The sequence below is a fragment of the Amblyraja radiata genome, chromosome 3 (genome assembly GCF_010909765.2).
Source record: "Amblyraja radiata isolate CabotCenter1 chromosome 3, sAmbRad1.1.pri, whole genome shotgun sequence".
Classification (NCBI taxonomy): Eukaryota; Metazoa; Chordata; class Chondrichthyes; order Rajiformes; family Rajidae; genus Amblyraja; species Amblyraja radiata.
Genome location: NC_045958.1, coordinates 30,428,384 through 30,500,472, shown reverse-complemented (window position 1 = coordinate 30,500,472; position 72,089 = coordinate 30,428,384).

The following is a 72,089-nucleotide window of genomic DNA, read 5'->3' as shown; positions in this document are numbered from 1 at the left end:
AAGGCCCCAAGACTGATATGTTTGTACGTGCGTTTGTACATTTGTATGTTTGTACCTGTAGCTGCATTCATTTCCAACAGTCTCTGTGATTCCCTCCCACATGCCAAAGATATGCTGGTTAGAACATTAATCGGTTACTGTACGTTGACCCTTGTGTGCCAGGAGAATCATGGGGGCAGGGGTGCAATTCATGGGTTGCAAAAGGGAACATGAATTTAGTGTAGAAGGATCTTGATTGTTGCTGTGGTCACTGTGGGCCGAATGGCTATTTTCATGCTTAATGACTCTAATGACCAGAACCAGGGGCCACAGTTTAAGAATAAGGAGTAAGACATTTAGAACGGAGATGAGGAAACACTTTATCTCACAGAGAGTTGTGAGTCTGTGAAATTCTCTGCCTCAGAGAGCGGTGGAGGCAGGTTCTCTGGATGCTTTCAAGAGAGAGCTAGATAAGGCTCTTAAAAATAGCGGAGTCAGGGGATATGGGGAGAAGGCAGGAACGGAGTACTGATTGGGGATGATCAGCCATGATCACATTGAATGGTGGAGCAGACTCGAAGGGCCGAATGGCCTACTCCTGCACCTATTGTCTATTGGCTCTATTTTTAGAAACCATGACATGCTGATAGGTGACAAAAACTTATTGTTATTGAGGGTCATGTCACATGGGTACACATGGGTGCATGAAAATAACCACATCACAATTATTTAACACATGGAATGGATTGACATGCTTAATGAGATGGCTCATATATTGTCTGGACATCAGTTTCAGTTGAAGAGACCATTGAACCATTGAACCATGAAAGATGAATATAAATGTTATTTCTTTTTGGGGGGGAATTTGGCTATGGAAGCAATTGATCTCCTTATTCCTCTGTCTGTCACACTATTTCTTTATTCCCCTTTCTCTCCCCCTCTCACTCTCTCTCTCTCTTGCTTACTGGATGGATTTATTGGATGTAGCAAAGAAACACTGTCTGATTGGGACTATAAATTGGCATGGAAATGAAGGTTGACTAACTAATAAAATAGAGACGGGATAAATGGGTGATTTTTGGATTAGCAATCAGGAAATAGTCAGTTCCCAGGTCGATCAATGCTGGGACTTCAACTATTTACACTTTGTTAATAATTTGGATAAAGGTGTACTGTGGCAGAAGTTACTGATGCTATATGGGTAGGTGGGTCAGTGAAATTTTCAGTGAGATATAAATAGGCTGCAAGTGGATATGGACAGGGTAAGTGTATGAATAAGTCAGTGCCTGAAATACCTGTATAATATGAGAGTCTGATACTATCCACTTGGAAGGAAAAATGAAAAAGCAAATGATATTTAAATGTAGTGAGATTACAAAAGGGCAATGGGGTTCTGGGGTTGTTGGTGCATTAAATACCACATGTATAACAAGTAACTGAGAAAGGCAGTTACTTTTTGGCATTTATTGGTGAGGGTGGGGGTGGGAGGTGGGGGGTGTGGGGGGGGGGGGGGGGGGGGGGGGGGGGAGAGTACGGAGAATAAGAATGTGGAAGCATTGATGCCAGTTTATTGTATGCTGGTGAGGTCACACCTGCAGTATTGTACATGCAACATGGTCTCCATGTTTAGGGAAGGATATAGTTGCATTGGAGACAGTATGGATTAGATTACAAGGGTAAAGAGGTAGCGGTATGAAGAAAGGTTGATGTGGTTGGGGTCATTTGCAGTTAGAAGACTGTGAGCAATTTTATTTAAATATACTCAAAATACTTGAGGATAGATGCTGAAAAGATGCAACTTCCACTGGGGTTACTCTTTAATTGCATAGGTGTTATAGTCCTTCAGTAAAATAAGTAATTAATTGTTAATTTTGGTGAATTGCAAATCAGTGCGACATTTCAACTGTTCTCATTCTGCCCAGCATATAGAAACATAGAAACGTAGAAAATAGGTGCAGGAGTAGGCCATTCGGCCCTTCGAGCCTGCACCGCCATTTAATATGATCATGGCTGATCATCCAACTCAGTATCCTGTACCTGCCTTCTCTCCATACCCACTGATCCCTTTAGCCACAAGGGCCACATCTAACTCCCTCTTAAATATAGCCAATGAACTGGCCTCAACTACCTTCTGTGGCAGAGAATTCCAGAGATTCACTTATCCAGAGATAAACTTAATATCATCACCCTTACACCAATGGCAATTGACAGATGGGAGATAGAGAGCTATCTGCAGAATGCCTTGGCCTCACCCTTTCTCTCTTCAGTCCTTGCTCTGAGGATTGCCTCACTACAAAGACATATATAAATGTAATTGACATTTTCATAATTCAAATAATATCCAAAGGGAGGCGAGTACTCATAACCTTTTGACAAACCAACATTGAAAATTCTACCTTCCGTCTCTACGTAATAAACATCACTTCAATCCAAAAAACAGAGCTACGATAAAATCCATACAAATAATCCCATTATACCTTCCCTAGGCCAATCCCTCCTTTCTCTCTATCATCTTGACAATATAGAACTGATGGAGGCAAAGTGAAGGTTAATGTAAAATAATTTTAATTCTTTCTTGTCAAATTGGGTGATTACATCTGAAATATAGCAGAGCTCAAACTAGCCAACATTGTCACTCATGGCTTGATTCAATAGTCCTGCTTAAAATTATCATTGTTTTCTAAACCAACAAGGTAGGGTAAGGCAAGGGTAACTCAGCATCTGACATTGATTTTTATTCTATCGTCTGCGGATCTGCTTTTCAGTTGCAAATTTACTAATATTTCTACATCTTGGATAACCATGGCAACAAACCTCTCCTTTAGCATTTTACAATAATGAATAGGTTATTATTGTAATCCGCTGAATCCTGGGTATTTTAATCCTGCGACTAGAATATTATATTAGCAATCTGCTTGAATTTCAAAAAGGTGGTGTGCATATTATTTTCTTGCTTTAATATCATATTTTATTCACTGACTACTGGTTTGAACATATTTTTTTATTTCACTGATCTGTAAGAGTTAAGAGATTCTAAAGCTTAATAGATTTTGTTCAAGGATCAAAAATCCAATGAAAGAGATAAATGTTTGCTAATGCAAAAGACATTGTAGATTAATGGGAGGAAAGCAGAAAGACTGAGTCAACATTAGGAAATGAAAGACACAGAAAACAAATTTAATCACTACTGGGGCATTAAAGTGAGATTGCATAGGTTGCATTGAATGGGAGATTAATACATATCATATTAATAAGAAAGTGTTTCAATAACAAGGAATGGTCTTTCATGAAATGTGTTATTAATCTTATTATCCTTAAAATTGGGATACATAAAGCTATTGATAAAACATTATTGTCGAAAAAGAATGTTACAAATATATTAAAATGCACATTAGGGAAAATCTTTGTGTGGCTCTGTTGGCTCCTTAGTGTCAAACACAAAGTGATGGAGTGACTCAGTGGGTCGGGCAGCATCTGGGGAGGGAATGCATAGGTGATGTTGCAGGTCAGGGCCCTTCTCTCCCAACCTAAAACATTGCCTATCCATCCCCTCCACAGATGCAGCCTGACTTGTTAAGTTACTCCATCACTTTCAGTTCATAAATTATAGTAGTCGAATTAGGCTATTCGGCCCATTGAGTCTACTCTGCCATTCAATCACAGCTGATCAATCTTTCCCTCTCAACCCCATTTCCCTGCCTCCACATAACCCCTGACACCCATACTAACCAAGAACCTTGATTTTGTGTTGTTTATTTTATCTTGTGATTTCAAACTTTATGTTTTGCTCCAAATTCCTGCATCTGCACATAATTGTGGTTCCTTCGCATTAGACACAGGGAACCGCAGATGTTGGAATCTTGAGCAAAAGGCGCAAAGTGCTGGAGTAATTCAGTAGGCCAGACAGCATCGCAGGAGGGCCTGTCCCACTTAGGCGACTTTTTAGGCCACTGCAGGAGACTATGCAGTCGCCACATGGTCGCCACATGTTCGCGGTTGGTTGCCAGGGAGTCGCCTTCATGGTCGTGAGGAGTTCCCGCATTCTGGGAACTAGTCGCGGCCTCATTATGGTCGCCGCTAATTTTTCAACATGTTGAAAAATTAGCGGCTACTAGAATGAAGCCGCCATGGAGAGTAGCGAGAATTCCCGAGCTGTAGGTGGGTCGCAAGGAGGTCCTAGTGTGTTGCCAGGAGGTTGAAGGTTCTCTAAGTTCTCGTGGGTTGTAGCCGGTGCTGACCAGTGAATTTCATTGGCTCATTGGGGAAAAAAAACGTAAGCAGTAGTTTTCTGAACCAAGGATAACTGACCGGTAATGTTAAATGTCCGCTGAGCTTTACAGCTGTGTATCTCTGGCTTATTAAAAGTTGTCTCCACCCCTTATCCCCCCTTCTCCCCCTCTTTTAAAGAACTTACTGTACACTGTGCTAGCCGTCTTATTTACAGCGCCAACCTTGCTGTTCATCGCGGTGTGTGTCTGTATCATCTTGGCTTTGGAATTTCTTGACAGTCGCCGGCAATCCGCTGAAAAATCGCCTAAGTGGGACAGGTCCATTAGTGTTTTTGCTTCCAAAGCTATATGTGTTACATCTTATTTATGCCGAGAATGGTTATGATCTAAAAGACGTGGTTTGTAGTGGCGTGGAAAGAGGACTTGAATAGGGAAACTAATAAACACGATCGAAAATCATCCATAGGCTTACGTGGAAACCATAGGAGAATGCGACTAAAAAGAAAGAGAAAGGCCAATTAGCCCCCTTCTTTTGCTGCAAGAATTGAAGGGATGTGTGGCAAGAGCGATATAGATTGAGAGAAAATAAATGAGAGAAGGACAGAGAGTAATAACAGAGAGCCAAAGACAGAGAACATGTGGGGAAAAGAAGCCAGTTCCGAAGAGATTTCTAGCTAAAGGTAAAAAAAAAGCCACAATATTCCATGCCAGAAACAGAACCTTTACTCTGAGAAGAAAATGTTTACTCCAAAGCTGATTACCTCACATGAACACAAGTGAAGTGAGCAGAAATTGGAGACATTAAGATGGCAGTTTTCAAGAAATACATTTCTGCTCAATGATTGCAGTCTGTTTAAACAGTTTACAAGATAATCCATCCAGTAAGCAGCTGGCCCTGACAGTTAGTGTGTTCATTCTGCTGGATAACAAACGTAGTCTGATTGCAGCTCAAGCAGCCATACCAAATGCAAGGAGGCATTGTTCCATTTCAGATTAAATGGGCAGCTGTGGACGGCAAAGAATGTAATTGCCTTGGCCACGCAACATCTTCACCTGTTATTTCAAGTATGCTAAATCATAGCAGAAATTATTAACAGCCACCGTTTCATAATTGAGGCGATGCACCGTTAATGTAACACAGATGAATAGATGTGTTGGACTTGACTTTAAATACGCCTGACATCCAATGAATATTTTCGAGCAATTGCACTGTGGGGAGCTTGTCGGCGATTGCGTTGCAGCCACACAATTGCCAAGTGCAGAAGGGGGTAAACATAGACTTCTACCACTGCTAGCACTCATAATCTTAACAATGATTGGAGCATTTGACAGCTAAATCATTTTTCAATTAGGTCTATAAACGATGTCAGCATGTGCTGATGAGCTTTACATGAAATATTTCAGTACCAGAATGGTCAGGGAATTTGTGTACTGTTCATATTGGAAGAGATATTACATTTTAATACACATCATTCAGTTTCTCAGCAGTCTTCTTCTGATGCATTCTCCAACTGGCTCAGTGAATTGATACAGTAAATCACTGAACCAAATGGCATTTCAGGCTCATGATCCAATCTTGATCCATACCATGGATAGACACAAAGTGCTGGTATATGTCAGCATCTGCAGTTCTTTGTTTCCACCTTGACCCATACCATGTCACATAGGTAGCTATATCAGGTAGGTAGGATCCACATTATTATTAATGACCCCTTCCTCCAGCTGATGGTACAATGGGTGATAATTTGACGGTGAACAAAGTGGGTCTTGCCTGTGATGTGTCCCATGACTGAATAACCTACCAATAATTGGGCGGCACGGTGATGCAGCGGTAGAGTTGCTGACTTACAGCGCCAGGGACCCTGGTTTGATCCTGACTACGGGTACTGTCTGTACGGAGTTTGTCCGTTCTAACCATGACCGCAAGGATTTTCTCCGGGAGCGCCGGTTTCCTCCCACATTCCAAAGATGTCCAGGTTTGTAGATTAACTAGCTTTGGTAAAATTGTAAATTGTCCCTTGAGTGTGGGATAGTGCTAGTGTGCGGGGATTGCTGGTCAGCACTGACTTGATTGGCCGAAGAGCCTGTTTCCACACTGTATCTCTAAACTAAGCTAAACTTACAATCAAGATGTCCATAAATAATAGCGCCAAGGTACAGGTAAAACATTGCAGAGAAAGGAGAAAACATAAGATAAATCTTCCAAAAGCTAATGGTATTAATATGAAATGATAGTGTTTCCTTCTTTTCCATGTCTCAGATTGGGCTAATTTTGATCAAACTTGACAAGCGAGACTTCCTTGGAATCAGTTAATTTTAATAATGAGTAAAATCAAGCAGGAAGTAATACCAGCGTTCCACCTAGTACCATATTTTTCTTAACTGGTGAGCTAGAATAACAAGTCTGCTCAATTATTTATTTCTTATTTATATTCCCATTGTTTTTTGTTTCTCACTGAAAGCATTCTTGCTCCATTCCTGATGTCAGAAGCTCATTTCTGGTCAGATTTCCAGAGGCATCAAGTGCTCTCCCCTGCCCAATATGCCTTGTTGCATCCTTTGAAATGATATTAAACCACTGGAGAGCCACAAATGGAACAGAAAGAAAAAATTGCCCTTCTGGTGTGCAATTTCTGACCTCCAGTATGTTCCAAAGAATTTCAACACTAGTTATGCACTTCTGAAAAGTGTGGTCATTATTACAATGTGGAACACTTGATTAGTTCCATCTTGTGTTTCATGAATACATTTCATATGTGAAATGTTATGTCATGATCTTTTAAAAAAAAATCATCTTCCAAACAGGATTGTTGCTGCAAATAGGCTCTTGTTGCCTTGGCTGAGATCAATAAATTTACTTAATACTAGGCTTCTAGTTTATATGTATTTATGATATTTGATATGCAATGCATTTTTAATGTAATGTTGCCCCTTGTCTGGACCTTGAGTCCATAATAAAGTTTATTATTATTATTATTATTATTATAGTCAAATCTAGGCTTCGCATATGGTTCTACTACCTGCTGGATAAACATGCTGGGCCACTGGATAAAAACAGTCAGCACATATGTTTTATAATTTTGCAATTGCATTGCACAAAGTGATGGGAGCAAAGAGGGAACCAATCATTATATTGTCCACTGTATAGTTTATTGTAATAGAACATGTTTCCTATTCAGTTATTGAAAGCAATTTGTTTCATGCTCCTCTCTCTGGGATGTAGTTTTATATTCAGTTTTGAAGTAGCACTGCAATTCAATATATAAAGATGGAGTACCTATCTCTGAACACAAATATTCTTACTGTTAAAGGTTGCTTGAAAAGAAAAACAACCAGGACTATTTATTAAAGTGTTGCCACTTGCCTGTCTGCTCAAGTGGTGTCAAATCATCTAAAAATTATCATCTTTAATCAGTGCAGGATTTAGTCCTCAATCCTCTTTTCTGCCTCCATTGAAAAAAACATAATTTAGGGACAGGACCTAATCAGAGGAGTGGAAAATATATTAAAATATTTATTGAGTTGTAAAATTTCAAAACAACATGTGGCCATTAGTAAGATTATCTTTATTATCAATCGTTACTCTGGCAAGTTATATCACAACTTGATTTCATCATTAATTTAATAAAGCTATGTTGTTTCAGACTGTAATTGTCATGGGCTGTAAAATTGACAGATTGTACTGGAATAATCTCATTAGAAGCTTCCCCCATGGATGAATGAAAGGTTTTATTTGGATGTTTTGCTGGTATTATTTATTAATCTATAAATGAGCATTGAAAGAGACTCGGATTTTCATTGTCAATGGTAAGACTCCTTCTGCTCACTAATTAGATTTATTTTTAATAGTTTATCTGAGTGCTGAGAAAGATTTCTGCTTGATTTTCAATTTATTTCAAGTTTAGATTTGATGAGTTGATCAGAGACCTGTTATATCTCTGATCCAGTATCTTTCCTCGAAAGCTTTTTTTGTGATGCTTAGACCTGACTAATCTTATGCCCTGTTTGCTGTTGTCTTTGTTGTCCTGCCGAGTGATATATATTACAGGAATTTTTTTTTTTTTGCAGGCTGAATTGAATGTGCACTTTGTTTTACTTTGATATGTGTGTATTTAATAAGTGATCAGTCCTAAAGGAGTAAAACAAAGAGATAGACACTTCAGAAGGGTCTCGACCTGAAACGCCACCCGTTCCTTCTCTCCAGAGATGCTGCCTGTCCCGCTGAGTTACTCCAGCTTTTTGTGTCTATCTTCGGTTTAAACCAGCATCTGCAGTTCCTTCCTGTACAGAGTAAAACAAGGATCTGAATCAGGTTGAAAAAAAACTCACAATGAAGAAATATTCTGCTAAATGGTTCGAAACAAATTAGTGTTGATAAATAATCAGAGTTTGAAGTTCAATGGTTTTCCAAGTTTTGGCAGGATTCAATGGTGGAAGTGCATGCAGTTTTCAGGATAGTAATCCTAAATTGCATTCTAATTTTAGCCTTGATCTTTGCTTTATGCTGTGAGGCCAGATGGAGAATCTCAAATCAGTAGCGTGTCTGTCCGAACCTATGAACTCTGGTGTAGATTTTAACCTTAATTGATAAAGTTAAATGAGTGAATGCAAATCAGCAGCTCCTGTTAAATTGCTATTGTGGATTTCAGGGTAAGCAGCTCATTTGGTGAGGCAAGAGATTTTATGTACATAAGGGGGAAAAGTGTAACTAGAGAGAGAGTGGGACCCCTCAGGATTCAAAGTAGTCACCGCTGTGTGGAGCCACTTGAGATGGGCAAGATCCTCAATCAGTAGTTCTCCTCTGCATTTACTGAGGAAAATGACAGGAGGATGGAGTCACTTGGGGCAGTCATTGGAAGTGTCCTGAGAGCGGTCAGGGTTACAATCGAAGAGGTGCTGAAGGTACAATTGGGTATGAAGGTAGACAAATCTCCAGAGTCTGATCAGATATATCCGAGGACAATGTGGGGAAACTAGAGAAGCCCTGGTTGAAATTTACGAGTCATTTTTAAATACAAGTGAGATGCGAGAAGACTGGCAGGTGGCAAACGTTTGCCACCCGCCAGTCTTCTCACATCTCACCTGTATTTAAAAACGACTCATAAATTTATTCAAGAAGGGTTGCAGGGAAAATGCTGAGAACTATAGGCCGGTGAGCTTAACGTCTGTAGTTGGAAAGTTACTGAAGAGTATTTGGAGGGATAGGATATACAGGCATTTAGATGGACAAGGGCTGATTAGGGATAGTCAGCATGGTTTTGTACGTGGGAGGTCATGTCTCACAAATATGATTGAGTTTCTTGAAGACCCGACCAAAAAGGTTGATGACATCCGAGCTTTAGATGTTGTATATACAGACTCAGCAAATCATTTGACAAAGTTCGTTATAGAGGTGTATAAAATCATGAGAGGAATAGATCGGGTAGATGCACAGAGTCTCTTGCCCAGAGTAGGTGAATCAAGGACCAGAGGACATAGGTTTAAGGTGACGGGGAAAAGGTTTAATAGGTATCTGAGGGTAACTTTTTCACACAAAGGTTAGTGGGTGTATGGGACAAGCTGCCAGAGGAGGTAGTTGAGGCTGGGACTATCCCAACATTTAAGAAACAATTAGACAGGTACATGAATAGGACAGGTTTGAGGGATATGGTCCATACGTGGGCAGATGGGACTAGTGTAGCTAGGACATGTTGGCCGGTATGGGCAAGTTGGGCCGAAGCACCTGTTTCCACACTTTATCACTCTATGACTCGAAGCGAGGCACCTGCAACGATTGCAGAATGGCACATATATATCAAATAATTTGTGCAAGAAATTCATTGTAGTAGGACTAGATTGAATTCAAGGGAAGAGTACAACGAGGCATACAATCGGTAAAATTAATCAGGAGGACAGTGAAACTAGTCAGAAAACTAGGTTGGGAGAGGGACAGAGAGAGAGGGAAAGCAAGGGTTACTTGTGCCTGTACTAGTTGCCTTCCTAATTTCTTGCTGTATCTGAATATTAACTTCTAGAAGCAATATAACAAAATTTTGAGATTTTAAAAATCAAGTCTGCAATTTATCCCATCAGATAAAGCATACAAAGAAGTTTAATGTGACACATAATTCACTTTAATATCTTCAGTATTAAAAAAGTTATGGCCATTTTCATACTGAAATTAGCATCTTGTTCCCTATTGCTTTTCCATTGACTTAACTCAAAAGCTGTGATCGAGGACAGTCAAAAGCCCATAACTTTCTTAAAAATTAAGAGAACTGAATGACATTTTCAGTTATTATAGATTGAAGCATTCTGAAACAAATATGAAACAATCTTACTTGGATGACCTGAAATTAAAGCATATAATTAGTTAGTTACCTAATTGTAGCTAATTACAAATTCAATTATTAGATCTAAACATCTATCCATTTTTTAAGAAAAGGTTTACATTTTTAAATAGCCTAAGTGTCCAAATAACATTCACACAAGAATTCACAATATAACATGATTTTTAAATCTCATTGTCATGAATTTATAGGCCAAATTGAAAGAATTTAATGTTTAATTCCCGTAAATTAATGGGCATTTAAATCATCTTGCGAGTGAGATTTTGTGGAACGCGATTGTTTGGAACGTTGCAGTTGCGGTGAATTTGAGCCCCATATCGGCAGGAAAAACACTGCCGGTTCGTATGGGGCCATAATCACATTTTCGCCAATGAAATTAGGATTAAAGTAATCCTAAAAAGCAAATTTATTTGTAAAATAGACGACTTACCTTATGTTTTGTCCCCTACGTGAGATCCGTCCCATTGTCGGTGTTGACGGCGTTAGAAGTAGATTTTTATTTTACTCCAATGATTAAATTGTCCAGCGATTAAAAAAAAAACTTCAGAGAACGGATGTCGGAGAGATTTTCTGCAGCAGCTTAGCAGCCTGAGAAAAATTGACTCCGACAGGCAAGAGAAAATGGCATTTTAATCCCGCCCCCTCCCCCTAAAAGGCGCCAAAGTCGCGCGCACGGCCAGTGGCAGAACTGCAGCGCCGCTGAAGGTGAGTATTGTAACATACCTACAGTGGTTGGACAATCTTGAGTGTTGGAGGTTGAGGGAAGACTCGATGGAAGTATATAAAATTATGAGGGGCATGGATATAGGGTAGACAGTCAGAATCTTTATTTCCCAGGGTGGAAATTTCAAGAATGAGAGCGTATACTTTAAGGTCAAAGGGTGAAGTTTAAAGGTGATGTGTAGGGCAGGTATTCTGCACAGAGAATGTTGGGTGCCTGGAATGCGCTGTCAGAGATGGTGGTGGAAGCAAATATGATAGTTGCATTTAAGGGCTTTTTACATAGACACGTGGATATGACGGATATAGATCTTGGGAAGGCAAATGAGATTAGTTTATCTCAGCATTATGTTTGTCACAGACATTGTGGGCCAAAGGGCCTGTTCCTGTGTGGTACTGTTTTATATTCTATGTTCTACGTTCAGTGATTCATGTACAAGGACATTTAGGTCCCTCTGAATACCAACATTTCTCAATCTTTCATCATTTAAAAAATTCTCCATCTTTCTATTCTTCAACCAAAATAGAACAGCTGCTCACATTTCTCCCTTCCGAGAGATTGTTCCAACACTGGACAAATGTTGGGGCAACAATAATAAGTTGAACCGACAAACATGAATGTATTTTTCTTCCTTCAGGCAGTGTGCATTTGCGGAGAAATCAACTCATCGCACGTGTGACGTTGCAGAAGCTGGGGATGAGGAGAGAAGGGATGGATAATTCGAAAATCAGCACTTTTCCTGTCAAATGAGTAGACTGGAACAATAAAGAGGCTGTGGATGAAATGTGTACATTTTACTGGGTATTGCAGCTGTAACATTGGAAGAATCGACCTTAGTAGGGCAAATACAAATGTAAATAAAGCTTGTGCAGAGTATAAGCAAGCATGCCATTAATAACTCATTTGTACAAGGCTAGCATTGTTCAGGTCATGGACAAGCTCTGACTGTGTGAGTCTGTGATGCGACCTTGTTTGCTGCAACTGATTCCGTGCAATAACCTTTCTCAGCAGAGCCAGCGTGAAGAAAACTGTGCAGTACAGCAGAATTTATCAGTCCAGAGGGAGGCTGAGGAAATGACTTGTGACTGAGTGGATCTGACCCTGTGCATAATTTATAATCATTAGTTTAAGTGACAGTTGTATGATGTTTGTGTCACTGCTCTGAACCTTGCAGATTTCCAGGCAAACGGTCCAATCAGTGGTTGGGTTATGACCTACTCCCATTGAGAAGCATGACTGATAATGTTTGCTTAATGCTCTGTCTCAGTGCCTTGCCGAAGATAAACAGTCATAGCCAAATGGAAAAACGTGAAAGTGACTGAAGGAAAGTGTGAGATTTAGTTAAACCCAGGGTGACAGAGACTGAACATGACCTCCTTCACTGGGCCAATGAGGCTGTTGAAAAACAATTAGACTGTGCATAAGCAACGAGTGATGACATACTTAAAATAATAACAAAAATCGTGGTAGAACTACAGTTCATTAAGATGAAGGGGCGATTTTAACCCAATTCATTGGGAGGTTTAGTTTAGTTGAGAGATACAGCATGGAAACTGGTCCTTCGGCCTGCCGAGTCCGTGCCGACCAATGCTCACCCATACATTAGTTCTATCCTACACACTAGGGACAATTTACAGAGGTCAATTAACCTACAAATCTGCACATCTTTGGAATGTGTGAAGAAACCGGAGCACCCGGAGAAAACCCACCTGGTCCCAGGGAGAATGTACAAACTCTATTTAGACAGCATCCATGGTCATTATCGAACCTGGGTCTCTGGTGCTGTAAGGCAGCAACACTGCTGCAGCACCACTGTGCCACACTATTTAGGTTTGATTAAATGTTTCTCTCATGTTTCAATCATTTCCCCACGCCCACAACCTGCACATCGAACAGGACAATGTTTGTAGCCAGGTGCAAGCACCGAGAGTGGATGGCTGGATGGCTGTAATAACAATTTGTGATCATAAGCCCTGAATAGGGAAGGCACCGCTGCATCCATTCGTTACTAGGCAGTGTGGCCTTGAAATTCATTGGGGCAAGATGGTTTAGCGTCATATACGGTAAGGAAACGGACCATTCCGCCCAACTCATCCATGCCGACCAAGATGCACTATCTAGGCTAGTCCCACTAGCCCACATTTGGCCATATCCCTCTAAACCGTTCCTATCCATGTATCCATCCAATGTCTTTTAAATGTTGTTACAATACCTGTCTCAGTACCTCCTCTGGAAGCTCATTCCATATCCCTACCACCCTCTATGTGAAAAGGTTGCCCCTCAAGTTCCTAGTAAATCTTTCCCCTCACCTTAAACCAATGTTCTCTAGTTCTTGATTCCCCTAAAATCTCTGTGCATTCACCCTATCAATTCTCCTCCTGATTTTTATACAACTCTATAAGATCACCCCTTAGCCTCCTGCGATCCAAAGAATAAAGTCCCAACTTGCCCAATCTTTCCTTATGACTCAGGCCCTCAGAGCCCTGGCAACATCCTCATAAATCTTCTCTGCACTCTTTCCAGCTAAATTATATCCTTCCTATAGCAGGGTGACTGAAAACAACACTCTAAATGCGGCCTCAGCAGTGCCTTGTACATCCGTAACATAACGTCTCAACTTAAATACTCGATTAACTGATTGATAAAGGCCAAAAGTTTTCTTTACCACCCTATCTCCCGTTGAAGCCACTTCCAGGAAAATATGTACCTGTACTCCTAGATCCCTCTACCCTACAAGTGATTCCACTTTCAGGGAACTATGTACCTGTACTCCTAGATCCCTCTACTCCCTTTGTTTCTCTGGCAAAAAAATAAGCTTTGAGCATGGTGGGCATGAATTGCACCAGTTGGAAGTGAGCCCAATCAATTTTGATTGTGTTAAGCCTGATTTTATCACTGTGGAAAATTCACATTGTCTAGTGAGTCCGTGACCTTGTATGTGGCAGCATAAATAGCTTGGCTCAACTCATGAGTGATCTTAATGACTTGCTTCCAAACTAGAGGGCAAGGGAGAGCAGAGAGGATGTCATTGCTGTTGCAAGAGGGAGGAGGGGTTATCTCCGGTGCATATTAGGGAGCATTTCTCTGTGTTATCTTTGCTGAGGGGCAATGTAGGAGTAACATCATTTCACAAAGAGGACAAAAATTGTAGCAGACAAAAATTATGTCATGAATTGAACATCATTTTTAGGGCATGCGTCCCCGTTGCTTTCAGAACCCTTAACATTAATGTTGATAGTTTATTGTCATCTACAGCAGGTAACATCAACCTAGATATGTAAGAAAGAACTCCAGATGCTGGTTTAAATCGAGGGTAGACACAAAATGCTGGAGTAAATCAGCGGGTGAGGCAGCATCTTTGGAGAGAAGGAATGGGCGACGTTTCGGGTCGAGACCCTTCTTCAGACTGATGTCAGGGGAGGAGGCAGGACAAAGATAGCTTGAAGTCAGGGACAGTAAGACTGTTGGGAGAACTGGGAAGGGGAAGGGGATGGAGAGAGATAGCAAGAGCTATCTGAAGTTAGAGAAGTCAATGTTCATACCGCTGGGGTATAAACTACCCACGTAAAATATGAGGTGCTTTTCCTCCAATTTGCACTGGGCCTCACTCTGACAATGGAGGAGGCTCAGGACAGAAAGGTCAGATTGGGAATAGGAGGGGGAGTTGAAGTGCTGAGCCACCGGGAGATATCAGCCTAGATATTATTGATGAACAGAGCAAACTTGAGGGGAAGAAATGTTTAATCCTGTAGCATTTATTATATTCTCACAGCCTTAGGTACATTTGAATGACATTATGTTCATGTTTACCGCCAAGTCTCGTTGCAAATGATTTAAACACTTACAGCCTTTCCTTCATCATCGCAAGGTCAAAATCAAGGACCCTATTTCTTAACAGCACTGTGGGGGTACAGTGGGAGGGCGGCACGGTGGCACAGCTGTAGAGTTGGCGTCTTACAGTGCTTGCAGCGACGGACACCCAGGTTCGATCCCGACTACGGGTGCTGTCTGTACGGAGTTTGTACGTTCTCCCCGTGACCGCGTGGGGTTTCTCCGAGATCTTCTGTTTCCTCCCACATTCCAAAGACGTACAGGTTTGTAGCTTAATTAGCTAATTGGCTTGGTATAAGTGTAAATTGTCCCTAGTGTGTATAGTAGGATGGTGTTAATGGGTGGGGATCGCTTGTCAGTGTGGACTCGGTGGGCCGAAGGGCCTGCTTCTGCGCTGTATCTCTAATCTAAACTACTTCACCAGAGGGACATTTAATAAAAGGTTCAACCCCACCTTCTCAAGGGAAATCACGGAGAGGGACAAAATAATGTTCGCAGTAGTTGACATCCTATGAGAATAAGAGAAAGAAAAAGGATTGTGTAACTATCTCTGTGCCTGGAATGCACAGCGAGGGAGGCAATGTGATAGTGGCATTTGAATGGATGAATAAGTTTATGAATTAATAAGTTTATTGGCCAAGTATGTACACATACAAGGAATTTGCCTTGGTGCCCCGCTCACAAGTAACAACACGACATACAATAAACAATTAAGAATAAAACATAAAACATTAAAACATTTAGAATAAAACATTATAATTTAAACATGTGACTGAAATAACATTTGAAAGGCTTTTACACAGGCAAATGGATATGCAGGGAATGGAGGGATATGGATCATATTTGTCACAGACATTGGATTGTGGGAGTACAGTGGGAGGGCGGCACGGTGGAAACTTCTGGAAACTTTGTGCTCCACCCAAGGTTTCCGTGTGGTTCCTGGAGGTTTTTGCCAGTCTCCCTACCTGCTTCCACTACTTGCAACCTCCGGCAACCACTTGCAACCTCCGGGAACCACACGGAAACCTTGGGTGGGGCGCAAAGTCTCCAGAGGTTTCCATTCAGGTTTCATAAGTGGGACAGGGGCATAAGTGGGACAGGGGCATAAGGGTCTGCTCCTGTGATGTACTTTTCTACATTCTATGTTCTAACTAGTTTTATGACCACAGCCAGTGCATCATATGTCTGAAGATCTGTCCTGGACCCAGCACATTGATGCATCATAAAGAACGCCTCTACTTCCTTAGTTGAGGAGATTTGGTATGTTGACAAATATTCTCTAGGAACTTCTACAGCTGCACTGTAGAGACTCTGCAGATGCTGAAATCTTGAGCAAACAAAAAGTTGCAAAAAAAAAATGCTGGAGGAACTCGACGGGTTAGGTAGCACCTGTGGAGGGAATGGACAGACAATGTTTCGGGTTGGGTTCCTTCTTCAGACCGAAGAAGGGTTCTGACCTGAAACATCATATATTAATTTCTTTCACAGATAGACACAACATGCTGGAGTAACTCAGCTGGTCAGGGAGCATCTCAGGAAAAAAGGAATAGATGACCTTTTGGGTCGCGATCCTTCTTCAGACTTCTTCAGTCGAGACCCTTCTACAGATGTTGCCTGACCCACTGAGTGCCTCCAGCACTTTCTTTTGGCACTTTCTGTTTGCTCAAGATTCCAGCTTCTGCAGTTTCTTGTGCCTCCAAACCAACATTAGTTACCATTTGCCTTTGCCTTTGCCTAAGACTAAGACTTGTCATAATAAACCTTTCCCTGTTTCTTAAGTGATTTCTAGACTCCTCCACAGCATTTTGCTTTTGTTTGAAAGTTTCCATTGTTAGTGATGTTTTAACATGTTTTCCCATCAGAACTAAACAATGTAAATGTTACTTCATGGAGATTTGCCCTTGACAAGAGAATACTGATTAAGAATGTTTTGTTAAAAAGAAACAAAGCAGTTATCTGGCAGTTGTCTTATAAGTAATTAAATAGCAGAGACACAGTGTTAATTTTAAGCAATGCTTTGGAATCAGTGATTCAAATGGGATGTATGATTTACAGCTTTAAAATTGGTAATGTCATACCCATGTCACAAGGTAATTACCCCGCCCGTCATTATTTTCTCATCCTAAATTAATTATTTGTGTCGGATGCTTTGTCTAGCTTTACCACCGCTGACTGTCATAATAAAGTTAGAATAAAAACTGTAGGTACCTCAAACTCCACTGCTTAACTTCAGAGGTTCAGTTAGTTCTACCGAACAGATGAGATTAACATGCTTCTCTATCTAGGGGCCAAAGTACAAAGGGAAGCAATGATGCAGACCCAGTCTTTGTGATTGCATTATTGTAATGTCAGTCATTTGCTCAGTCACTGATGGCATGGATTGAGTCCTGTGTTAGGGTAAACTAAGACTAAGACTTATATTACTGCTTCATTTCCCACTTAAAATTGCCTACATTTTTGCCTATAGTTCCGTGGGACACTAGTTCCATAGCTACCACAGCTGCCATCTTATGCCATTCCACTCACTTGATTGCGATTTTGCTCTGCAAAATTCTGAATCGTGGGAAGAGAATTCCTTGGTATTAATTTATAGGCTTTGTTAATTGATGCTATTCTAAATATGTTAACAACTGCATTAAAATTGCTTATCCATGGGAAGATTTGTTGCCTCGAGCAAGGGTTCCATGCAAATGTTTCATTTCAGCTTAGTATGTTATGATATGAGATATAAAGGAACTGCAGATGCTGATTTATACCAAAGATAGATACAAATTTAATTGTCCTATCTGAGACACATGACAATAAACTCTCTTGACTTGACTTGGAATCACTCATCATTTGCCCTTTTAATGGAGTTTGATTGTGGACTAATTCTGCAAATGTGATTAATTCAAAACTGAAGGCGGGGTAATGATGAGCAGTATGGTTGATAGGAAGTTGAGGTATCTCAAAGAAGGGTTCTAAGGGCATGGTAAAGCTGTGTAACTACCATGGGTTTTAAGGATACTATCACCATTATCTTGCTCCATACACCATCTATGTAATGAATCTTTCTCTTGATGACGTGCGGCGGAGGCCTTCCTGAGGTGCCGCGGCCGCCAGTTGACGGGGCCGGGAGGGAACTGGAGACGTCGGGCGCTAGGAGTGGGCTGGTCAGAAGGCGAACCGGGGTAATGCCTCCAGCACCTTCAAGGTCGCCTTGCATGAGGCGCTCACGGGACACAAAGATGGCTGGGCGAGGGAGCAGAAGGACGTCGGCTCCTGGGAACTGCTCCAGTACATCGAGCGCACAGACCGACTGCACTTTGAATAATGGCAAGAAATGGGGGCGCTGGCATGTGTAATATATGCAAAATGTTCCACTGTGCAGTTGCACATGTGATAAATAAAGCACCATTATAAGTAACTCTGCTGAGTTACTTCATTATCTTACAATTGGACTTGTTTTATTATCAATACACAAGTGTAAATATTTACTTATTAAATGCATTTTATCACAACCTGGCCAACGGCAGCTCAAAGTTATAGCCAAGCTCAATTTATTTTCTGCCACTGTTGGAATAGTCAAGAGTCAAGAGTGTTTTATAGCAATTGTGAATGGGAGTTAGGCTGCATTCTTTTTTCCCCTCCAACCCACAGGTACTCAGGCCTATCACACTACTGGCTTCAGCAATTTATGCTATTTCTCCGAGGGCTCCACTAATCACTTGCTGAAGTTACAATTGAGACAACTCCTGTGGGAATTCATGTCCGAAGTACTTAGCTATTGAGTCATCAATAGCCCACTGGTTTGGCTCGACAATGAAATTTTACTGTAAACATTGAATGATTCATAAAAATCTAAATCCAGTGCCATGCCATTGACCTGAACTTATCTACTGGTTTATGAGTATTCCTTATCATAGATCTGATCATTTCTCCTCAACTTCACTTTAATTACAAAGTTCTGTTTCAAATCACTGTAAGAGGTTTTAGGTTCTGATATTACATTTGATTCTCAACTATTTTTCCATGTCAAGTTGTGATAAAGAGTATTCACCGTTAATTGCAAAAAATGGTAACTGCTTATCGAGGAAAATTTAGTTCAATCGACGACTGGTTCTTTTCATTGCACTATTAAAAAAAAGACTTTCTTTGATTAGTATGGGTGTCCAGAGTTTTGGGGAGAAAGCAGGGGTTGAGAGGGGATGATAGATCAGTTACGATTGAATGGCGGAGTAGACTTGATGGGCCAAATAGCGAAATTCTGCTATAACTTATGAACATATGAACTTTGTATCACCTAATGAAATCCTGCCTACTGCTGCTAAACATCTATATAATTAAAAGTCTCATCTTGACCACTTCCAATTTACAATGTGCTTTGATTTTAGAAAAAACACTACCACATATGGCTGTGATTTTTTTGCCATTTTACTCATAGTTTTCCTCCGCTGCGCAGGCCCGGAGGATTTTTCCCATCGACTAAAAATAAAAGACTTATTAGTGTTTAAAAAACTTGAGATTCTCTCTCCTGTCAATCGCCGCCATGAAGGCCACGGCCGTTCCGGTGGGAGGGGGGAGGGACTACAAAACCCGGAAGTGTAGGCGTGGCTCAGTCTGTCTGCAAGATGGCGAGGGAGAGGCCACGACTCTGTCTGAGCTGGGAAACTACAGAACACTGTGAGTATGCAATGTACTTGAATAAATGATTTGTTAGCCCTTAATGAAAATGAAATGAGTTGTTTGGCCTGCCCTGTGCTTGAAACTGCAATGGCAATGAAAATGAAGTGAAAATGCAGTGAGCTGTTTGGCTTGGGCCTGCCCTGTGCTTGAAACTGCAATGGCAATGGAAATGAAGTGAAAATGCAATGAGCTGTTTGGCTTGAGCCTGCCCTGTGCTTGAAAGTGCAATGGCAATGGAAATGAAGTGAAAATGCAATCAGCTGTTTGGCTTGGCCTGCCCTGTGCTTGAAACTGAAATGCAATTGGAAATGAAATGAAATGAAATGAGTTGTTTGGCCTGCCTGAAACCACTAATTTCGGCCCACAAGGCTCCTATTAGCTGAGAAACCAGTCCCTTTTGCCCCAAATGCCCGTATTAGCCCAGGAAGACCATTTTGGCCCAAAAGGCCCATGCCAGGCCAGGAAAAGTCCAGAAAAAGTGCATTTCACTGAGATTTAACTCAGATTTTTTTTAAAGAGCCCCATCAGGCCTGCACTAGCCCAGGAGACCCTTCGACCCATCAGTAAGTATTCTCCCTGCAAGTATTAAACCTCGCCCCAGTATTTTTCACCCTCCCTTCATTTGCCCCCTGTGAGATCCAGGCCAGGATACACTTTCCTCCTTCATTGCTGTGATCTGCAGAAAAAGATGAAACATTTCTAAAATTGATTCTCCACCCTCTCCCCCTTCTCTCTCACAGAGTCTCTCACCTGTTTTGGGCAGAATTTCTGGCAGTTTCTGAGCTGCCAGCCCACCAGGCCCGAGTGACTGAGCTGCCAACCCACCAGGCCTGAGTGACTGAGCTGCCAGCCCACCAGGCCTGAGTGACTGAGCTGCCAGCCCACCAGGCCTGAGTGACTGAGCTGCCAGCCCACCAGGCCTGAGTGACTGAGCTGCCAGCCCAAGAATTCATTCAGCCCACAATGTCCATACTAGCCCTCTGGAAACCAGTCCCGTCGGCCCACAACACCCATACTAGCGCTCCAGAAAGTCCCCACTGGCCAGCAATATTGGAATTGGTGGAGAGGTGGAATATTGCGTTGGGGGACCAGCCCTCCCGTGTGAACATGGGACCCAATGGGTCCCACTTAGCCTAGTAAAAGTTAAAATGTAAATACGTTGCTTCTTAAAGTATTTCAAAGATTCACCCATTCAGTGTGATGTTGTAGTTATGACCCTCTCATTCAGCAACCAGATTTCACTGGGAGTCGATGGGCAGGATGCTGGTTGGTGTTGGGTTGAGCTTTTTCCAAATTTCCTTTGATTTACAAGCAGCACCCCTTAATTTTCCCACCCCAACACAAAGGTATCAGGTTTGCTGCTAGGATATCATGCATTGACCTGCAGGCTGCACTTCCGAGAACAACAATGTTATGGGAAACCATGTTATAGGAAAGATATTGTCAAGCTTGAAAGGGTTCAGAGAAGAATTACAAGGATGCTGTCAGACTAGAAGGTCTGAGTTATAGGGAGAGGTTGAGTAGGCTGGGTCTCTATTCCTTGGAATTCAGGAGGATGAGGGGTGATCTTATAGAGGTGTATAAAATCATAAGAGGAATAGATGCACAGTATCCCTTGCCCAGAGTAGGTGAATCGAGGACCAGAGGACATAGGTTCAAGGTGAAGGGGAAAAGACTTAATAGGAATCTGAGGGGTACCTTTTTCACACAAAGGGTGGTGGGTTTATGGAACAAGCTGCCAGAGGAGTAGTTGAGACTGGGACTATCCCAACATTTAAGAAACAGTTAGACAGGTACATGGATAGGACAGGTTTGGAGGGATATGGACCAAACACAGACAGGTGGGTCTAGTGTAGCTGGACATGTTGGCCAGTGAGGACAAGTTGGACCGAAGGGCCTGTCTCCACACTATATCACTCTATGATCCTATGACTTTAACACAATCCACTGACATTCAAGGAGTGGAATCCTCTGTCCCCTAAATCCACACCACCATTTGTGCTGTTAGATGATTTTGCTCTCCCTGGCTTATATTATGCACCTGCATCCGTCTCTAAGTTCAAGCAACCCTTGCTTTCCCTCCCTCTCCTTCCCTCCCCATTCCCAGTTCTCTGACCAATCTTACTGTCTCCGATTACTTGATCTCTGTTTGCTTTGTTGTTAACTTCTCCCAGCTAACTATGATCTATTCTACATTTTCCTTGATGTGCATTCCCTTTGTTCTATTTTCACATCTTTCACTTCCTTATCTATGTATCTCCCTCTCCCCTGACATCAGTCTGAAGAAGGGTTTCGACCCTAAACGTCACCCATTCCTTCTCTCCAGAGATGCTGTCTGTCCTGCTCAGTTATTCCAGCATTTTGTGTCTATCTTCGTCTCCTACTGCTTACCTGCTGTTGTTGCTTGTGAATAAAGAGAGAGCATAGTATGCCGTGTTGAGATGTGCCTGTCACGTTTGAATAACCAGTAGGGTGCTCAATGTGTGTGACCTTCTTCATGTGCGATGGTTTATTGAACATTTTAAGCAATGGCAGCCCTACTCTTGGGGCTTGACACCGGGCATGAAACGCCTCCATTGTCTGCATAACGAGGGTTTAATTTAGTATAGTTTAGTTTAGAGATACAGCGCGGAAACAGGCTCTTTTGGCCCACCGGTTCCGCGCAGACCAGCGATCTCCGCACATTAACCCACCATGGACATTTCTTACTTTTACCAAGCCAATTAACCTACAAACCTGTACATCTTGGTTCTCTGGGGAATAAGGATATTTCTCATTACCTGCATGTCCTCCATCAAGACGATCACTGTTCCAGAACTTTTAGACTTCTATGGATACAGTGTGGAAACAGGCCCTTCAGTCCATCGATTCCATGCCGACCAGCGATTGCTCTGTACACTAGTTCTATCCTACACACAAAGGACAATTTACAGAAGTCAATTAACCCTCAAACCTGTACGTCTTTGGAGTGTGGAGGAAAACGGGGCCCTTGGAGAAAACGCACTTGGTCACAGGGGGAACGTATGAACGTATTTATGAAATTCCCTGCCACAGAGGGCATTGGAGGCCAAGACACTGGATGGATTTAAGAGAGAGTTAGATAGAGCTCTAGGGGCTAGTGGAGTCAAGGGATATGGGGAGAAGGCAGGCACGGGTTATTGATTGGGACGATCAGCCATGATCACAATGAATGGCGGTGCTGGCAAGAAGGGCCGAATGGCCTCCTCCTGCACCTATTTTCTATGTTTCTATGGCAGGAGGAGGCCATTCGGCCCTTCGAGCCAGCACCGCCATTCATTGTGATCATGGCTGATCGTCCCCAATCAATAACCCGTGCCTGCCTCTCCCCATATCCCTTGACTCCACTAGCCCCTAGAGCTCTATCTAACCCTCTCTTAAATCCATCCAGTGACTTGGCCTCCACTGCCCTCTGTGGCAGGGAATTCCATAAATTCACAACTCTCTGGGTGAAAAAGTGTTTTCTCACCTCGGTCTTAAATGACCTCCCCTTTATTCTAAGACTGTGGCCCCTGGTTCTGGACTCGCCCAAAATTGGGAACATTTTTCCTGCATCTAGCTTGTCCAGTCCTTTTATAATTTTATATGTTTCTATAAGATCCCCCTCATCCTTCTAAACTCCAGTGAATACAAGCCTAGACTTTTCTATCTTTCCTCATATGACAGTCCCGCCAACCCAGGGATCAATCTCGTGAGCCTACGCTGCACTGCCTCAATCACAAGGATGTCCTTCCTCAAATTAGGAGACCAAAACTGTACACAATACTCCAGATGTGGTCTCACCAGAGTCCTATACAACTGCAGAAGAACCTCTTTACTCCTATACTGAAATCCTCTTGTTATGAAGGCCAACATTCCATTAGCTTTCTTCACTGCCTGCTGTACCTGCACGCCAACTTTCAGTGACCCCAGGTCTCGCTGCACCTTCTCCTTACCTAACCTAACCCCATTGAGTAGGTATGTTGCAAAGCCTACCTGAAGCGTCGTTGAAGATCTGCTGCTGAGGGTGTGCGCAATTTTGGCGCCGTTTAGAGGGGGCGGGTTTAAAACGCGATTTTCTCTAAGCTGTTCCAATCGAAAATGTTCAGCCTAGTTAATTATTAACGAAAAATCGCTGGAAGACCCCGTCGCAAAAGCTATTATTAGGTTTAAAGGCCTTGAATAATAGTTATAGTAGTTTAAAAATCAATCTCTAAACCCGCGACCGCCAGCAACCGCAGGGTCTCATAAAGCAAATAGCAGAAGTTAGGTTGTATATTTTTACATTAAAAAGGGCTTCTAAAGATCCATTTATACTAAGTTTAATATTGCGAGTAGCTCAATTTGGCCCCATTATATCGCGCAGTATTTTTCTCGGCATTTGGGGCACAAATCTACCGCAATGTGAACGTTCTAAACCAGCGCGTTCCACAGGGACCCACTGGAAAGCTGATTTAAATGGGCATTTATTTACAGCAATTAAACACAAAATTCCTTCCATTTGGCCTATAAATTAATGTAAATGAGATTTAAAAATCATGTTTTATTGTGAATTATTTGTGAATATTATTTGGACATTTAGGCTATTTAAAAATGTTAATCATTTATTAAGAAATGGATAGATGTTTAGATCTAGTAATTGAAGTCTGAAATTAGCTACAATTAGGTAACTAACTAATTATATGCTTTAATTTCAGGTCATCCAAGTAAGATTATTTTATATTTGTTTCAGAATGCTTCAATCTATGATAACTGAAAATTTCATTCAGTTCTCTTAATTTTTAAGAAAGTTATGGGCTTTTGACTGTTCACGATCACAGCTTTTTTGTTATGTCCATAGAAAATCAATAGGGAACAAGATGCTCATTTCCCAGTATGAAAATGGCCATAACTTTTTAAATACTTGAGATATGAAAGTGAATTAGGTGACAAATTAAACTTATTTTTATGCTTTATCTGATGGGATAAATTACAGACTTGATTTTTAAAATCTCAAAATTTTGTAACATTGCTACATTGAGATAATAATCTACCTCCTTGTTTTTTCCGCCAAAGTGGGTAACCTCACATTTATCTATATTATACTGCATCTGCCACGCATCTGCCCACTCACTCAACCTGTCCAGGTCACCCTGCTACCTCCTAACATCCTCTTCACAGTTGACACTGTTACCCAGCTTTGTGTCATCTGCAAACTTGCTAGTGTTGCTCCTAATTCCCATTTCCAAATCATTAATATATATGGTAAACAGTTGCGGCCCTGCCTTCAAGGGACCCACATTTGACTTTGCTACTCTTTTTCCCTTAACATATCTAAAGAAGCTTTTACTGTCCTTCTTTATATTCCTGGCCAGCTTCCCTTCGTACTTCATCTTTTCAGCCCGTATTGTTTCCTTCTGTTGTCCTATGAAAGTTTCCCAATCCTCTGGCTTCTGGCTACTCTTTGCTGTGTTATACATCTTTTCTTTTAGTTTTATTCTATCCCTAACTTCTCTTGTCAGCCATGGTTGCCTCCTACTCCCCTTAGAATCTTTCTTCCTTTTTGGAATGAAATGATCCTGCGTCTTCCGGATTATGCCGATAAATTCCTGCCTTTGCTGTTCCACCGTCATTCCTGCTAGGATCCCTATCCAGTCTACCTTGGCCAGCTCCCCTCTCATGCCTTCATAGTCCCCTTTGTTCAACTGCATCACTGACACTTCCGATTTAACGTTCTCCTTCTCAAATTGCAGATTAAAACTAATCATATTATGATCACTACCTCCAAGCGGTTCCTTTACCTCGAGTTCCCTTATCATTTCTGGTTCATTGGACAACAGTAAATCTAGAATTGCCTTTTCTCTGGTCAGCTCCATTACAAGCTGCTCTAAGAATCTATCTCGGAGGCATTCTACAAACTCTCTTTCTTGGGGTCCTGAACCAACCTGATTTTCCCAGTCTAACTGCATATTGAAATCCTCCATCACCACAGTGGCATTATCTTTGTTGCATGCCAGTTTTAACTCCTGCTGCAACTTACACCCTACATCCGGGCTACTATTTGGGGGTCTGTAGATAACACCAATTGTCTCCTTGCCTTTACAATTCCTCAACTCAATCCACAGTGACTCTACCTCATCAGTCCCTATGTCTTCCCTCGCAAGGGACTGAATTCCATCCCTCACCAGCAGAGCTACCCACCCTCCACTGCCCATCTGCCTCTCCTTTCTATAACCATGTATAACCCTGAATATTAAGTTCCCAGGCCCAATCCTCCTGCAGCCACGTCTCAGTAATCCCCACAATGTCATATCTACCAACCTCTAACTGAGCCTCAAGCTCATCTTCTTTACTTCTTATACTTAGCGCATTCACATACAATACTTTTAATTCCTTACGCATCTCACCTTTCACATCAATCCCTATTACACTTGGCCATACTCTCCTATCCCTTTGTGAGCTTCCTTTCCCGTTAATTCTGGGGTCATTAACAATCCCTTTACTCTCTTTCCCTTTAACTCCGTCCTCGACTATCCCATTTGACATCCCACCCCCCTTATTCAGTTTAAAACCACCCGTGTAGCAGTGGCAAACCTGCCTGCCAGAATGCTGGCCCCCCACCTGTTAAGATGCAATCTGTCCCTTTTGTACAGTTCCCCCTTACTCCAAAACAGATCCCAGTGATCTAAGAATCTAAATCCCTGCCCCCTGCACCAGTTCCTCAGCCACACATTCAGGTCCTGTATCTCCTTGTTCCTGCTCTCGCCAGCACGAGGAACTGGAAACAAACTGGAGGTAACAACCCTGGAGGTCCTGCTTTTCAGCATTTTCCCGAGCTCTCTAAAGTCACGCTGCAGAATATTCATCCCCTTCTTTCCGACATCGTTTGTGCCGACATGCACCACCACTTCCGGCTGTTCACCTTCGCCCTTGAGGATTTTCAGCACTCTGTCCGTGACATCCTGGATCCTGGCACCAGGAAGGCAGCACACCATCCTCGAATCCCATCAGTTCCAGCAGAAACCCCTGTACGTACCTCTCACAATGGAGTCTCCAGCTACAATGGCGTTGCCTGATATTGGCCTCTTTGGTATTGGCTCAACAGCCCTTTTTGCTTCGCAAGCCAGTCCGCCGCTGAGTGTGATAACGTCTTCTGGCCCGAAAGCTTCGAAGTGGGTGAACCTGTTCACAAGAGGAACAACACCCGGGGACCTTTGCATTCCATGTTTCCCTCCCTTTCTCACTGTCACCCACCTTCTCTCTTCCAGTACCTTAGGTGTAACAATCTTACTGTAGGACATGTCGAGGAACGACTCAGTTTCTCAAACGAACCTGAGGTCATCCACTTGCTTCTCCAGTTCCCCAACACGGTCCTTCAGGAGCTGTACCTGGATGCACTTCTCACATTTATAGCAGCCAGAGGCACCAGCAGTGTCCTTGACCTCCCACATACTGCAAGCATCACACTGAATCAGCTTGCTTGACATCTCCTTCTTTCGTCTTTCCAGCTTTTTGCTTAGCCTCCTCTCCTCAGCCTCCTCGCCAAAGACTCTCGAGCCAAAGACATGCACTTTTCTCACAGGGCACTTCCCTCACTGCCGCTCCCTAAGAGCCGTCCTGCTTATATTGACTGATAAATTTCCTAATTTACTGATTTACAAACCAAATTCCTCAGTTTTAAACTGTTTTCCCCCTCTGACTCACTTCTAACTCACCTCCCACTGGAGCTAGAGTCAATCAGTGCTTTCTCCTGCTTCTCTTTGTTGCTGTTGCTTCAAAATCCACGGGAGCTCTGAGTAAAGTCTGCCTGTGCTTTGCCTCTCCTTTTCAACTGTTTTCCCCCTCTGACTCACTGCTAACTCTCCTCCCACTGGAGCTAGAGCCAATCAGTGCTTTCTCCTGCTTCTCGTTGTTGCTTTTGCTTCAAAATCCACGGGAGCTCTGAGTAAAGTCTGCCTGTGCTTTGTCTCTCCGCTTCAAAATCCACGGGAGCTCTGAGTAAAGTCTGCCTGTGCTTTGTCTCTCCTTTTCAACTGTTTTTCCCCCTCTGACTCACTTTTAACTCTCCTTCCACTCAGGCTAGAGCCAATCAGTGCTTTCTCCTGCTTCTCGTTGTTGCTGTTGCTTCAAAATCTACGGGAGCTCGGAGTAAAGTCTCCAGCACCTCTGGAGAACATGGATTGGTGATGTTTTGGGTCGAGACCCTTCTTCAGACCTGAAACTTTACCTATGCATGTTCTCCAGAGATGCTGCCTGACCTGCTGAGTTACTCAAGCACATTGTGTCCTTTTGTACATTAACCAGCATCTGCAGTTCTTTGTTTCTACATTCTAATCTTATACAGTAAATGTGCCGGAATAACAATCCTGGCATCTTCTGCATCAGAAGGAATGGGTGAATCGATTCCTGTGCCTATTTTAGACTTTGTATGTCTGTTACACCATTCAGATAAAGCCTTTGAAGTAAACATGTGCATTCTAGACATTGAGCCTGTCTAGTCCACAAAGTATATTGAACTGCATTGGATTGTTTGCTCTAGGATGGTGATAGAGAGACAGCCAATGCTATTTCTGCCCTTCAGGAACAGTTTGTCCATGTAGTCAGTTACAAGATTGTGGATGCTATGGTCTGCTAATTCTTCCAAGCCGCAGTGAAAGAATGACAAGGTGTACAAACATCACCATGGCAATCAAGGGCTGAGTAATTAATTTGCAGAGGATCTTGCGACTGAACTTGGCTAATGGCTTGTAATCATTCATCACTGCTGCTTCCCTTTATAAGGTGAATGAGTGCTACACAACAGTTAATAAGAATGGTAACTTTCTTTTAAGAATACCATAAAACAAATTACATTGCATACTTAGAGTCATACAGCATGGAAACAGACTCTTCGGCCCAACATGTCCAACATGGCCCATATACATTAACCCCACCTGCCTGTGTTTGGCCCGTATCTCTCTGAATCTGTACTATATATGTGCCTGTCTAAATGTTTCTTAAACATTGCGATAGTACCTGCTAATTTCTTTTGAATATTTTTAGTTTTCCAGTAATGTGTATCGTTGTAACCCCTAACCCGTTCTTGATTAGTACGGGTGTCAAAGGTTATGGGGAGAAGGCAGGGGAATGGGGTTAGGAGGAAGAGATAGATCAGCCATGATTGAATGGCGGAGTAGACTTGATTGGCCGAAAGGCCTAATTCTGCTCCTATTACTTATGACCTAATGACCCTATGATTCTTAGAGATTAAATTTAAAAGAAAATATCACTGCAGAGAATTACACAGTTCACAGTAAAGTAATATTGTTAAACAAATTGGGTGGCACGGTGGCGCAGTGATAGAATTGCTGTCTTATGCCCCTGTCCCACTTAGGAAACCTGAATGGAAACCTATGGAGACTTTGCGCCCCACCCAAGGTTTCCGTGCGGTTCCCGGAGGTTTTTGTCAGTCTCCCTACCTGCTTCCACTACCTGCAACCTCCGGCAACTACCTGCAACCCCCGGGAACCGCTGGAAATCTTGGGTGGGGCGCAAAGTCTCCAGAGGTTTCCGTTCAGGTTTCCTAAGTGGGACAAGGGCATTACAGCCCCAGACACCCGGGTTCAATCCTGAGTACAGATGCTTGTCTGTATGGAGTTTGTACGTTCTCCCCGTGACCTGTGTGGGTTTTCGCTGTCTCCGACACTCCAAAGACATACAGGTTTGTTGATTAATTGGCTAGGTATCATTGTAAAATGTCCCTAGAGTGTGCAGGATAGTGTAAGTGTGCAGGTTTCGCTGGTCAGCACGGACTCGATGTGTTGAAGGGCCTGTTTCCGCGCTGTATCTCTAAAACTAAACTGAACTAAATCCATCAACATGTGCTGCAATCAAACTGGATTTATATTGTCCTCATGTTATATTTGTGCAACTTAGAATTGATTTACATACCTCACACAGCCACTGACAACAATAAACGTGTTGCTCTTGGACAAATGAACAGCACTAACTAATAAAAATATAAGTCTGCCTGACCTTTCACAATCAGGAAATCTTGCTTTAGAGATGACCTCAGCTGCATGAGCCCTGCCCTTTGGAAGGCAACATGAAACAGCAAAGGAGTTCTAAAAGCCAAACAGGAAGCTTTGTGTGACCTCAGGAGCAAGCCTGCGGGAAGAAATGGGACTCTCTGCCAGTCTATTCCCTCAGAGACCTGCAAAAATAACAAGGAGGCAAGCACTCACTAAAATATAAATAGTGCAGCTCAGGTGAGGCACAAGAATTTTGTTAAATGCTGTTTAAAAAAACCCCCAACATGGAAGGTGTCACTTCACTTTCTCTCAAGATTGCTATTCATTTGCAATCCAGTCTTGTCAACTCAACTACCAGGAGCAACTATTCCTTACAGTTTAGAGAACCAACCTAACTAACAGAACAGCATGGACTAAAGGAAAGAAGGTTTGAAATGAACTTAAGCTCATTGTTTTCTTCATGGTTGCAGGCAACCCAAGCAGCGATGACTTAAATGATTCATATGTCTACTTTGGTTCACATTCTGGCAAAGTATGGACCTGGGCCATGTGGTGAAAACTCTCCCATCAGTATTTGGTAGAAAACCTTACGGTCAGAGAGGGGAAGTTTAAAGGAGATTAGACAAAGTGGGACCCGTTGGGCCCCGTTCCCTAATCGCAATATTCCACCACTCACTCATATCCCCCAACTGCGTAGGCGCGGCTCATTTCTCCTCAAGCCCCAGCACTCCCTCCCCCTCCTCTTCACCCTGCCTCTTCTTTCCCTTTTCCCCTCTCCTCCTCCCCTCCCCCACTCCCTCCCTCCCTCACCTCTCCCTCCCTCTCCTTTCCCCTACCCTCAGTCCCTCCCTCTCACCATAACCCCTCTTCCCTCCATACCCCCTCCTCTTCCTCCCTGTTCTCCCACTCCTCGCATCTCCCCTATCACCCACTCTCACAACTCACCTATCCCCCACTAAACATAATGTTTAAATAACATTTCTCCTCCTCCCTCCCTCTCCTTACAACAATGTAACAAATCTCTCTCACTGCACTGGGTGGAACACTGTTGATGGGCAGTTTATGTAAATGAGATCCCACTGTGATGTCATGGTTGGGTGGAGCACTGCTCATGGGCAGTTAATGTAAATAAGATCCAATTGTGACATCAAAGCTGCTAATTGCCACTGCAACAGCCACTACAATTCAAGTTATTCCTTCTGAAACTGGATCTTGTCAAGTTAAAAATGTGAATAACTTGTAAAATATAACATCAATCTGAATGAAACTTGATTAAAACACACCACAAGACAATTGTGAGTAAGGTGGTCCAAAAACTGTAGCGCTATCGTCTACCAATTCAGGGCATGAATTACAGACAGGCACACAGGCAGACTCACTAACAAACAAGATGAGAGTTTTGTGATATACTAGACCAAGTGGGACCCTTTGGGTCCCTGTCACATGAGAAGCCTCATCCCCCAACACAACCCGTTCAGCCAATGCAATATTCCACCACTCACCCATCGCCCCCATGGGAGGTCTGGTCTGCTAACGCAACCTGTTCCCCAATGCAATATTCCACCACACACCCATTCCCCGAACGCAACCTGTTCTCCCAACGCAATATTCCACCACTCACCCATAGCCCCCAACTGCGCATAGGCAGCTCATTTCCCCTTATCTCCCAGCACTGCTGCCCCCTCCTCTTTAACCTCCCTCTTTTCAACTTTAAAAAATTGACTTTTCACTTTAAAAAATCCAATTGCACGCTGCCAGGACTGTTATTTGTCCTCACCTCTCCCTCCCTCCTTCTCACCTCCCCCTATCCCACCCTCTATCCCTCCTCACCTCCCCCACTGCCCTCTTCTCCCTCTATTCCCCCTCCTCCCCACCAGACATGAGACAGGAAAAAACTGAAAAAAGGGGAAGAGAGAGATTTCTCCGCCGATTTTGAAATTCGACAAGGCCCCACCACCACCGCAAGTCCCCACGGCCGTTGCAGCTCCATCGTCACGTGACCTCACTGCCGCGGTCTCGATGCTTCCTGGATCACCGCATAGAACCCCGGCTGTGGCCTCGTGGGTAGAAGTCCAGGTTGGACAAAGCGGCCGACGGCGCCCACGGCTGGGTACCACGGAGGCTGTGAAGTGGGCTCGGCCCCTTGGCTGCTTGGCCGCTCGGTCGCTCGGCCGCTCGCTCAGCACCACGGAGGTGTCTGCAGACGCAGTTCCCGCCAGTGGAGTGTTAGTGATGCTCACTCCACTCCTTCAGCTTTATATTCTCCTCGCCGGGCGAGGCGGGATCCGCCCGTGACTGACAGTGGACCCGGCTAATCAGTGCGGCGATGGTGCAGGAAGGGGCATCACCGTCCCAGCGACTGACAGGAGAGGAGACCAATCTGTGTGGCAGCGACTGACAGGAGAGGAGACCAATCTGCGCATGCACGTTTTAAAAGATTTTTATACCTTAATGACTTTTAAAATATACCATCGATCGGAACAAAACTTGTTGCCCTGTAGCACAGGAGAATGGCGAGTAAGGAGTCAAAAAAATCATAGCACCGATTTTGCGAAAATAGTAAAAAACGCAAAACCGTAAGAGTACTAGATCAGAGTTTTAGTTATCTATAGACAATTGGTCTTCAGAAAAATCCCAGCCCTACTTTTAACAGCATCTGATGCTGGCAAGTTATGTGTGCACACTCCCTGCAACCACACGCCAACAAAAGCAGTGAAACCTCTGTCTGGTTGTATTATTCTGCCAGTCCCTTCTGGGGTTGTCTGAACTGAGAACAAAGAAGGGGAAGGTGGGAGTTACAGCATGGGAATGAAGGAATGAAGGAATAGAGATTGCGAAGACCAGGATCAAGCCTGAAATTCCACCCCACTAACTCCGACTGAGACAGCCATAAGGCACTACATTCTAAGGGTTTTATTGCTAAAACCAGCAAATTTATGACCAGTATCCAGTTTCTGGTAAAACCAGAAGCAGAACAAGTTCCTCAGGTTTTCCAACCTAAGATTACAGTCCAGGATAAAGTGGCCACATTTACAGTACATGGGGGTCCGCAAAGTCGTAAAGTATCCAAATAGAACAATGCACTTGTTATTTGCGCTGGCTGGAAATGTTTCGGTTCGCTCCAAGAAGAAGGATTAATTAGAACCTCATTAAATTGAATGTGTACAGATCTGAAGACTTCAGTGCTGCTTTCATTTGCTGCAGGAAATCGATATGCTGCTTTATGTATTGAAAGCTGCTCAATGCGTGAATGAGGTCAGATATCTCCAGTGCATAGGAAACCGCAATGTGCATGTGATCAACAAACAGTGGTTTGGGATTTTAAGAGAATGGAATACTTAATATCACTGGAACAGACAAAGTAAATATCAGAAGGGAATGCTAATCGGACATATTGGAAGAGGAAATTCTGTTATATACTTTCCTGCCTCCATTTACAATGGGGAGAGAGAGAAATGGAAAATCACATTCAATGATATTCAACAATGACAATCACATAGAAACCTGAGGGGTATCTCTATCACAAAGTGTTGAGGGTATATGGAACGAGCTACCAGAGGTGGTAGTTGAGGCAGATACTATCATAATGTTTGGGACATTTGGACATGTGCATGGATAGGAGAGGTTTAGAGGGATATGGATGAAGCACGGGCTAGTGTAGTTGGGGCATGTTGGTCAGCATAGGCAACTTGGGCTGAAGGGCCTGTTTCCATGCTGTAGACTAATGACATTTAATGAAATTTGTTAACAGTTTGGGTTGATATCCATACAAATAATATTTGTCAGTCCCTCCCCCAAAGTACTGCTCCCTGCTGTTCCATCACAGCCCCGATGACCTGCGTCTGCCTTCTCAAGGCAGAACTTCCCTGTCATTAGGCACAAATGGTGGAGTAACTCAATGGGTCTGGCAGCATCTCTGGAGAAAGAGGAATAGGTGACGTTTGGGGTCGGAACCCTTCTTCAGACTCAGACTAGGTCTTCAGACTAAGAGTTGGAAGAAGGGTTCCGACCCCAAACGTCACCTATTCCTTTTCTTCAGAGATGCTGCCTGACCCGTTGAGTTACTCCAGCATTTTGCGTCTATCTTCAGTGTCACCAGCATCTGCAGTTCCTTCCTACACTCTCTTGTCAATGCCAGGTAGCTGTGCCTGCTGTGAACCTAGCTGTTTGTGGAGCAAGGGAATATGATGCTGCACCATCTGCACTACTGTATACAGTTCTAAAGACAGGCCTCTTCTGCTTTCACAGATCATCCTGTCAAATCCAATGCTTCTGCTGGACCAGATGCTGTTAGAAAGATTTTACCTTCCTTGTGCATCATGTTTCTTCCTACTTGTTCCATCTGCTTAAGATTAAGTCATCACACTGCAATGCATTTCTGCAGTGTTGTCGAGCAAGTCCCTTTAGCTATTCACCCTGGCCTCTTAATTATCCCAACTGTCTGAATTGATGTTTTAAAATGTATTAACATATTCCATTCCCTTTATTTCTGGCTTGACTACAATGTACACAATTCCCTGTAAAGACCGAGAACCCATGTGGCCGTAGCACACGTTTGAGTTGTCTGCCACAAACCATAATGGCATTCAACAATTGCACAGTCAGGCTGCCTCTTCCTATTTGATGCAACTAAAAGACATAAAGCCTTCTTGAAACTAATAATCTGTCCTTTAAAATAAATCTCTGATCTCCTCAGTCTTTCCGTTTGGTCTGCTCTGTTGAATTTGGGCCAGTAAGAAATGATTTGCAGAGCTACATGGACGAGAATTTTGTCGGTCAGATCATTTGTTTAACCGCTTTAAAATTGATCGACATAAATCCCGAACAAAATTGAGCTAATGTTCAGTTCAGTTTTCGTCACCATGTTATAGGAAAGATGTTGTCAAGTTGAAAGGGTTCAGAGAAGATTTATCAGGATGTTGCCAGGACTCGAGGGACTGAGCTATAGGGTGAGGTTGAGCAGGCTTAGACTTTATTTCTTGGAGTGCGGAATGCTGAGAGGTGATCTAATAGAGGCATACAAAATCATGAGAGGAATAGATTGGGTAAACACACAGTCTCTTGCCCAGCATAGGGGAATCGAGAACCAGAGGACATAGGTTTAAGGTGAGGGGGGAAAGATTTAATGGGAACCTAAAGACTAACTTTTTTACACAAAGGGTGGTGGGTGCATGGAACAAGCTGTTGGGGGAGGTAGTTGAAACAGTTACTATCGCAACGTTTACCAACAAAAACTACCACCGAGTGGCGCCCGCAATGGCTGCATCGTCAACAGTCTATCTCATCATTTCCTTCTTTGTTGTTTTATAACATGTTTAACGTATGTTTTAGTGTTCTTTAACTGTATTTTGTGGGGTTGGGGTTTGGGGGAAACTTTTTTAAATCTCTTACCTCGACAGAGATGCAATTTTTTTCAGTATCTTATCTCTGTCTGCACTGCGGCCTAACATCGTGGAGTTGGCGACCTCTTGCTGGAGATCGACGTAGGGAGCTCCAACTGCGGGAGCCTGCAGGACTTAACATCGTGGATCTGGCGTTCCCTGTCGGGGATCAACTTTGGAGCTCCAACCACAGGAACCTGCGGACTTTAACATCGTGGAGCTCGCGGTCATTGATTCAATCGCCCCGATGCGGGGCTTCAATCGCCCCGATGGGGGGCTTCAATCGCCAGCTGCGGGAGCTTCGTTTGCCCTGACTGCGGATGTTTAACTGCCCCGGCGGTGGGAGAATAGAGGAAGAAGATTAGACTTTATTACCTTCCATCACAGTGAGGAATGTGGGGAATCTGCTGTGGTGGATGTTTATGTTAACTTTTATGTAGTTATGTGTCTTGTTGCTTTTTTTTAGTGTGGCTGTATGATAATTCACGTTTCACTGTACCTTAGTTGGTACACGTGACAATAAACAGACCTCTGAACCTTTGAACCTTTGAACGTTTAAGAAGCACATAGACAGGTTTACAGGGATATTTGCCAAAAGCAGACAGGTGGAGCTAGTGTAGATGGGACATATGGTAGGCATGTGCAAGTTGGGCCGAAGGGCCTGTTTCCACACAGTGTGACTATGAATCTATAATGCATTGGGATGGGACACATTTTCCAGATTTCCAGATCTTAAGGCAATTCCAGGTGTACACTGGCCCTATCCCCAAACTCCATCTCCATTACATTGATGACTGCATTGGTGTTACCTCCTGCTCCCATGCAGAACTCATGGGCTTCATTACCTTCACCACCAATTTCCATCCTGCACTCAAATTCACTTGGACCATCTCCGACATCTCCCTTCCCTGTCTTGATCTCACTGTCTCCATCACAGGAGATAGACTATTATAAACCTACTGACTGAGGTCTATTATAAACCTACTGACTCCCACAGCCATCTAGCCTACACTTCTTCTCACCCTACTTCCTGCAAATACTTTATCCCCAGCTTTTTGTGTCTATCTTCAAGATAGGCCAAGTCAAGTTGGGTTTATTGCCATTTGCATGTATGGTGCGGTTCAGGTACATTGTAAATGTTGCATATTGCAGCCTCACGGGTACATGGACGACACAAAATATAAATTGGGCATAAATTAGACATAAATTCAACAAGACAGTGAAAAGATGTTAGTGCAAAACACAATTAGAAAAGGAGCCCATGGTGGTGCATAATGTGGTCCGTGGTTCTCTGTTGCCAAGATAGATTAGGCTTGCGTAAGTCAGTTCAAAAACATAAGATAGACACAAAGTGCTGGAGTAACTCAACAGGTCAGGCAGCATCTCTGGATGAAAAGGATCTTTATCCTTTTTCTCCAGAGATGCTGTGATCCATTAGACTTTAGAGATATGGCGTGGAAACAGTCCCTTCGTCCCATCAAGTCCACGCCAACCATCGATCCCTGTACGCTAACACTATCCTGCACACCAGGGACAATTTTACAATTTTACTGAAGCCAATTAACCTACAAACCTGTACCTCTTTGGAGTGTGGGAAGAAATGGAGCACCCGGAGAAAACCCACGCAGTCACGGGGAGAACGTGCAAACAACGTCCGTAGTCAGGATCGAACATGTCTCTGCAACAGTAAGGCAGCAACTCTACCACTGCGCTGCTTTACTCCAGCACTTTGTGTCTATGTTTGGTATAAACCAACATCTACAGTTCTTTGTTTTCACAGTTTAAGAACCTGATGGTTGTAGTAAAATGGCAGTTCCAGAACCTGATGGTGTGTGATCTTAGGCACGTTGAGCAAGAGGTTGTCGTGGCACAACTCAAGGAGGTATTTTATCTCTATCCTATATGTTGACTTAACACACCTGATGAGTTGTCCGACAATAGTGGTGTGTTGGCGAATTAGGTGACATTTTAGTAATCATGGATATAACGAGAGTAGAGCAGGACGCTAAGGTTGTAGCCTCGAGGTACAGATACAGAAATACAGCGTGGAAACAGGCCCTTTCGCCCACCGAGTCTGCACCGACCAGTGATCACCCCGTACACTAGCACTATCTTACACACAAGGGAAGATTAATAATTTTTACCAAATCCAATTAACCTACAAACCTGTTCAAAAAGGAACTGCAGATGCTGGAAGATCGAAGGTACACAAAATTGCTGGGGAAACTGCTGCACCCGCTGAGTTTCCCCGGCAATTTTGTGAACCTACAAACCTGTATGTCTTTGGAGTGTGGGAGGAAACTGGAGCACCTGGAGAAAACCCACACGGTCACAGGAAGAACGTACAAACTCCATACAGACAGCACCCATAGTCAGGATCAAACCCGAGTCTCTAGCGCTGTAAGGCAGCAACTCTACCACTGCGTCACTGTGCTGCACAGATGCACCTGTGTTGATGATCAGTGAGGAGGAGATGTTGTGATCGACCTGCACTGCTTGTCCACTGATGACTAAGTCAAGATCCAGTTTCAAAGGGAGGTATGGAGGCTCAGGTCTTTGTACTTGGTGATGTGTTTTGTGTTGAACTGCGAGAAATACTCAATGAACAGCAGCCTGACCTTGTGTTTGTCCTCCAGATGGTCCAGAGCTTGGTGGAGGGCCATTGAGATAGCATCTGTTGGTGATCCGTTGTTAGAATAGTTCATTATAATGCCTCAACACTTCATGTGCTTCTCCTCTAACCTCATCTACTGCATTTGGTATACCCAACATGACCTCCTTTACATTGGCGAGACAAATCATAGACAAAAGACTTTCACCAAATACATGCGCTCGGTCCACCATGGCCTATTGGATCCCACGGTTCCTAACCATCTTATCTCCTCTTCTGAATCTTACTCTAATCTTTCTGCCCTGGGCCACCTCCATTGCCAGAGTGAGGCCACATGCAAACTGGAGGAATAGCATCCCATTTTCCGCTTGGGTACCTTACGACCCAATGGTATGACCATTTAATTCTCCAATTTCAAGTAATGTACCAGGCCCCTCCCCTCCACCCCCCCCCCCCCCCCACCCTTTTCACTACCCCCTATCCTCCCTGTAGCCCATCTGGGATTATACCCATTTCTCACCTTCCCCTCCTCTTCCACCTACATCCCTTTCTCTGGCTTCACAATTCACAATTCACAACACACAACACAACAATTCGTCTTTCCATCCTTGGCCTTTATCCAACCATCTAGCTATCCAAAACACTCTCAACTGTACCCACCTATCACTTCAGATAGGCACTAAATAGAAACATAGAAACATGGAAAATAGGTGCAGGAGTAGGCCATTCGGCCCTTCGAGCCTGCACCGCCATTCACTGTGATCATGGCTGATCATCCAACTCAGTATCCTGTACCTGCCTTCTCTCCATACCCCCTGATCCCTTTAGCCACAAGGGCCACATCTAACTCCCTCTTAAATATAGCCAATGAACTCGCCTCAACTACCTTGTGGCAGAGAATTCCAGAGATTCACCACTCTCTCTGTGAAAAATGTTTTTCTCATCTCGGTCCTAAAAGATTTCCCCCTTATCCTTAAACTGTGACCTCTTGTTCTGTACTTCCCCAACATCGGGAACAATCTTCCTGCATCTAGCCTGTCCAACCCCTTAAGAAATTTGTAAGTTTCTATATGATCCCCCCTCAATCTTCTAAATTCTAGTGAGTACAAGCCGAGTCTATCCAGTCTTTCTTCATATGAAAGTCCTGACATCCCAGGGATCAGTCTGGTGAACCTTCTCTGTACTCCCTCTATGGCAAGAATGTCCTTCCTCAGATTAGGAGACCAAAACTGTATGCAATATTCCAGGTGTGTTCTCACCAAGACCCTGTACAACTGCAGTAGAACCTCCCTGCTCCTATACTCAAATCATTTTGCTGGAGAAATGCTGGAGTAACTCAGCGGGACAGGCAGCATCTCTGGATAGAAGGAATGGGTGACGTTTCGGGTCTAGACCCTTCTTCGGTCAGAAGATAAAAAAGGAAGGAAGATGTGAAAGAAGGCAGATGTTGGTTTACACCGAAGATAGGCACAAAATGTTGGAGTAACTCAGCGGAGTAGGCAGCATCTCTGGAGAAAAGGAATAGGTGATGTTTCAGGTCAGAGCCCTTCTTCAGAAGACATGAGACAGGTTTGGAGAGTTGCAGATTTTTAAACCGGAGGGTGGAACCTGGCAGGGGGGGTGAGTGCAGGGGAAAAATAGTTAAATAGTTGGGAGTCCAGATAAGGTGCAGAGGAGAGAAGGGGGGGGGGGGGGGGGTGTATGAGAGGGAGGGGGTTTGGAGGAGAAAGGGGGAGGGGGTAGTTTGAGAGGTTACTGAAAATTGGAGAATTTAAAGTTCATACCATTCAGTTGTAAGCTAGCCAAGCAGAATATGAGGGGCTGTTCCTCCAATTTGTGAATAGCTTCACTCTAGCAATGGGGGAGGCTCAGAACAGAAAGGTCAGTGTGGGAATGGAAAGGGGAATTAAAACGTTTAGCAACCAGGAAATGCAATAGTCCTTGGTTGACAAAATGCAAGTGTTCACTGAAACAGTTGCAGAGTCTATGTTTTGTCTAGCCGTTGTACAGGTGGTCACATCAGGAATACCTGAAGCGATATATGAGATTAGAGGAAGACAATTTTAATTTGCTCTCCATTCCCGAAGGTTCTGTAGGTCCCTCAGAGTTTCCATCTCTTGCTCTATTTGTTCATTACTGTCTGATGTATAGTATTTGAATAGTGCGAACAGGCAATCAATTCAACTGTTGGCTGCATTCACCATACCTACAGATATTATACAAAGAGTGGGATTTATAACACATGTTGATTTTATTCTCAGGCCATTAATGTTAATATTGGTAATTCTGTCATCAACTGCAAAATTGAGCTGAACCAATATATATATTTGAGGTCTTCTTGGCTAAGTTCACTGGATAGCTATGACAGACAGATCCTATTTTGATCGACTTGAAACGATGGATGGAAAGAATTGGGAAATCAATGAGGGCTAAATACATAAATAAAATTGCTTTTGCTAGAAATTGGCAAGAAAGACAGTAACTGCTGGCAATGCTCAGCAAGATATGTAGCATCTGTTAAAGGATAAATGCTTAAAGTTTCAAGATACCTTCTGATGTTTCTTGGAGCTGAAACATTAAAGGGCCTGTCCCACGAGCATGCGACCTGCATGTGGTAAGCGCGACCAAACCGGAAGCGGGGGCCGCGCAGAGGTCGAATGATCCCCGTACAAGGCCGGTCCCACCAGCATGCGCCTGCATGCGGCAAGCGCGACCAAACCAGAAGCGGTGGCCGCGCGGAGGTCAAGTGAGTGACGTGAAGTTCGAGAGAAGTCCGCGGGAATTTTGCGCGTGATGTACGGCGTTAAGACGCTGCGTACGGCGTCGAGGCAGCTGCGGGCCGGCAGGCCGTTGCCGCACTGAATTTTTGAACACGGTCAGTTTTTCGGAGCCCCGCGCGATGTCGGGACCAGCTCCGAACAACTCCATACGGCTCCGGCGATCGGTGGGACCGGCCCCGCGAGGCCGCACGGCTCAAGCGACCACGTTAGGTCGCGCTTGCTGCATGGAGTCGCATGCTCGTGGGACAGGCCCTTAACTCTATTGTGCAGGAGAGAACTGCAGATGCTGGTTAAATCAAAGATAGACATAAAATGCTGGAGTAACTCAGCAGGACAGGCAGCATCTCTGGAAAGAAGGAATGGGTGATGTTTCTGGTCGAGACCCTTCTTCAGACTGATGTCAGGGGAGTGGGTGGGACAGAGATAAAATATAGTCGGAGACGGTAAGACTGGTCGGAGAACTGAGAAGGGAGAGGGATGGAGAGAGAGGAAAAGCAAGAGTTGCATGCAGTTAGAGAAGTCAATGTTTATACCGCTGGGGTGTAAACTATCCAAGCGAATTATGAGATGCTGTTCCTCCAGGACAGAAAGATCAATGTGGGAATGGGAGGGGGAGTTAAAGTGTTGAGCAATCTGGAGATCGTGTAGAGTTAGGCGGTCTGAACAGAGGTGTTCAGCGAAACAATCACCAAGCCTGTGCTTGGTCTCGCAGATAAACACCTGGAACAGCGGATACAGTAGGTATGTTGCAAAGCCTACCTGAAGCGTCTTTGAAAATCTGTCGTTGCGGGTGTGCGCGATTTTGGCGCCGTTTAGAGGGGGCGGGTTTAAAACGCGATTTTCTCTAGGCTGTTCAAATCGAAGATGTTCAGCCTAGTTAATTATTAACGAAAAATCGCTGGAAGACCCCGTCGCAAAAGCTATTATTAGGTTTAAAGGCCTTGAATAATAGTTATAGTAGTTTAAAAATCAATCTCTAAACCCGCGACCGCCAGCAACCGCAGGGTCTCATAAAGCAAAAAGCAGAAGGTAGGCTGTATATTTTTACATTAAAAAGGGCTTCTAAATATCCCTTTATACAAAGTTTAATATTGCGAGTAGCTCATTTTGGGCCCATTATATCGCGCAGTATTTTTCTGGGCATTTGGGGCACAAATCTACCGCAATGTGAACGTTCTAAACCAGCGCGTTCCACAGGGACCCACTGGAAAGCTGATTTAAAATGGGCATTTATTTACAGCAATTGAACACTGAATTCCTTCCATTTGGCCTATAAATTAATGTAAATGAGATTTAAAAATCATGTTTTATTGTGAATTATTTGTGAATATTATTTGGACATTTAGGCTATTTAAAAATGTTAATCATTTATTAAGAAATGGATAGATGTTTAGATCTAGTAATTGAAGTCTGAAATTAGCTACAATTAGGTAACTAACTAATTATATGCTTTAATTTCAGGTCATCCAAGTAAGATTATTTTATATTTGTTTCAGAATGCTTCAATCTATGATAACTGAAAATTTCATTCAGTTCTCTTAATTTTTAAGAAAGTTATGGGCTTTTGACTGTTCACGATCACAGCTTTTTTGTTATGTCCATAGAAAATCAATAGGGAACAAGATGCTCATTTCCGAGTATGAAAATGGCCATAACTTTTTAAATACTTGAGATATGAAAGTGAATTAGGTGTCAAATTAAACTTATTTTTATGCTTTATCTGATGGGATAAATTACAGACTTGATTTTTAAAATCTCAAAATTTTGTAACATTGCTAGATACAGTAGATGAGGTGCTCTATTTCTCTTTCCACAGATGCTATCTGTCCTGTTCAGTGTTTCCGGTATCGTTGTTTTTTTGTAAATAAGTTAGTTCTAAGCTACCCAATGTAATAGATAAACTGGTTTCCAAAGCTCCTTCAGGAATTCAAGATATCCCTGTGGGTAAATAGCATTTCAAAACACGTTTTCATTAGTACAGGGACATTTCATTTTTCTATATAGCCATCAGTGAAGTATGTGGCATTTTCTTTGCAATCTTTGTGAATCATGTTCAAGCTTCTTTCATCACTTATGTAACTGAGAACCCAGAGTATAAAAGTGAGTGGTGCATTTCTCTTGATTCCTGTTGTTCTTCTGACGCAAATTGTGGAATAATGGAGATGTTAATGGAAATGGTTAAACCTTGTATTTGACTAATGGTTGACTTGAGCAAAGTGCTAGATGAATGCCAGTAAAATTGGAGCCATATGCCAGTAAAGATGTGCAAATAAATAGTTTGTCTCCATTAGTTTGGGAGATAATTGTCAGAAAGCTTCCAAGGCAAGTGGGGTGTGGTGCAGAGATGATGTTTAATTGATTTGGAGGACATTTAAAGACCTGGATAGAGTTGATGTGGAGGGGATGCTTCCACTATTGGGAGAGTCTAGGACCAGAGAGCATAGCCTCAGAATAAAACGATGACCTTTAGAAAGAATACGAGGAGGATTTCTTTTGGCCAGAGGCTGATAAATCTATGGAATTTTTTGCCACAGACGGTTGTGGCGGCCAAGACTTTGGGTATTTTTAATGTGGAGATTGACAGGTTCTTCATTAATAAAGGTGTCAAGTGTTATGGAGAGAATTCAGGAGATTGCGGTTAAGAGGGAAAGATAGATCATCCATGATTGATTTGCGGAGTTGACTTGATGGGCCGAATGGCCAAATTCTGCTCCTACGACATGAACATGACAGTTAAGTTAGCTAGTCCAAGCTTTGTACTCTTCTTAAACATAAGGCCATAAATTTCATGAAAGGGAACAAATCAAATTTACAGATTGAGCAAAACATAAACAATTCATTATAATCAGTTATACCCTTGAGGAAAATTTCTGCAATGCTTCAATTTTCCATCGCAAGTCTGTTTAAATTTTCTAAAAGCCATCCATTTTACCTCACAAAAGACAAATAATGAAGAACTTGAACTCAAAGTGCTTTGTGTTGCACAATGATTATGCAAGGGTCAAATACGTCAGCAAGTTTGTTCCCGTCCTTCATGCATGTGACACGATAAAATGTGAAGATAGGCACAGTGATCTCACCTTGTGTGCCTTTCAGACAGAAGCAGAATGTGGTCTGTTTTTATGTGACTTATAGGAGACTAGGTGTACCAAGTCTGTGGCCCATTGAGTTCAACAAATGTTTCCTCTTCTAATGCCGCTTAAAATTGTAATTCATCCCTCACTTTCACATTCCCCACTGTCTAATCCTTCATCTCTGATATTCAGGCTGACTGTACACGGCCGATTATATTCCCAATACCTAATGACAAAACCTAGCGCTAAAGCTCCTGACAATTCTCCCCAAAACTATAAATTCCTAGTCCCTTATGCACACTTCCAGTGAAGACATTTCTCTAAACCCTCTGACCTCTCTCAACCCTACCTACCAATTATGCGACTGAAGGTTGGCATCCTAAGCATTTGTGTATTTCAGGCGCAGTCTGCTGAGTATGTCTCTTTATGGTTTGTATATGCAACATACAAGTATTGCTGTGGACTCAACATAAGTTGGTTTCCCTTCTTCCTCACTGTCTTATTGAGCCTTGTGAATGATTGCTGGGCATTTGATAAGCCGGTGCAATTCATTTTCTCAAGGCATTACATTTGCCTGTTAAGTAGATAGTTGGAATCCAGAAGTCTGAAGACCTGTAATTGCACCTACCCATGTTAATCCTGGCCAGATTGGAGAGGCTAGGACTCTAAAATGGGGTAAAAGCTTCAGGGCTGCTGGGAGATTTGGTCAATTTGAAAGTGCTCTCTGTGGAATTGGGACAAGCTGCAGAGTGGTGCCAGTTTGTCTGGAACCTAGATCCAAGCTGCAGGAAAAGAATAAGAACATCTGCAGACCCTGTCAATTAGGTGCAAAATGCATAGAATGGATTGGATGACTGCAAACCAGACATACACCTTGTAAATAAATGTAAATCATGTTTCACTTTGCCGAATGTTGATTGGATGAGTTATTGAGCCTTGTCTGGTTTTCTAGCAGATCAGAGTAAATGTTGCTATGTTTGCTTCCCTGAGATGCCCTGTTTGAATGCAATGTATTAGTTACTGTATTTTTGGGTTAGGAAAATATCGGTTATGTATGGGGTTAATCGATATCTGTAATTGGATTGTAAAGAGACCACCCCCATGTGATTTGGCCCCTCAAGGTCCAGGGACCTATAAAAGTCCGCTGCCGCGAGGTCCCGCATCGATCTTCTGGGAGATGGCTTAGAACTGCGTGACCTTCTGGAGTGTCTCTGTTTGAGCGAGGCCTAGAGGGCTTGAAAAGGCAGATACGAGGATCAAACCCGCGGTGATTAGATACAGTAGTGGGAACTGTAATTGTGTTTTGATAAAATAAAGTTTAGTTGATCAGGTGCTTGATTCAGTGGTTTTTGACTGAAACTAGACTGGGGGAAGCTTAGAACGAGCAATTTACACCCATTCCCTTTGCAGATGCTGCCTGGCCCATAGAGTTTGTCCAGCACTTAGTGTTTTTCTCAATATTTCAGCATTTGTTGCACCTTGTATCCCCAGAGAAACCCCATACAGACCATGCTATTTGGGAATGAAAAAGAATGCAGTTTGCCCAAATTATGTAAAAAAAATGTAAGCCAATGACATACCTTGAGCCTGCCCTGCTGTTTAAGCACATCATGAATTATTTAAATATTAATTTAATTCACCTTTGATCAGCAAAGCACAGACAATGAAATGACTTTGATATCTGTGTGAACATTTCAACAGAGTCTGCATCCTCAGCTTATTTTGGAACTCTACATAAAAGATTTTTTGAATTCTTCCTGAATTCTCTCCCAAATGGCTCAACTCTGTAAAACAGAGATTACATCTGTTTTTCTGGATTTCATCACTGGAAATAATTTTGCTTCATAAATCTTTTAAAATATCTGCACCATTTAACCTATTTGACTGCCAGTCTTCTATGTTCAAAGAGACGCGAGCCAGGGTAGTGCAAGATGACCACCTTTATTACAATGTGTTCGTAGTGGGGTGACAGGTACAGCAATTTCAGGCAAAGGGCTAACTTGTGGGAGATTTTAGGACAATCTCAGAATAAATGGACTTACCTTTAGAAAGGAGATGAGGAGGAATTTATTTAGTCAGTGAGTGGTGAATCTGTGGACTTCATTGCCACAGACATCTGTGGAGACCAAGTCATTGGGTATTTTTAAAGTAGAGAATGGCAGATTCCTCATTAGTAGGGATATCAAAGGGTGTGGGGAGAAGGCAGAAGAATTTGGTTGAGAAGGAAAGATAGATCAGCCATGATTAAATGGTGGAGTAGATTTGATAGTCCGAATTGCCTAATTTTGCTCGTATGTCTTATGAATGTATGAACTTATGACTTGCGATTCGCGCAGATAACTAGAAGTTGCTGTTGGTATACGTGCTGCATCACTTTTAACTTTGCAAAAAATACCATCTTACTGAAATACCTTGAAACTGCTGTATTTGCTAAGTAAAGGCCCTGTCCCACTTACGAGTCCTTGGCATGCAAATTACGTGACCTCGTCGTCGCGTTGAGGCGCACGGGCATCGTGTGGCCATGCAGGGCCGGACCCACTGAGAAGCGCGGAGGGGTATGTAGTTGTGCGTGATATCTCGCAGCGCTCCAAAATTTGTAGCAAACAAAATCGTCACGCGCCACCGGCCTGTCGCGTAACTGACGGCCAAAGTGGGACAGGCCAACGATCCTGGCGCGATGCAACGTCTCACCTCTAACAGCAGCAGAAGCAGGCAAACGATCGCCGAGCTCGGCCTGGGGCTCACGGCCATTGCGGATCCGGATCCGCCCCCACTACTACTCCCAGAGTGGGGCCAAGAAAATTGAAGATAGACACAAAATGCTGGAGTAACTCAGCGGGACCGGCAGCATCTCTGGAGAGAAGGAATGGATGACGTTTCGGGTCAAGACCCTTCTTTCATGCACAATAATGGAGAAGGAGGATTACACCCCTTTTAACATAGGAGCGATCCTTTTCTCCCCAATAAAACTGAAGAACACAATATATAAGAGAAACCCGATGATTCACAGCACAATACGAATTTGGAGACAAATAAAATACTCTCTTAAATTAAGAAATCTTTCGCTTCTCTGACCGATAGCTAACAACCCGGCGTTTATGCCATCGACTATTGACAAAACGTTTACCCTCTTGGAATGATTAGGAATTAAGACTTGGGAAGATTTGTATAAAGAGGAAACATTTTTACCATTCAAAGTCTTACAGCTTAAATACAATTTGGAAAATAACCAATATTTTAGATACTTACAAACTCAAGACTATTTGAAAAAAACACTCACAAGATTATCAAAATCTGAAGATGGACCTTCTAGAACAAGGCATGCATAGACAGGTGGAATTGGATCATTTAACATCATATTTTTATAATATTATTTTAAATATAGATATACCTTCAACAGAAAGTATAAGAAAAGAATGGGAACAAGAATTGGCTATAGAAATTCCCAAAGACAGATGGGAAGATTATGTGTCATATGTACACAAATGTTCGATTAACGTTAGACACACACTGATCCAATTTAAAATTGTACACAGATTATATTACTCAAAAACAAAACTAAATAAAATCTTTCCAAATGTCTCTCCCATCTGTGATAAGTGCCTAACTAAAGAGGCAACAATAGCACACTCATTTGTTTCCTGTTGAAAGCTTTTCAAAAATATTTAAATTAAGACTGGACCCAAATACAGAATTGATTATTTTCAGAGCAAGGGAAGCCTGTTCTGAACTAACTATATTTCAAAGATGTTTCCTAAACTATGGTTTGATATTGGCAAAAAAACTTATACTTAAATTCTGGAAAAACGCTCCTATCCCAACGTTTAAAATGTGGATCATAAATATGTTGGAAATACTACATCTCGAGGAAATTAGATTCGTTCTAGCAGGAAAACAAGAACAATGCTTAAGAATATAGTCACCTTTTATTGATTTATTACAAGTATAATATGGTGCAGCATAACCCTAGAAAGTTATTGTTTTAGAACTGGGTGATGGGTGTGAATCGTTATGAATTAGGCACATTCCCTTTATTTTTTGTTTACCTTCTTTGGATTTTTTACTTATTTCCTTTCCCTTTCTAAGGCCCTCTTTTCTTTGGGGCTTGTTTTCTTTTCTTTTTTCTTTCCTTTTTTTCTCTCACATTCTCAAGCACGCAGTTCACTTAAACATCATCATTCATTTAACGCCAATTACTGCGGACTACACTTCACTACTATCCTCATTCTTCTCTTCTTTCTCTTTTCTCTTTTTCTATTACAGCTTAAAGTTAAAAAAAGGGAGAAGTTGTACACAAAATGTATTATGTTGCATATTATGATTAAGATGTATGTACAATGCTTTTAATAAAAAATTAAATTAAAAAAAAAATAAAAAATACACTTCTTTCAGACTGAAGAAGCGTCTTGATCCGAAACCTCACCCATTGCTTCACTCCAGAGATGCTGCCGGTCCCGCTGAGTTACTCCTGCATTTTGTGTCCATCTTCAAATGACGTCACGCGCTCCAGACGGCTGTGCGAATGCATGAAGTCGTGTGCGACCTTCGCGGGACCATCGCGCCCCAACGCGACCACGAGGTCGCGTAATTAGCGTGCCAAGGACACGCAAGTGAAACAGGGGCTTAATTATGAACTAAACTCATTCCAGAAAGCTAAGTGGCGTGGAAGTGGCGGCGCTGCCTTGCAGCTGCGGCTCGCCTGCAGTCCGTTTGTCTTTTCTGTTTTTTGTTTTCTCTTGTCCCGTTTTTACAGTTTATTTCGGTTTATTTAGTTGTGTATGTGTGGGGGGGGGTGGGTGTAACATGTTTTTTGACTCTTCCTTCGGGGGGGATGCGACCTTTCCTGCCTTATCCCCCGTCTCCGTGTCCGTCTGCGCTGAGGCCTATCGCGGAGCTGGCGGCCTCCAACTGCGACCGACCTTGAGGCTGCGGAGTCAGAGACTGGACTTACCAACGCGAGGCTGGCCGACTTCGGGGCTGTGGTTGCGGGGCGACCCAACTTCCGACCCGACTTTGGAGCCTCGGAGGCTCGGCTGCAGGCCAGTGGACGACATCATCGGGAGCTCGAGTTCTGTTTTCCGGAGCTCCCGCAACGACATCTGCGTCCGCTGGACTGGAGGACGGCAGCTTCAGCAGCTTCGACCGCCCCGGGCCGCGGAGTTTGAACCGGCCCATTTGCGGAGCTCGGATTCAACCGCGGGACTTACCTACCATCACCCAGCGGGGTCGCAACATCGGAGGCTTGGATTGCCTCAGCGCAGAGGGAGAGCAAGGAGGGAAGAGACAATGACTTTGGGACTTAAACTGTGTTGAGTGTTTGTTATTTATTCTATGTTATGACTGCAGGCTAAACCATTTCGTTGCACTGAAAAGTGCAATGACAATAAATTGAATCAAAATCAAAATCAAAAAGTCTCATAAATTCAAGGGCAAGTGTCCTTTATAATGTTGTGAATACAATACTTCACCACCATTCAACCTCAAGCCAAAAGTTAATGGTTACAAATATTATATTCAACATTTCAGGTATTAGCTGATTTTAAAAATTAAAAATTTTAAATCTACATGTAAACACAACTTATTATTCACAATCTACTCTCACTCTACCTCTGTATATATTAATTTTTGGCATTGAATTTACACAAGATAATTTACTTCTTTCTCTGTCATTCCTCTGGTTACTTCTCAACACGTACAGTATGTGTGATTACTAAAAGATGTACTCAATTTCTTGCCCTTTTATTTCCAAGTTGCCTGATTTCCTATGCTGTCAGCTGTTCAGTAACTCGTGATGCAAAACAAAAATGTTAACCAGCTAAACTTGGAAGAGTAAATATAATTAACAACAGACTTTGTTGGACGTCCTGCAACAACAATTCTAGGAGAGGAATTCTTGATTTTAGAAAGTTTTGAACCTTTTGAAGATGAGAAAATATTTAAATGATATTCATTCTTTGAATGCACCATCCAGATGAAAGCTCCTACATGGAATTTGATATTCAGAGAATTTCCAAGTGGCTAGTCAAGCTGGAATTTACTCAATGTCTGAGATGCAGGCCAAGTTGTACTTTTCCTGTGCTTTTGGAATCTGATTGAAGGGAAAGACATGTCAAATGATGTTTTTCCAATTAGCCAGAAACTGTGACTAAAGAAGACTAGACAATGTGGGACCTGTTGGGTCCCATGTTCACACGGGAGGGCTGGTCCCACAATGCAATGTTCCACCTCTCCACCAATTCCAATATTGGTGGCTTTCTGGAGCACTAGTATGGATGTTGTGGGTTGAAGAGACTGGTTTCCAGAAGGATAGTATGGACATTGTGGGCTGAATGGATTCTTGGGCTGGCAGCTCAGTCACTCAGGCCTGGTAGGTTGGCAGCTCAGTCACCCTGGCCTGGTGGGCTGGCAGCCTAGTCACTCAGGGCTGGTGGGCTGGCAACTCAGTCACTCAGGGCCGGTGGGCTGGCAGCTCAGTCACTCAGGCCTGGTGGGCTGGCAGCTCAGTCACTCAGGGCTGGTGGGTAGCCAGATCAGTCAATTAGGGCTGGTGGGCTGGGAGTTCACTCACAGCAATTCCTTGAAATAGCATTTCAAGCAGAGTGCAGGCCACCACATTCAATTTCATAGCAATTCAAGCAGACTGCAGGCCACCGCATTCACTTTCGTAGCATTTCAAGCAGAGTGCAGGCCACCGCATTCGATTTCATAGCATTATATGCAGAATGTTGGCCAACGCATTCAATTTCATAGCATTTCAAGCAGAGTGCAGGCCACCGCATTCAATTTCATAGCATTTCAAGCAGGGTGCAGGCCACCACATTCAATTCCATAGCATTTCAAGCAGGGTGCAGGCCACCACATTCAATTCCATAGCATTTCAAGCAGGGTGCAGGCCACCACATTCAATTCCATAGCATTTTAAGCAGAGTGCAGGCTACCACATTCAATTGACTAGCATTTCAAGCAGGGTGCAGGCCACCACATTCAATTCCATAGCATTTGGCCACCGCATTCAATTTCATAGCATTTCAAGCTATGATGACGAGTTAAAGATGACGGCGCTGCCTTAGCAGCTGCGGCTCGCCGGCAGTCCGTCTGTTTTTTTTCTTTTTTGTTGTTGTTTTTTTGTCCTGTTCTAGTTAATCTTTAGTTTATTAGGTTGTGTATGTGTGTGGGTGGGGGGAGAAACATGTTTTTGGTCTCTTCCTTCGGGGGGGGGGATGCGACTTTTCTTGTCGTATCCCCCATCTCCGTCTCCGCCGAGGCCTAATAGCGGAGCTGGCGGCCGCGGAGCTAGGGCAGCGTTCCAGCGGCAGCGGTCCGACTCCGGAGCTGTGGTGTTCCGACAGCAGCAGAGATCCGGCCTCGGCGCTGGGGCAGCGGCAGCGGCGACCCGGCCTCGGAGCTGGGGCAGCGGCAGCGGCCACCCAGCCTCGGAGCTGGGGCAGTGTTCCGGCGGCAGCGGCCACTCGACCCGACCGCGGGCCCAGTGTCGGGAGCTCGCAGGTCACAGGTTGCGGACCTGTTCTCCGGAGCTCCCACAACAACAGCTGCGTCCGCTGGACTGGAGGGCTGCAGCTTCGACCACCCCGGGCCGCGGAGTTGAACTGGCCCGTTCGCGGAGCTCGGATTCAGCCGCGGGACTGACATTACTTACCATCGCCCGGCGGGGTCACAACATCTGAAGCCTGGATCGCCTCAGCGCAGAGGGAGAATAAGAAGGGATGAGACAAAGACTTAAGACTTTTGCCTTCCATGACAGTGAGGAGGTGCCTGGTGAACTAACTGTGGTGGATGTTAATTTGTGTTTATTGTGTGTTTTTGTCATCTTGTACTATATGTAGGACTGCAAGGCAACAAAATTTCATTCAGACCGCAAGGTCTGAATGACAATAAAGGCTACTTTGACTATGACTTTGACTTTCAAGCAGGGTGCCGGCCACCACTTTCAATTCCATAGCATTTCAAGCAGGGTGCAGGCCACCACATTCAATTCCATAGCATTTAAAGCTAGTGCAAGCCACCACATTCAATTCCATAGCATTTCAAGCAGGGTGCAGGCCACCACATTCAATTCCATAGCATTTCAACATTCAGTGCAGGCCACCAAATTGCCACACAACTCAATGTATTTTCATTAAGGGCTAACAAATAATTTATTGTAAGTACATTGCAAACTCACAGTTCAGTTGATTCGCAGCTTAGATTCACAGTCGTGGCCTCTCCCTTGCGATCTACAAGGGTGACTGACACGTCCAGGCATCTGGGGTTTTATAGTCCTGCCCCCCCCCCCCCCCCCCCCGGAAGGGGCGTTACCTTCATCATGGTGATTGACAGGCGAGAGGACCAATCAGCTGATCTCAAGATTCTTTAAACGCTCATAACTTTTTTATTTTTCATCGATCGGAAAAATCCTCAGGACTAAGATGGCCAAAAACCATAGCGAATATATGGTAGCGTTTTTTCTAAAATTAATATAGAGCGCAGACAGGAAGTGGTCAAGATGAGACTTTTAATTATGTAGATTGACAGATTCAGCACATAAATAAATCAAAACAGACGCCTTGTTTCTCAGTGGCAAACACGTCAACCCAATTGGGTTTCACGGGTCTCAAAGAAAGCCTCACGTGATTCAATTCATTCAATAATAACACAATGAACAACCTGTACTTACTGAGTAAAACCTTAATGTAATACAATGTGCAAAGCTGCGTTTCAAGAAACTCATCAAACACAGTGATATCTGAAGATACAAGGAACTGCGGATGCTGGAATCTTGAGCAAAACACAACATGTGCTGGAGTAACTTAGCAGGTCAGGCAGCAACCATGGAGAGAATGGATCAGCGATGCTTTGGGTCAGGAGAGAAGGGTCCCGACCTGTAACATCACCTATCCAGTCCCCCCACGAATGCTGCCTGACCTGTTGAGTTATTAAAAAATAAATATCTGTAGTTTTATGTATCCAACTTCTTCAGACTGGATATCTGGGTTGATAGTTGATGATCTTATGGACCATCTTAAAGAAGCCAGATGGGAAGGATTATGAAAGGAACTCCGAGACTTAGGACATTGGCAGCCGAAGACACAGGCACTGATGGTGGAGTAATTAAAATCAGGATTGCTCAGATGCCTGAACTAGTGAAGCACTAATACTTTGGATGAAGGAGATTACAAATGTAATGTGATACAGACTGAAGAAGGATCCCAACTCAAAACGTCACCTATCCATGTTCTCCAAAGATGTTGCATGACCTGCTGAGTTACTCCAGTACTTTATGTCCTTTTGGGCAAACCAGCATCTGCAGTTCCTTGTTTCGACACCATGGCAGTATGAAGTGTTGAGCCTACCCTGGGCTGAGATGCAGGTCATGATCTGCACCAGCTGCAGAGCTCTGGTGCAACAAAACAGTCCATGTTAATGACCTACATGGTAAATGCCTGTTGTTTTTTGGATCTTCTTGTCTTCAAGATTGATCTCCCAGCCACCCAGGGCTTAATTATATTATCCTATATGTTATTCCTAGCTTTCCCACAGCCAGAGTGCCTCACTTCACATACTGCTGTTTCCATCTTCCTGGAGATAGGGTACACGAGATCCTGGACTGCTCCCAGTTTTCCAGAATTGATGTACGTTGCGGTACTTTCCCTGAAGTACACTTCTTGCTCCCAACATTTTGGTTCTTGTCTCACCGCTTCTTTACTGGGGCATATTGTCAGTCTCTCCTCCTTTTCCTCCCACACTGAGGGGTGACACAGATGCATCATTTTCCTTCTCCGCAAATACTTTGACGATTTTCTAAGCTAAATTTTTCCAAGCCAAAAATACTAGATCTGAGGCCATTTGTCTCAAGCAATACTTTATTTTAACAAAAATGTCTACTTCCATGTCGTAGAAACAAGGAAATGCAGATGTTGGTTTACAAAACAAAGGCATAGAGTGTCTCAGCGGGTCAGACAGCATCCCTGGAGATTATGCATAGGTGATGTTTTGGGTTGAGCCCTTCTTCAGACTGAATCAGTCCCGCCCCTCTTCTGTTCTAGCTTTGTTCTCCCCCAACAATCAGCCTGAAAAAGGGTTCTGACCAAAAACATCACCTATCCATGTTCTCCAGGGATACTGCCTGATCCGCTGAGTTACTGCAGCACTTGGGGTCCTTTTGTGAATTAACCAGCTTCTATTGGTTTCAGCAAAATTCACTTGTAGTAATGTGGTGTTCCAGAACACTGGAAAGAGTGCATGAAGCATATTACATAGGGGACTCAAAAGCACTGAATGTAGAAGCGATATTCCTAGCTGGTTGCACATGGGATCATACTTGCCCTTTTCTGCACTGCAGCAGTCAACTGAGCCATTTTGCAGTTGATCTAGAGATCAAAAATGAATCTTTAAAAGTGTGAAGTATAAATGTCTTTATCTATGTTCTGCCTGAACAGCTGCATAGCACTGTAATCCATAGGCTGCTCTCAGGGACACACACTGAGCCAAACACCAATTGCCACTGGAAGATTATCAGCTTGGTGAAAGACGCCATCTGGTCTGCTCAGAATTCACTAGTCTTTTAATCAGGGGGGTGTCAATAACTAAATATTGCAGACTTGTACATTCCATTGTCCAAGACTCCATGCTGAAGGACACACTGAAGGCATTTGACAAGGTGCCATTTAAAAGACTGGTACATGAGATAAGAGCTCAAGGAATTGGGTGAAGTGTGTTTGCATGGTCTGGTTATCTCATAAAAGTCAGAGAGCCTTTTTCAGGCTGTAAAAATGCAATGAAGCGTGCCCTGTGGATTAGTTCTTGGCCTTCAATTATTTAGTATCTACATTAATGACCTGGAGGAGGGGGACAGAGAATAAGTTATCCAGTTTGCCAATGACAGCTGGGAGGACATGCTGCACATTCAAGAACATTGGAGTGGAAATAGAACAGTAATTGACAAGGATTAGTGGCATTAGCAGCAACGATGTTGGGCTGAATGGGACAGGCATTGGAAGGCACAGTCGTACAGAAGGTTTTGATTTTATGAAGGTGCGATCGACCCTCAGCCAGGTTTTTCTCCAGGTTGTGATGTCAATATCACAAAAACCCACAAACATCAAAAATCTTGACATAATTGAGCAGGTACTCTGGAATTTGTAATTGCAAAGGGAAAAAATGATAACTGACCAACTGGCCAAATCCACAGAGTCACCATTAAAATATATACTAAATGGGAAGGAGGAGGATAGCAGGATGAGAAGGTTGTGGGTAGGTGAGTGGGAAAAAGAGGGTAGGTGGGTGGGAAAGAGGGAAGGCGGATGGGAAGGAGGGATGTTGGGAGGGAAGGAGAGGGTAAATGGATGGGATGGAGGGGTATAGCTGGACACCACAAGCAGTAATTGGCGAACATGCCACTTCGTTAATGGTCTGGAATTCTTGAAGATGTCTCATCACAACAGATGATGAGTAGATTTACAGGGCACTGCAGATGGTGGAATCAGGAGCAAAAGATAAACTGCCGGACCAACTCAGTGGGGTCAACTGCCACAGAAGAGATAGGAGAGGGAAGATAGCCTGGTCATGGAAGTGAGAGGGAGGTGTGAGGCAGAGGCTGGTAACTGATGGACTGATGCAAGCAAAGAATTTCACTGTGAAAATGTAAAATTAATTACCGGTAATTCATTCATTCATTCATTAATTGTTAGACGTGGATAAAGGGGAGAGTGGGGGATAATTGACAGATGGATCCATATAGGGGCAGGCAGGGGAAGACAGATATTCAAGAGAAAGAGGTTTGTAGATGATAGCTGGGAGCAGAAAAGTGAACTGTCATAAGTAGCTGGAGGGGGTGGTAGGGGTTTCACATGGAGAGGAAACCCAGCTAGAGTGGAAGTATGTGGAAGATGAGCAGATGGAATTAGGTGATGAGAGTTTCAAGAGGGAAAACGGATTGAAAAGGCAAGCAAAAGGAGTGAGACCCAGCGCGGATTGTTTGGAGTGGGAAAGAAATGCAAGGGTGGGCTAGTAGTTATGTGGAGACCTGCCAGCAAGTTGTAGTGTACCAGTCAGTGTATTCCTGGCTTATGCACCTGGGTGGAAAGGCAGTAGTCAGGAAGAAGGTACACAAAAATGCTGGAGAAACTCAGCGGGTGCAGCAGCATCTATGGAGCAAAGGAAATACAATCCAACAATACAATACAATACGGTTTATTTGTCACATTGCACATAAGTGCAAGTGAAATGAATATGTCAGCAGCGGTACAATTATATAGAACACACACAAAAGCACAATAAAAATTTAACACAAACATCCACCACAGCATTCATCACTGTGGTGGAAGGCACACAATTTGGCCAGTCCTCCTCCATTTTCCCCCGTGGTCGGGACCTCAACCCTCCGCAGCTGTTGCTGCGGGCATCCAGATGGTAAAAGGACAAGGTGCAAGTCCAGGTAAGTCCAGAGTCGGCTCTTCCCCACCGGAGACCGTGGCTTTAAGTTGGAGTAGGCCGCAGGCCGGCGGTGGAAGATTTAAAGTTCCCGCCGCGCCGCAGCCAGAAACACCACAGATCGCAGGGCCGGCGGTCGAAGCTCCCCTCCAGGGGTGATGGTAAGTCGCCACCGCGCCCGCGGTAGAAGTTGGCCGCGGGCCGGCCGATAGAGCTTCTTCTTCCCCCCGGGTCCCCCACGAGGGATCCCGGGCTGCAGACGCCGCGCCAGCTGGAACTCTGCAGACCGCGGCTTCAGGCTGCCGGCTGCCGTGGGCCAGCGAAACGGAGCACTCCCCTCCAGCGAGCCCCAGCGAGGGCTCACCCGCTCCACGCCGACTGCGCCCGCCGCTGAAGCCCCGGGCGCGTCTCCGGGAAAGGCCGCGCCGATCCTTGCTGTTAGGCCACGGGGGAGGCGACCTTGAAAAAGTCGCCTCTCCATGGAGGAGGCGGCCGAAACGGTTTCCCCCTCACCCCCCCACACCCCCCCACACAAAACACACAAAGAAACATTAAAAACATACTTCAAAACATACAAAAAAAATAATAAAAGTTGAAAAAACTAACGCGCTGCTGACAGGGCTGCTGCCATTGCAGCGCCCCCACCGACCGCCCCCACCGACCAAAAAGGTAACGTTTCAGGCCGAAACCCTTCTTCAGACGTCTGAAGAAGGGTTTCGGCCCGAAACGTTACCTATTTCCTTCGCTCCATAGATGCTGCTGCACCCGCTGAGTTTCTCCAGCATTTTTGTGTACCTTCGATTTTCCAGCATTTGCAGTTCCTTCTTGAACACAGTAGTCAGGAAGACATTGGTTATCAGATGTGCATCTGACAATGCTGTGGGGACAGATACACTTCATATCAATCCTCTTAAATTCATACCAATCATGGCCGGCACGATGAGCTCATGGGACGGCACTGTGGTGCAGCTGGTAGAGCTACTGCCTCACTGCACCACAAACCGGGTTTGACCCAGACCTCGGATGCTGTCTGTGTAGAGTTCGTACATTCTCCCTGTGACCACGTAGGTTTCTATGTTTCTATGACCGCGTAGGTTCCTCCCTCATTCCAAAGACGTAGGGATTTGTAGGATAATTGGCCATCTGTAAATTGTCCCTCGCTTATGGGTAGTGGATGCAAAAGTAAGATATCATGGAACCAGTGGGAATGGGTGAATGATAGTCGGTGTGGACTTAGTGGGCCGAAAGGCCTGTTTCCATGTTGCATCTTTCAATCAATCAATGAATTGATATAAAGAGGTAATTTAACTTAATCCCAGTGATTTAAATTAATGTCTATATTTTATGTATTTTAATATGTTTATTATTTTAAAATTTGAAGCCATTTTAAAATTTCTATAACTATTTAAAGCATACTTCGACTGTTTATCAATATCTTTGAACACCAGAGACATAGAGAAGCTATCAACAATATATTTGGCAGCAGGAGTGGCCAAGATGTTACATGTGGGCAACTCAGCTTCACAGAACAGTCATGGTAACTTGGCCTGGAGCTTGTTTACACTTGCAGAGGTCAAGGTTAGAGCACTACCGGATTAAACAGGTCAGTAGGCAGAGTTTCCTCTCACTGGTTGAGCCTGAGGACAATTTAACATAGCTGAAATAGCAAAGAGTAGGAGTAAACGGGTCCTTTTCACAATGGCAGGCAGTGACTAGTGGAGTACCGCAAGGCTCAGTGCTGGGACCCCAGCTATTTACGATATATATTAATGATTTGGACGAGGGAATTGAATGCAACATCTCCAAATTTGCGGATGACACGAAGCTGGGGGGCAGTGTTAGCTGTGAGGAGGATGCTAGGAGGCTGCAAGATGACTTGGATAGGCTGGGTGAGTGGGCAAATGCATGGCAGATGCAGTATAATGTGGATAAATGTGAGGTTATCCACTTTGGTGGGAAAAACAGGAAAGTAGACTATTATCTGAATGGTGGCCGATTAGGAAAGGGGGAGATGTAACGAGACCTGGGTGTCATGGTACACCAGTCATTGAAAGTAGGAATGCAGGTGCAGCAGGCAGTGAAGAAAGCAAATGGTATGTTAGCATTCATAGCAAAAGGATTTGAGTATAAGAGCAGGGAGGTTCTACTGCAGTTGTACAGGGTCTTGGTGAGACCACACCTGGAGTATTGCGTACAGTTTTGGTCTCCTAATCTGAGGAAAGACATTCTTGCCATAGAGGGAGTACAGAGAAGGTTCACCAGACTGATTCCTGGGATGGCAGGACTTTCATATGAGGAAAGACTGGATAGACTCGGCTTGTACACGTTGGAATTCAGAAGACTGAGGGGGGATCTTATAGAAACGTACAAAATTCTTAAGGAGTTGGACAGGCTAGATGCAGGAAGATTGTTCCCGATGTTGGGGAAGTCCAGAACTAGGGATCACAGTTTAAGGATAAGAGGGAAGACGTTTAGGGCCGAGATGAGGAAAAAAATTTTTACACAGAGAGTGGTGAATCTGTGGAATTCTCTGCCACAGAAGGTAGTTGAGGCCAGTTCATTGGCTATATTTAAGAGGGAGTTAGATGTGGCCCTTGTGGCTAAAGGGATCAGGGGGTATGGAGAGAAGGCAGGGATGGGATACTGAGTTGGATGATCAGCCATGATCATATCAAAGGGCGGTGCAGGCTCGAAAGGCCGAATGGCCTACTCCTGCACCTATTTTCTATGTTTCTATGTTTCTATGAGAGAAGGCAGGTACAGGATACTGGGTTGGATGATCAGCCATGATCATATTGAATGGCGGTGCAGGCTCGAAGGGCCGAATGGCCTTCTCCTGCACCTATTTTCTATGTTTCTATGTTTCTATGAAATGAAACATTTTTTTGTATATTTTGATCAATGATCAAACTAAAATTCTACAAAATAGCAAGATGTGCAATACTATTTGGGAAAGCACCAAAGTTAAATTGTTGAGCTCTGATTTTTAAATCTAAAGGGATTGTGTTTGATTTCACCTTTACATCAGCCAGATATAGCCTTGATTCATTGATCCAATTGTGATGATCAAAAGCAGCAGAGAATATGGATTGTGATGTGGGATTGTGTGGATCTTTACAATTTAAATCACTTACTATGTCAAACATCTGAGCCTTCTAAGGGAAAAATGAGTGAATGAAAATGTAAAATATGACATTGAAGCAGAGGGATATGGGCCAAACGTAAGCAGGAGGGACTTGTGTAGATGGGGTATGTTGCTCAGTGTGGGAAAGTTTCCGCACTGTATGACTCTATGACTATGACATCCACAGAAACATTATGACCATCGCAACTTCTCATGTCCCCACACCCAATCTCACTCCCCCCAAACTTGCACCACACCACTTATTTCTGAACAATCCCAGCCTTGTCCACAGACAAGTGGGGTGCTGTTGCAGTCTGGCACACTGATACCTACATTGCAGAGGCTAAATGCCAGGTTTATAATGCTGTCCCATATATCCCCATATACCATAACCCCACTAATAAGGACCAGGTCACCATCTCCCAGCTGTTACGCAACTCATCACATTAGCAATTTTTCACCAACTGCCTGTTTCTATCTATTACCTAAGACCCATTACATGACTTTAGGCACCAACCTATACACTTCAAATTTTTGAAAACATGTTAAAGTCTTAACTTGGCCACAAAGGCCCGTTGACCTAATATGGTCTTGACCGAAAACATTGAGTTACATAATTTGCCTCCACAGATGCCGATGTTAAGTTCTTCTGGCATTCTGCTTTTGTTCTAGCTGCCAGCATCTGCGGTCTCTTTTGTCTTCAGAAATATCATGATTGGGTCATCATCGAATAAACTATTTTAATTCTAACACGTGTGCATTTTTCACTTTTAATTGATTTAGATTCAACTTTGTGATTGCAAAAGAAAATGAACATAACATGTATAGATAGTGTGACAGGTTGCTAAAGGTATTAGTCTTTGGGTTGCTTTTGATAATTGGCACTAGTAAGCTTCTTCATTGGAAGTAAAAGCCCTGTCCCACGGTATGAGTTCATTCCAAGAGCTCTCCCGAGTTTTAAAAAAATCAAACTCGGGGTAAGCACGGAGAATAAACGTAGCGGGTACGTCGGAACTCGGGGAGGTCTCTTAGCGGCTCGTAACGCTAACGGCAGGTACTTGGGAAGACTCGCTAACGGCAGATAAGCACGGGAAGACTCGTGAACATTTTTCAACATATTGAAAAATGTCCACAAGAGCCCCGAGTACCGACGAGTGGTAATTGCCGTAAATCTCCGAGTTCGAATCAGGGCAAACTCGGGAGAGCTCTTGGAATGAACTCGTACCGTGGGACAGGGCTATAAATCTGTGTTGGTGTTGCTCACTCCCAATGCATGCATTTCCTACAGCCAGCAGTAACACCCAAAATAAGGCTGTCAAGATTTGTTAAGGTCGGTGGCTACTTTTTAGTGTATCTTCTTTACTGCCAGTCTTAGTGGATCTGACAAATCTATCCTTGTTGTTATCAGCTGTGCAGAACCAATCTCCCTGGAGCGTAGTGCTAATGTGGAAACGTAGCAATCATAAACATGCTCTGTGCTGAGCAATTTGGAATTATTCAACATTGAGATGAACAACAACTGCATTATATGAAATTGCTTAAAATCACAATCACTGTCTCATATTTTTGAAACTCAATTGTAAGACAGTGTGTTACATATAATGGTCCCTACAGGAATGTGTGCAAGAAAAGCTTGGCAAGTGCTGAAATAATCTTTGGGATTTTAAGAAGATAGAGAGATTTGTGAAATGATTGAAAAGGTGAGCATGAGGACTGGCTCACAAAAAGGAAAAGGTCAAAATTTGCACAATACTCCATGTAAGCCCAACCAATGATTCATCCAACTGTAACAAGATGTACAAACTCCTGTCCTCAAAGCCAGTGAATGAATAATATGCCTTCACCACTCTGTCTACCTATATTGCCAATTTCAGGAAAATATGTAATAACATTCCACAGGGGCCTACCTTTTACTCTGTATGTCCTGGCCTGGTGTAACTTTGCACAAAACATGACTTTGTACTTGCTTGTGCTAAATTCAATTAGCTATCCAATTGCCCACTTTTGATCACGATCCTGTTCTAATCTGTGACAACCTTCTTCAAAACCTATTCTACCACCAATTTTAGTGGCTACTGCATATTTACTAATCAAAGTGAATGGAATTACCTTAAAATCTGAATTAAGCTACTTAAGAGGAGGCACTTATTAACATCAAGGGTGGTGGAAATTTGAAAACTCTATTGCCAAAATGGTTGAAGTCAATGAAATAAAATTATTTTGGCAGAGATTGATCAGTTCTATTTGGATGAGGGTCACAAAGATCTGGAAGCAAGATGAGTAAATTGAGTTAACGTGTAATCATGCAGGGCAAGCTTGAAGAGCTGAATGAACAACTATTTTTACATTCTGATACCTATTAAATTTTAATTTGAGGTTTAATTTTTAATTTATACAAATGCAGTTAGAGTCATAAAGTCATAGAGGCATAGAGGGAAACAGAGTGGAAACAGGTCCTTCCCTACTCCTGTGCATCTACCCGATCTATTCCTCTCATGATTTTGTATACCGCTATAAGATTTCCCCTCATCCTCCTGCGCTCCATGGAATAGAGACCCAGATATAGGAAGAGGTGCAACCTCTTCCTATATCTCACACCCTCTAGCCCTGGCAATATCCTCGTAAATCTTTTCTGAACCCTTTCAAGCTTGACAATATCTTTCCTATAACATGGTACCCAGAACTGAACACAATATTCTAAATGCGGTCTCACCAACAACTTCTACAACTGCAACAGGATCTCTCAACTTCTATACTCAATACTCTGATGGATGAAGGCCAAAGTGCCAAAAGCCTTTCTGATCACCTTATCTACCTGCGACTCTACCTTTAAGGAACCATGCACCTGTACTCCTAGATCACTCTGCTCTACAACACTACCAAGAGGTCTACCATTTATTGTGTACGTCCTGCCCTTGTTCGACATCCCAAAATGCAACACCTCACACTTTTCTGTATTAAATTCCATCAACCATTCCACCGCCCACCTGGCCAATCGATCCAGATCCTGCTGCAATCTTTCACAACTATCTTTTGGTTTGGCATCATTTTTCTTTATATATAGAGTGAATTCAATGTCAACAACATTGTTTTGTATCTTATTGTAGACTCACACCAACAACTTGTTTGAACTAATTCATTGGAATAACCTAGTGTTAAACATTTGTCATTTTAAATCAGTACTTTCAAATTGGTTAGAGATGTTTACTTGTTGATTGCATTTTATTGAAAATTCTGGTGATATTTTAAAGTGGCCATTTCATAAAGATTTTTTATGAATTGTAATTTGATTGGTATCATGTCTAGCTTACGAGAATGTGAATCTGAACGGATGTACATGCTTTTGTTATGAGAACATAATCCTCAAGGTGACACCCATGGTGCAGCTGGTAGAGCTGCTGTCTCACAATGCCAGAGTCCCAGGTTCGATCCTGACCTTGGGTGCAGTCGGTGTGGAGTTTACATGTTCTCCCTATGCCTGTGTAGGTTCCCTCTGAGTGCTTTGGTTTCTTCCCACACCCTAAATACATGCAGGCTTGCAGGTTAATTGGCCTCTGCAAATGACTGCTTATTGTGTAAGGATGGGATAAGAAAGTGGGATAACAGAACTAGTTATGAACTAGTGAATGGGTGATCTATGGTCGGCTTGGTTGGCTGAAGGACCCGTTTCTATGCTGTAACTCTAAACAATACATTCTAAGCAAGTCTATGTGACCGTGAATGCCCGCTTTTAAATACTAAATGAAAAACAACAAACATCCACTAGCATTTTAAAGAAAAAATATATAATTGATTTCCAAAGTATTTTTTATAAAGGAAATTAATCAATGTACGAAAGACTGACAAAACATTTAATATTTGTTCTCCCACATCACGTGATGCTATACACAAAGATGTTGCATGAACAATGAGCACTGGAGAGTAAGCATGCATGTAAAATTGTTCTCTTTCAAAATGTAATTAGTTCTTCCATTACATTTTTCCATGAGACAATGATAAAATGTTGTTCAATATAAAGACTGAAAACATATGTATTTCATTTCATCTAATGATCGTGTATTAACCATAAATTATCTCCGTAGGAAATATATTTCTTTGCATAAATACCTCTGACAGTGCAGGCAGCTGGTGCATGTTCCTAAAGAAAATGGCCCTTAATTAAACTTGTCCATTCCCCAAGAGGATATGCCTGAGACTTGCCATAACGACCACAGATAAATATGACCCTGTTGTAGGTAATATCATTATATCTTCATTATTGCAATACCATTCATTTCAATTGCAACCAAGAGACTTCCTATCTTGCCTCACATCACTTTGCCACTGTATAATTCAAAGGTGTCAGTGAGCTGTGTGAGAGTCCAGTGTTGGGACTGCAAATTCAGACAGTCTGAATGGGGCTTGAGTGGAGATAATGCATGGTGTTTATGATAGCCGTTAATATGTATTAAAAATCGGTAATGTAGCCACTGGGTATATATATTCCGTTGAATGCTATTTGCATGGGTCAGATAGTAAACAAGTGCAGTGGTTGAGCTTTGTATAAGGAGAAACTCAATTGTGCTGTGGATGTTTGTCAAATTACTAGTTAGTTGACAATCTAATTGCTCGAGCACTTGCACAATGATTTTAAAATGCCGTAGATTCAGATAATGGTGCTGAAAGAAACCAAGCCAGCTCATTTGTTACAACTGAGACAGCCTAGCACAATGATCCATCTGAAATTACTATCCTCACTTCAGTGAACTTCAAAAGGGCGAAAAACAGCTCCAGAGAAATAATACTTGCTGTCCACCATGTTCAGTGGAAATAAAGAAATGTAAGTTGCATCTGCAAGGATCATTCAGTATAGCAGACACAGTCAATAATAATTAGCTGTAGAAATCAATAAGGAAAGCAGGAAGATAATTGGTTCATCTAAAAGCCTGAATTTGTTCAATCCATCTGTGTCAAAGTGAGAGACCATTTTATTTTGCGATAATTTACATAATTGCGGACTCGAAAGCAGATTTTTCAAGGGATTTTTATTAGACAAATCCTAAAACACTCTAACATCCAGACACAACAGAGACTACATGGTCTGGTCTGGAGGCTGATATGTGTTTACATGTTGTTGGTGTGCAAGGATTCTCAGCTGAACTTGATATGTATCCTCGTCTTTGAAGAAGACCCTCTCTCGCTGCTCCCTTTCTGTGATTCCTGCTCTACCACCATATTCTGACTTGACTCACTACCACAGCCACATGTGTTTCCTCAGAGATGCTGCCTGACCTGCCAAGTCACTGCAGCACTTATAATTGAACTGCACAAGAACTATAGATTTGCACCAAAGATAGCGTTGAAGTCAGGTGACTCTGCATGCTGCACCAAAAGTGGATCTGCAATCATTCATTACAATCGCTCCACTCTGTTATACCTCTACACCAACAGTTGTACACTGTGGACGGCTTGATTGTAATCATGTATAGTCTTTCCGCTGACTGGGCAGCACGCATAAACAAAAGCTTCGCACTTTACCTTGGTACACATGACAGTAAACAAGTAACAACAAGTAGCCTTTATTGTCATTCAGACCTTGCGTGTTGCGACCTTGCGGTCTGAACGAAATTTTGTTGCCTTGCAGTCCTACATATAGTAAAAATGACAAAACACACAATAAACACAAATTAACATCCACCACAGTGAGTTCACCAGGCACCTCCTCACTGTGGTGGAAGGCAAAAGTCTTAAGTCTTTGTCTCATCCCTTCTTATTCTCCCTCTGCGCCGAGGCCGCTGCCGCTGTCCCAGCTGCCACTGTCGTCCACTGGGCCCGCGGTCGGGTCGAGTGGCCGCTGCCGCCGGAACGTGCCCCAGCTCCGAGTTCTGGTCGCCGCTGTCCCACCTCCGAGGCCAGGTTGCCGCTGCCGCTGCTCCAGCTCCGATGCCGTGTGGCCGCTGCCGCTGCCCCCGCTCCGAGGCCAGGCCGCCGCTGTCGATTTCCTCGCTCCGAGGCCAGGTTGCCGCTGCCGCCGCCCCAGCTCCGAGGCCAGGCCGCCACTGTCGCTTCCGCTGCTGCCGTCCCAGCCGCTGCCGCCGCCGTCCCAGCTCCGATGCCAGGCGGCCACTGCCGCTGTCCCAGCTCCGAGTTCTGGTCGCCGCTGTCCCACCTCCGAGGCCAGGTTGCCGCTGCCGCTGCTCCAGCTCCGATGCCGTGTGGCCGCTGCCGCTGCCCCCGCTCCGAGGCCAGGCCGCCGCTGTCGCTGTCCCCGCTCCGAGGCCAGGTCGCCGCTGCCGCCGCCCCAGCTCCGAGGCCAGGCCGCCACTGTCGCTTCCGCTGCTGCCGTCCCAGCCGCTGCCGCCGCCGTCCCAGCTCCGATGCCAGGCGGCCACTGCCGCTGTCCCAGCTCTGAGGCCAGGCCGCCACTGTCGCTGTCGCTGCCGCCATCCGAGCCGCTGCCGCCGCCGCCCAGCTCCGTTGCCGGGCGGCCGCTGCCGCTGTCCCAGCTCCGAGGCCAGGCCGCCGCTGCCGCTGTCAGAGCCGCCGCTGCCGCTGCCCCAGCTCCGAGGCCGCCAGCTCTGCCATTAGGCCTCGGCGCAGGCGGAGACGGGGGATACGACAAAATAAGTCGCATCCCCCGAAGGAAGAGACCAAAAACGTGTTCCCCCCACCCCCCACATACACAACATAATAAACCAAAAATCAACTAAACAGGACAAAAGAACAACACAAAAAAAGAAAAAAGAAAAAACAGACAGACTGCAGGCGAGCGCAACTGCTAAGGCAGCGCCGCCATCTTTCTAATTTAATCTTAGCTAAATTAAGCTAAAATGAAATAAACTAAACTAAACTAAATTTAACAACCAATTGATCCTCTCCAACCAATGATGATTGTAACATTTAAAAAATATATTATTCGTTTGACAGGATGCAGCCATCTCTACCCTCTTAATCGTCCATCTTGAGAAAATGGTCTTGAATTGCTGAAGCCCATTTCTGCAGAAGTGTTATGCAGGACAGTTTTACTGGATGACAAGAGGTGACCATTACATTTTTCCCCAATTGAAATAGTTATTGCCTGACACTATTGATTTTGACTGCAACAATCTCATGTTGGAATGGAAAACAGTTTGTGAATTGTGGAGCATTTATAATTCCAATTATTCACTGCAAAATGCTAATATAATCACGAGGTTAATCCCTGTGATGGCGGGACTGTCATATGAGGAAAGATTGGAAAGACTGGGCTTGTATTCACTGGCATTTAGAACAATGAGAGGGCATCTTATAGAAATGTATAAAATTATAAAAGGACTGGACAAGCTAGATGTAGGAAAAATGTTCCCAATGTTGGGGGAGTCCAGAACCAGGAGCCACAGTCTAAGAATAAAGGGGAGGCCATTTAAAACTGAGATGAGAAAAAAACGTTTTCACCCAGAGAGTTGTGAATTTGTGGAATTCTCTGCCACAGAAGGCAGTTGAGGTCAATTCACTGGATGAATTTAAAAAAGAGTTAGATAGAGCTCTAGGGGCTAGCGTAATCAAGGGATATGGGGAGAAAGCAGGCACGGGTTACTGATTGTGGATGATCAGCCATGATCACAATGAATGGCTGTGCAGATTCGAAGGGCCAAATGCAGGCCTCCTCGTACACCTATCTTCTATTTTTCTATGCTTCTATGTTTCTATGTTTCTATAACCAGCGGTCATTTACAGCAATACTAAAAACTCATTAGTTCTTAAACATGTGGAATAAATTGCAGACAAGAAGTAGGTTCTCTTGATAGATTTGGTTTAGGTTTTTTCCCCTTTGCATTTTATCATGGAAATTACCTTTAGATTAGTAATCTTTTAAGATCCAGTTAACCTTGTCAAGAAAAGTTCTTCAGAATTGATGTTTGTACAACTGATGCTAATGACAACAGACAAAATCAGAAAATAGTGGATTTATAATTGGATTTCTATCTCAGTGGTGAAGGATGGCTATTTCGATATATTTGCGCTCCACATTTGACATGTATTCCCGTTATCTTTCAAGTTACCTCATTTTCAGCTAGAGAAGGGATTTTACAGTTTTACCTCAGCACTGCCATCGAATTAGAAGGAAGGTAAATAAAAAGTTATTTGAAATTTTCATCAAGGTTGTTTGAAGGTTTTTGTCAATTTTGATAAATCGTTCAAAAATTATTTTTGGAAATTGAATAAAGTTTTCAAAAGGATTTTGACCTTGTTATCTGTGGTCTAACATGAGTTATTCTGTTGAAGTTGATCTTCAGCTGATAGATCCTATGGCTTGTATCCGATAACCAATTTGGATTAAACTTCACAGAAAGCTGCCTTAGTTGCTGGATTGTCCTTGGTCGTCACCCCTCCTGAAGCATGCGAATGCAGTGTTCCAGCAATAGCAGTATGCATAGGTTATGATGGTTTCATGCAACGTTCTGGTATCGCTATTCTGGCCAGGTGCACTGACTGAAATATCCATGTGAATAAAGAAAATGGCAGATTTGTAAACGGCAATTGGTTTAAAGGCCGCCTATTGGAAAAGTAAACCTTGAAATCACGAATCTTGATCCATCTCTTCATGTCATTTGCAATATTAAACATGAAGAATGTGATATATATGGATATTTGAAAATTCAATGCACAACCTCAATTTCTGTTGGACTATTTTACACATCAGACAGGAATTATTGACATGATCGTCATTATTTTCCTTATTCGGTATTCCTATGAAGTTCACAGATTCAACAAGGATAGGAAATCAAATATGTAGGAAGGAACTACAGATGCTGGCTTAAACCAAAGATAGACACAAAAAGCAGATTTGAAGACGGGTCTCGCCCTGAAACGACGCCCATTCTTTCTCTCCAGTGAAGCTGCCTGTCCCGCTGAGTTACTCTAGCATTTTGTGTCTATCGTATGAAATCAAATATTAACTATCTTTCCCAACTTGAAACTATGACTGTGTTATTCTTTCTATAGATGCTGTCTGAGCTACTGTGTTTTCCCGAATTGACTCTGTCAGTACATATAGAACATATAGCACAGCACACGACAAGGTCCCTTCGACCGACAATGTCCACGCCAAACATATTGCCAAGTTAAATTAATCCCATTTGCCTTCACATGATCCACACCCCCCAGGTATGCCTATCTAAAAGCCTCTTAAACACCACTATCACATCTGCTTCCACCGCCACCTATGGCAGCATGTTCCAGGCACCCACCACCGATTTGCTGTTTTTATTTCAGATCCTCTTCTCATATGGTGTTTATATGTGAATCTAGGAAGTCTCTCAGATCAGGAATCTGTGCTATATTTCTCTTCCTCATTGCGGATACCAAATATTTCTCTGGTTTGGTAGAGTTCATTGCCCATAATAAAGAATGACAACCAAGCCTAGAAATGTCACAGCTTGTAGCATTGTTGCTGAATTAAACAAATGGATCTGTATGGAATATACTGGAGTAGATTATTCCAAGAATATAGGTAGCATTTGCACAAAATCAAATCAATTAGAACATAATTGCACACTGGTTGTAAACTACTTTTGTCGGGGGCGCTGCGAGTCGGCTGCCCTGCCAGCAGCGTGTTCGTAATTTCGACTATTTTTGGGGGGTTTTTGTGTGTCTAATGTTAGTTTAGGTGCCTCTTGGTATATGCTGTGTGGAGGGTGATGGGGAGTGATAAGGTGGAAACCGTTTTTGGTCGCCTCCTCCACGGAGAGGCGACTTTTTCCATGTCGCCTCTCTCACGGCTAACAGCATGGATTGGAGTAGCCTTTCATCGTCGGGCCCGGAGCATCAGCAGCAGGCGCAGCGTGGACTTCTCCATCATGGAGCGGGCGAACCCTTGCCGGGGGTCACCAGAGTGGAGTGCTCCGATCACTGGCCTGGTGACTTTGGCACCGTGGGGGCTGTGGTCCGCAGAGCTTCTAATTGCATGCGCGATGTCGACATACGGTCTGGAGCCTGGGATCCCTTGCCGGGGATCGCTGAAGAAGAGCTCCAACCGCTGGCCCGCGGCCTATAACATCCTGGAGCCGCGGTCTGCTGAGCTTTTAGATTAGATTAGATTAGATTAGATTATACCTTTAATAATCCTTTTCAGGAAATTACAGTGCCACGACAGCTTCAAGACAAACATAACACCACACATTTCCTCAAATGACTTCCATACTTAACAAGTTAAAAAAATGTTAAAATACAAGTTAAAATACAATTAATTTATAAAAAGTGCAATTATTTATGCGCATTATAAAGTCTTATAGCAGCTGGTAAACAGGACTTCCTATATCTCTCCGTTTTGCACATTGGTGCAATCAGCCTCTGACTGAAGATGCTGCTCTTGATCACCTTCAGGGCATGGAGTGGGTGAGTGGGGTTTGTCGTTATAGAACCTAGTTTATTTAGAGTTCTGGCCTCTGCCACCTGCTGGACCGTTCGTTGCTCAGCCCCGACCACTGAGCCGGCCTTCCTGATTAGTTTGTCCAGTCTGTTTTTATCCGCTATACGGGCGCCATCTCCCCAACAGGCCACAGCAAAAAACAGAGCACTGGCCACCACTGAATGGTAGACACTGCACAGTAGGGGTTGGCAGATATTAAATGACCTCAGCCTCCTTAAAAAATACAGTCGGCTTTGTCCCTTCCTGTACACCGCCTCCATATGACACTTCCAGTTCAGCTCACTGTCAAGCTGCACCCCAAGGTACCTGTGATTAGCGACCACCTCCACCTCAGTGCCCTTAATGGTGATCGGCGTTGCTTGAGTCCTGTGAGCGTGGCGTGGACTTACCATCCAGAGCCTGGGATCCCTTGCTGGGGATCGCCAAAGAAGATCTCCGACCGCCGGCCTGTGGCCTATAACATCCCAAAGCCTCGGTCTCCGCTAGGAAAGTGCCGATTCGGGACCTCCAAGCCACAGAGTGTGTTTCACCGTCCCGACGTTGGAGGTTTGAGGGCTAATTCATTTCACTGCACTTTCGGGTGTATGTGATGAATAAAATTGACTTTGACATCATTTGAAGCTTCATAGATACTACACAAATGCCAAATAGTCCCAGTCCCTGCCCTCTCCCCATTGCAGACATTTCTTTTCTCTTATATTGCCTTTGTATACTGGAGTGTTTGGGATACATCTATTACCTTCTATTTGTTTCATGGCCAACTTGCTCCGTAGGCAGAAATTTGAGTCCTCCTATTAAATCGTTAGCTCACAGCTTTACATTTATGAAGTGAATAGTGCAGGGGAGAGACCATTTTAGTTTCATTCATTATTCTGCACTGTAAATATTGAGAAATGAAGTGTAAATCCATTAAGATAACAATAATTACATTTTTAAATGCAAGGAGGATTGCTTCCTTTTGTGGAAATTGTTAATTTTTGCACAACATGATTTTTGGTGCAAGCCATTTGTCTAAAGGAGCAAGGATCGTGAAAATGAAAGGAACAAACTTAATCATGTTGGCTATTTTCAAATAGTTTTATATGTGATTAAAAGTTGTAGGCGTCAATTTAGTTAAAACATTTTCTATCCACAATTCTCCAAAAGATGTTTGCTTTAAAGGAAGCAAGGAAAGAAGATAGGGTAGTTCGTCACAGAGAAATCTGAAGAAGAGTTCTGACCCAAAACGTCACCCGTCCTTTTTCTCCAGTGATGCTGCCTGGCCCGCTGAGTTATTCCAGCACTTTGTGTCTATCTTTAGTTCATGTCAAAACAAGGGGAGTAATTGGTTAACATATTTCTGCTTCCTTAATGCTGTATTATGTTCATTCAATTTTCCCTCAATGTTACTTTTTGCTATAATATAATATAAAATTCCCATTTTGAGAAGAAGTTTCACTCAGTCACTCTAACGTTCTGCAAAAATTCAGATTGTATCTCTGCAAACCAATCTCGCTGACAAGCCTTCCTCTGTAGATTCTCCAATTTTTTTGTTAACAAGGATTTCACAAAGTAAGAACATGTGTAATTCCCTGGAGACAGTGATAGTTCAGGAGATTTCTATAGCAACAGGCATTAGCAGATGACATGAAGGACAGCAGTGGCTTCAGGAATGGTAGCAACCAGCTTCGAAGCTGCACTGACAGTCAGCATGAACATCATTAGTTAGTAGGGCTTTCAAGGCAATACTGGGACTCATATCTGTTAACGGACAGAGAGGCACAAGCTAAAAGCCTTTGTCTTGTACCAGTGAACTTCAAGGAGTTATATCTGGAGCTAGAACAATTAAGGTAAACAGTTATGGTTACATATATGGATTTGTTGCAATCTTTCTGGTGAATATTGTCAAAAATGTATCCCTTGACCACAAACTGAATTTTAAGGTGCAATTATCTGTGAATTTAATATATTTTTAAGGTTTGATAATGGCATGGAAGATTGCTAATTTCATCCTGTAAAGTAACCAAAATCCATGACAGCAAAAAAAATGTGGAGATGGTGAGAGATGAAAGGGTTAACCTTTGAGGTCTTAAACTGAATTAACTGCAGGAAATTTTCCTTTTTTTGAAGAGTAACTCATTTGGCAAGTGCCTTGAGCTTTGGATATGATGGTCTTTTTGCTCCATTATTATCATCAATCCCTCCAGTACTTGATGGCAGCAACAGGCTTTCATAACATCATATCACATAGTTTCAAGTATTTTATCCAGGAGCTTACAATAAACATTATGATTCTAAAGTCTCATAGATTTTTATTTGTCTGCAGATATCTTATTTTGTGATCATAAACTACCATTGTAGGGATACTTTCTGATTATCATTGAATTGTCACAACACAGGGTAGCACAGTGGTGCCACTGGTAGAGCCATTACCTCCCAACACTAACAACCTGGGTTCAGTCCTGACCTCCAGTGCTGTCTGTGTGGCATTTGTAGCTTCTCCCCATGAGGGTATGGGTTTCTTCCAGGTGTTCCAGTCTCCTCTCATGCTTGGTTTGACAATTCCAATCTGCAGAAATCC